The 72089-nt window shown below is 38.2% G+C and overlaps 3 long non-coding RNA genes and 1 pseudogene across 4 annotated transcripts in view; 2 read left to right on the top strand and 2 right to left on the bottom strand.

Annotated features, from left to right (window-relative positions):
- The window catches only part of LOC145803341 (uncharacterized), a 6431-nt gene extending 5903 nt beyond the window's left edge, over nucleotides 1-528 (bottom strand). For both annotated transcript variants that reach the window (XR_014345447.1, XR_014345448.1), the window contains exons 1-2: nucleotides 213-528; nucleotides 1-116 (exon numbers count right to left, since the gene is read on the bottom strand). The exon at nucleotides 1-116 is cut by the window's left edge and continues 752 nt beyond it. This is a non-coding gene — a long non-coding RNA (uncharacterized LOC145803341). The remainder of the gene's footprint in view (nucleotides 117-212) is intronic.
- Nucleotides 529-24655: 24127 nt separating this feature from the next.
- Nucleotides 24656-26878, bottom strand: LOC114261355 (subtilisin-like protease 4 pseudogene; annotated as a pseudogene).
- Nucleotides 26879-29278: 2400 nt separating this feature from the next.
- Nucleotides 29279-59575, top strand: LOC114261325 (uncharacterized). Its single transcript, XR_014344925.1, has 5 exons — nucleotides 29279-29944; nucleotides 30998-31080; nucleotides 31291-31448; nucleotides 58036-58674; nucleotides 59474-59575. It is a non-coding gene; the product is annotated as an uncharacterized LOC114261325 (long non-coding RNA).
- Nucleotides 59576-59654: 79 nt separating this feature from the next.
- LOC145802996 (uncharacterized) lies at nucleotides 59655-61038 on the top strand. Its single transcript, XR_014344926.1, has 2 exons — nucleotides 59655-59789; nucleotides 60706-61038. It is a non-coding gene; the product is annotated as an uncharacterized LOC145802996 (long non-coding RNA).
- Nucleotides 61039-72089: the final 11051 nt, after the last annotated feature.

The following is a 72089-nucleotide window of genomic DNA, read 5'->3' as shown; positions in this document are numbered from 1 at the left end:
TGCCCATAAATTTGGCAAGAAATAACATAAGTGAACTTTAAGTCAGCTTGTGCCCGTGCTTCAAAGGAAGACTGAAAACCTTGTGCTGTTAGGACTTTTGCTTGAGAATAATCATCCTATGTTGATACAAGAAATAGATGAGAAAGAATATCTATGCCTTTGCTTCAAATAGTACTTAGGACTGATAAGAATTCACAAAAAAAAAAAAATACCTCCCAGAGATCTTCCTTCCAGGAAACTCTGTAACATTAATGCCCTTCTATCGTACATCATGCCACGCACTGTAATTCCAGCCATGATAATGGACACTATTAGAATGCCCTTCTATAGTACATCACGCCACGCACTGTAATTCCAGCCATGATAATGGACACTATTAGAATATGAAGTAAATATCTATGTCGTGTATACTTTCCAAAGGATGCTGAAATTGAAAATAAACAAAGTTTTCACATAAGATTCAGGGAGTAATATGAATAAGCATCAACTGAATCTAACCTGTCCTAGCTAAAGTTTGGCCTTGATAAGATGCCCAAAACCGAAGCACCAAGGAAGCAAACACAAACCCACTTATCCTGAGCCCAATGGCCTACAACCAACATCGCATTTTTTTAAGAAAAAAAATCAAGGATTCTAATGTTCTTCCTTCAAGACAAAAAGGAATAATGTAGTCTAATTATCTATGTTCATTAGAAATACATAAAATTATGTTCTACCAATAAACAAACGTAGATTGAAAATTTTGAAAATAGTGAGATTGAAAAACAAAAAGATCAAAGCGAATGAGATTCTATTGAAAAGAGAGCAGACCAAAAATAACAAGTGAAAGATTAAAAAAAGTAAAATTCGACTGAAGAGAGGCCAGATCGAAGATTTGATGGAGCAATACAGAGAGAGAGAGGACCTGAGGAATGGTAGCGATGGGAGGACCAGACCTGAGGAGGAGCTTCAATAGGTAGAGCGCATCCAACGCCATCGCGCTTGAGCTTTTCTTGGAACAGAAAATCCTATAATTTCATCGGCTGGTTTCCTCTTGCTCCAACTCGATCAGTCTTGGTCCATGTCTCGTTCCCGATGATCTTGATTCCCGATGATTGAGATCCCTTTTCACTCCTTGGTCTCGTAACCCCGCCGATTTGTGCAACTCAACCGAACCATCTTCCTCTACAAAATCATCAGAATCAAAATCAAGAAAAACAAAAAAAAACCATCAAGAAATTTCAACCAAATTGTTGCAAGAATCTATGGATTTAGAATTAGATTTGAACAAGTGATCGAAATCAACCCTGGTGAATCTCTCAAGGAGCATGAGGAGACAGAGAAAACCCTAGATCTAGGACGGAGAGAGAAAACAAAATGACGGAAAGAGAAACGAGGACAGAAGAGACGGAGCACCGTTATAAAGTCAAACACACGTGTCTTAATTTCACTTTACCTCTTCCATAGCGTTTTTAAAAAAAGCGTTGTCTAAAAAAGGTGGTTATAAGCAATTTTTGTTGTAGTGTATAATGTGACACTCTAAATTAATTAAAAACTCTTTAATGTACTTTTTCCAAATGTGACACTCCAACGTGACAAGTATGATGTAACACTAAAAAACTCTTTAGTGTACTTTTTTCAAATGTGACACTCCAACGTGGTGGGCAAATAAGTCACTAGACATCCAAAAGGAATAAATGGATCGCAAGAAAAAAACATTGGATTATATGGATTACAAGCCCAAAGTATGAGACTTATTGATCAATCTCCCTTTAATTTGTTAGTTGATTGAATAATATTCTTAAATAATTATAAATATTTACATAATATATAACACTAATTTATATAATAATAATTTATAATTTTTTATATATATACACAAACTAATTTTACATAATTTTTTTCGTATATATAACTTTAATTTGTAACAAATTTTACATCTTAAATATTTCTCACTCTAATTTTTATCTTGATATTTTATTAAAAGTTTTAAAAAAAAGTATATGTATCAACAATGGTGGAGCAAAGCAATTTTAAAGGCGAGTTATAAATTTTAAAATTTAATCCGCAGTTAACAGATGAATTGGTGCAAATGAAGTAATTTTAGCAGATTTGACGATATTTTATGCAGCCTTAATTGCAGCCACCGCTCTTTGTTCCCTCCTCCTCTCTCTCTCTCTATATATATATGCTTCTTCAACTTATCTTCATCATCAACTTCATCTCACACCTCTAAAACCCTAGTGTAGACACCCCATTTTTGATCGTCCTCAAGACTTGGATGTCATCGTTTGAACACTAGGTGATGATCCATGCTCGTGTTCGTTTTGAGTTCCCGATGGTCTCGGCTGCGCGCCTTGCCTTAGAATCTCTCAACTTGTCTATTTTGTGCTTGGTTGTGGACCAAGGACTTGTGGTTTTTGCTTATGAGGGAAGAGGATGGCTTGTTGGCCATCCCTGCAACCCATCGGCTAAGGTATTGTGCCATCGGCCTTGTTTTCTTACCATCGGCCATAAGTGTTGGCTGATCGGCACTCGTGTTGGTCGATCGGCCATATTTCCTGGCCGAGCCCTTTTTATCTGTTTTTTGCAGATATTTTGTGCCAGCTGTGACAGTTGGTGAGCACAATTCTCATCCTCCATATACACATGTATGGAGGGATTTGAATCAAGACTCAAGCTCATTCAACAAGCTTGAGAATTGATTTTATATAAGAATGGAGCCACCCCTCCCTTTCCAGAGGTTTTGAAATCTTAAGATACAAGTTCTATATCTCTCTCTCTATATTTTACGTCTCTCTCTTGATTTGCTCTTGTTTGTGCTCAAAAGTGTAAATCATTCACACTATTGCACACAAACACCTACTAGAACACCATCCTTTTGTTGCTGAGGTACTGAGGAGTTGATTTTAGTGTTTTTGGGTTGGTTTGAACTCAAAAAAGCTGCTGGAGTTGTGTTCTTGAAGGTGTTCTTCAAGGGTGAGTCAACTACCTTTTGATCCCTTATTTTGGCATAAGCTTTTAGACCTATTTGCATATTTTTTTAAGCTTAACTCTAAACTACAAAAAGTTCTGATTTTTCATGCTTGTGATGTTTGTTTAAGGTCACTTTTTGGTTGGGGGTGGTCTACCCCCTCTTAGGCCTTATTAGGCCTTGTTTTGAGCCATCCCTTTTGGCCCTTGTTCTAGCCTTTGCATGACCTCTCTACCACTGAAATCCAGAGGATTTTTAGTGGTGGAAAGGTGGTTTTGGAGTCTTGAATAGGAGAGGGACCCCCCATCTCCTTGTGTCTTGATTGCTAGTATAAATGGCTCATAATAGTAGCATGTTTGCTTAGCATGTTTTGGTTCCATTTTAGCAACTTTTTGGTGTTATTTTATCATGCTTCAACTTTGTTTTAAGTTGGTTTGATAGCATCTTGTATGCTAGCATAACATGCATCATGTGTTTGGACCATCATTCTTGCATGTTTTGGCTCAACTCAATGAAGCTTTTAGCCTTATTTTACCATGCTTAAACTCTGATTTGTGTTGTCTTGATCATATATGCATTGTTTTGTATAGCCATGGTTCAATCTAGCTTGTTAGCTTTGTGTATCAAGTCAATTAGCATGCATTGCTTAGACTATTCTCATGATTTGGCATCATTTGAAATGATATTTTAGTGCATGTTTCATGGTCATACACTTGCCTTTGTCATTCTTTCAATGCTTTGAAGAGTTAGTGTTTTATGCCTTAAGAGTGGGTCATTGTGCTTGCCTCTATGCTTAGGCCTTTAGGATGCCATCTCAGTGGGTTTTTGGACTTATTTTGACATGCCATAACTCTGATTTTTAGTGGTTAAGTCATGCCATGTTTGGTTTTAATAGGTGTAGTGTAACACCCCTTGTTAGCCTTGCATGCTTCATGCTTTTAGTCTTTTGTTCTAGCTTGTGTTGGCTAGGTTCAAGCATGCTTTTGGTCTTGTATTGACCTGCCTTGGGATTGTTTTGGTTGCCCTTGGCCCTTTGGGGCTTGCTTTGCATAGCCATGGTTTAAGTCCCTTTGCTAGTTTCAAGCTTTGAGCTTTCTTGCATGCTATCCTTGTGTTATGTGAGTGGTTTGGCACCATTCCATGCATGATTTCAGGGCCTATAGTATTGTCATACATCCATGCTTTTCATTCATTGCTCATGCTTGAGAGTTGTTGTCTTCATACCTTGTTTGCGAACCAAAGTGTATGCATGTTTGTATGTGCATTTCATGCCATTAATTTATCATTTTGGCCACTGATTTGGGCATGGCTGAGGTCTGTCCATTTTTAGTTTAAGTCCATTTCGCATGTTGTTGCATGCTTTTCATTCCACATGTTGTTGCATGCTTGTCATCTTGCATGTTGTTGCATGCTTGTTCCATTTTGTTGTTGTTATATGCTTGTCGCATTGCATGATTTTTGCATGTTATTGCATGCTTGGTGTATTGCATGTTTGCATGTTTGCATGTTTAGGTTGCATTGCATTTTTCTTGCTTGTTACATTGCATTTGCATGCTTATGTTGCATTGCATAGCATCTCCATGTTGCTTGCTTTGCATTGTGTTTGGTTTGGGGTGTTAAACCAAACACGAGGAACGAGGGACGTTTCATACTTGAAGTGATGAAACGTGCCTCAATCCTCGGTCACCGACCCTCTTGATCATGCATGATAGAGGTTAAGGCATTATGTGTTTTTGTGCATTTCATTCACACTGGATTGTGCGACTCGGTCTCTTTGGCCATCATGCATTGAAATGCGTGATTGATGGCTCGAGAGTCGAGCACTACACTCCTTTGAGTCTCAAACATGATAATGGGTGTAGTTGCACAAAATTTTCTTGCAAATGTATTGCCATGCCTCTGTTTGTACTCTGCTACAGCAAAAGGAGCAGTCTGCAGGAATATATGGCCGATTGGCTATCTGGTGTGCCGATCGGCTAACAATATTTGGCCGATGGACTAAAAACAGGTCGATGGCCCTCATCTCTTGGCCGATGGCCTTACCTCTTGGCCGATGACCTCTCAGCATATCCACGAAGTGGATCAGAAGTGTTTCAGAAGTTGGCGCAGTTTTCAGTAGTCTAAAACAGTGCAAACAGAGGCAACATGAGGCATGGCAACGGATTTCCGAGCGAGGCGATCGAGCATGCATCATTCATCATTCCGAGGCAGAGCTGTGGTAGCTCAATTTAGCTTTTGTCCTTCCTTACTTAGTTGGTTTTTGTAACTTAATTAATTTGTTTAATTAGTTAGGAGTTTTGTAATAATTAATTAGCTAGGATAGTTGGTTAATTAGTTGGTTTGTATTATTCATTCGGACCCTCCGTCCAGAGGGCGAATTTTGTAATAAGTGTGCGTGAGTGTGTGAATGTCTTCCAACCCCACGTCTTTCTCCCTTTTACTTAACCGCTTACGATGGTTAGTTCTAGGTCATGTTTTGATTAGCATTCTTATGCTCACATGTTTGTATCCATTCATCTGTATTGCATGCACCAGGCTTGGCGCATCATACAAACCGCATTGTATTTCAATTCCAATTTGAATACATGTTATCTAATTGCATCTCATATGCCATCTTAGAATAGCCGAGCCTATTTCTAGTTGCATTTTCCATGTATTGCATTAGCCATCTTAACATAAGCTAGGATCATGCATTGATTACTAACTAGCTTTGGTTTTGGCTCAGAGTACTAGGTAAGCTTTTATGCTTTAGTATCTTGCATGTGTGTGAGTGATTGCCATGATAGCATGCTTGCCATGAGGCTAACTGCTTATATGATTAACTGCCTGAATGCCTGTGGGTGAAGGTTAGATTACTTGAATTGGAGCAATTCATCGAAATGCGAGTTTTAAGCCCACTTGAGAGTGTCAAAAATCTTGTTTTCTAAGCCCACTCGAGGGTGGCAAATCCATGTCTTAGCCTACTTGCGAGTAGCACTTTCAAACCATTTTCAAATAAATATGAGATGTTTTGTTCCAACTTAGGCGATCTAGTCTATACTTGTGTGTTGTGCGCATCACATAGTAATTCTAGCCTAATAATCGGAATAAGAACACATGTGTTTTCAAAAACAAAATATCATGTTAGTAAAGGCCGATCTTTGATCGGGTGAGCGGGGGTGCTCATTGCGTGACCTTCTCCTCTCGTACCCAAGTTGCCGAACCAAGGCAACTTTGGTGATGACGGACACGTGGCCTTAGGCACGAGTCAGGGTTTCCTAAATTCTCCAAAAATAAAATATTTAGGTGGCGACTCTGTATCTGGCAAAGCAGTCCATGTTTGATACTTCTTCATTAAAATCAGTTTTCCAAAACGATTTGCCGGATTTGGACTCTTTGGTGATTTATTGGTCTTGCATTGCACTTTGCGAGATTAGATTCAGAACTGTGACATTGAGTTCGAACTGTAGTAGCCTAAGGAACAAAACGGATTTTGCGCCCTTCCCGTGCGGAGGCGGGACGTTCGGGCACGTCTACACCTAGTCCCTCTCTCTCCCCGCAAATTTAGTTCTTAGACCAAATTGCCTGGGCATTGGCAAGTGCTTTGCTCCCCCCTCCTCTCAGGATCGTATCACAATCCCAATTCTATTTTTCATAATGAATTTCAATTTGGACTTAATGAAGTTTCTTAATTTGATTTGCAAAAAAATTCTGAGTTGCCAGAATTACTGGTGAGTTCAATTCTTCTTACTCAGTACATGTTTATAGGGGTGTTTAAAAAAACAGTGGACCCAGTAAACAGATCAAATCCGATCTAAATTGGCAGTTTGGTTTGGTTTGGTTTTTTAGCTTTAGTTCTACTTCTGAAAATTGTGGAATGGTTCAAATTGGTCTGGTTCCTAGTACCAAGACTTTGGTTATGGTTCTGAACTAGACCAGACTTTGACATATTTGTTTTGAACCAGTTCCAATTTTGAGACTTTGGTTACGATTCCGAACCGGACTAGTTTCTTTGATTCTGTTCGATTTTGATTTGGTTATGGTTTCAATTTTTATGCAACTGGAAGAATCAGTTATGTTTTTGGTTTACTTAAAACTAGACTAATCTGATCTGTGTACACCCTACGGCTATGTTTGTTTGGGCCAACTGAATTAGGTTGGATTAACATTCCTATGACTAATAGTCTTAGGACTACGAATCATTTGAATTGTGTATCTTACCCTATGTTTGGATTGGGTTAGGATTATAAGGACGGATTAATAAAATATTATCCAATTCGATGTTTGTTGAAGAGGATTGGAATGGATAGAACATTGGACATCCAATAGATTGATCATAATATCTCTATTATGGTCATTTGATAAGTTAGTTTAGACTTTGACTTAGTCTCTCAGTTTATATCTCACCCCTTATGTGGGATTGAATAGTCTATCATATGTGGATACTATATCCGAATGAATTGATAGTCCATATTTTAATTTTTTAACCAAACATCAGATTAATAATTTTATTGAGCTATTAGTCTAATCCCAACACATGTTCGCCCAAACAACATGGCCTACATGTTTATAATTTTTTTATTTGCAAGTTTCATGACGTGCATATAAGTAATACGTTGTTCGAGCTAATTTTTGCTCAACTATCATGCTTATTACTGTTAACAGTGTGTTAGATAGATCAATCAGGTGAAGTATGTTGGTGTTCTGATATTTCGATTTTGAATGGGAAGAAAGAGGGGTCAATTAATAGAAATTTTAATGTGGTTCAGAACCCTAACATTTACAGTGCACATGATTACTTTTGTTTACAATGAACCTGTTTTTTTACTACCTTAGGAATAATAATAATAATAATAATAATAATCTGGAAAAATTAAATTTAACATGCATATCTTATTTTTAGGTAATTTTTTTTTTTTTTTTTTTTGGAATGTGTAGTGTTTCTGATCTCACCCAAAAACTTGAGTCAATACATCAATTGAAGTGTGTTCTTTCGTTTGCAAAGTTTCTTTCAAAACTTCAAAAAAGCCAAAAAAATCAACCCACTTCCCAAACAAAGCCTAACAATGATAATACAACAACTATTCCCCAAACAGTGCAAACACCATCCACTACTTACCATCACAACCCATCAACCCTCCAATAAAATAAACCCCCATTCAAACCAAACACACCACTAATACACACTCAGGACAAAACACCATCCCCTCCTATCCAATACATTCCGAAACCCTTTTAAAAATTAAATACTTGCACCCCACTAACTAACTCTCTCTATCTCTAACTCTATTAATTCTTTTTGATTTTGGCTTTGTTGCTCTTCTCCAACTCGACAAAATCATTCAAGAAGATGTATTCTCCACCACCAAAATCAATCTGTAATTTCTGGTCCATTTGCAAGGTTTCTATTGCTTTATCCAAAAGGAGTCTATACTCCTCTTCCTTCTCTTCATCTTGTTGTTCTGTCTCCTCATCAGAATCCACCAACTTGTTCAAGAAGTGCTTGTTGCAAAGCCGAATTGTACTAGAAGAGATTGATGATTGCGAAGGCTGTGAAGATTGGACAAGTTTGGCATCCTTTGATTTTTTGTTAGAACCTTTGGCGTGTCTCCCTTTATTCAATAATTTGTAGGGAAGCCCCAACTCAAGAAGTGAAAGTTTTTTTCTTCTATTGGTGGATTTGTGTATCCTAATAGGACTGTTTTTGTGCGGAAAAATAAGGGCTTGAGTTGGGTCGAGGTGGTTTGGAGATGAGGCATGATTAGGGCTAAGAGATTTTCTCACTTGGTTTTGAGACAAAATAGGGTGGTTGGAAGAAGAGCACAAAACAGTGGAATGTGTGCGTTGTTATACGTCTAGAAGCTCTACCTCAAGCATGTGAAGTTCGGCGCCATTCATACTACATGTGACATTAAAAGAATCCTCAACTTGGCTTAGAAGAGCTACGTCATCATCAAGTGATTCTCTTCTGAAGCTATGCCTTCGAGATCATCGGCCAAAACCACACCCTGTAAGACATTTCCAGAGCGGACTGAGACATCTTCACCATCGTTGATATGATCAACATCATCTTTCGCACCCTGTACATCACCAATTTGTTCACTAAGGAAGCCTTCAACAGAATTAGATTCATCGATACCTTCATCCACTTTAACTGCCGCTTTGGGGTAGTAAGACGAGCCTAACATGTAGATTTTATGAAATTCCAACTCTGAAACTCTAATGTCATAGATAAATTGACCAACTTTCAATTTGCAGAATCCATTTATTGAATTTTTAAAATTTGTTTTCACAAGAAGTTTCCTTCTTTCCAGTTCCATGCGTGAAGTAGTTTTTCCATCAATAGCAAAAACTTGGCCCAAGTTGCTGGCGATCTTGGTAAAAGTTGTGGAGTTCCAAGCATTTAGAGAAACCCCTTCAATGGCTAACCAAACTCTCCTTGAAAGTGTAAACTCTCTACAATGCCACTCATACACTTCATCAAACCAAGTTTCTAACCACCACCTACTCCCTTGAAGCATCTCTTTTATATCTTTCACAGTATTAAATTGTAACAGAACCTTAACACCACCTAGTGGTTTGATTATTGTTATAGCGATTCCGGTTTTGACCCGTCACTTGCTGTGTTCCGGGCTCAGGTTCTATAGTTCTAAATAATGATTCATATCTTGTTTCCCTTGTCTCCCCTTTATTTTGGTTATCGGGTTGTGGTTGTGTGTTTGGAACAGGTTGGTTGCATGATTTTCCAAACCAATGATGCCCAGATTTTGGCTCTTTCGCTCGAGTGGGAATTCTTGCGCTCGAGCGACCATTCTTGCCCTCGAGTAGGATTTGTCAACTTTCAGCATTTTTGCAGTTCTGCAAATATTGGGAAAATGCATTGGATGCTCGAACGTCTAGTCTCATGCTCAAGCGGGGCCCTTCATCTATAAAACTTCTTGAAATGTGTATTCTACGCTTGAGCGTCGCTTCTTGTCCTCAAGCGGAACCTTGTGTCGTCTGACGCTAAAGTGTCACTTTCCACACTCAAGCAGACTGCGTGTATATCAGTCCGAGAAGATGATGTTTTGTATCACTTTTTCATCTCCCTCTCTTTCTAAAACTTCCCAAAAAGCTAGTCTACACTTTCTCTCTCTAAAACTCACCTTCTCTCTTAGGTTTCATCTAGATCTGTTGATCTTTTCACCCTCGTGCCTTTGAGAAAAAGGTAGAGTGCATCAAGATCTACATTTTGATCTGAATAGAAGTGAGTTTCGGTGTACTTGGAGTTTTTCTCTTGCGTGGCTTATCTTCTCCCTTTAAGGTAGGGATATTCTACACCTTGATATTATCTTTAACCTAGTTATTTGTTGTTATGTATAAATGGTAAGATTTTGGGAGTGTTTGGGTAAACCTAGAGTTTGGTTTCAAATTGGAAAGAGGGGTTTCTATGTTATATTACATAATTGATTATGGGACTTGGTTGTGAGCCTATCTTATGTTGAAATAGTTGATTTTAACCATGGGGTCAATATTTAGGAAAGTAGGGAGTTTTACCTTAAAATGTTTAAAATAATTATTTTGTATAAATAATGGAATTGATATGAAAAATATGAAATTGGGGAGATGTATGAATGAATGGTGTAGTTAGATTTGTTTAATCACTTACGTATGGAAAATTGATAAATTATCTATTATAAAGATTGTATATCTGTTTAAAAATATTTGTGTTGGGCTATCGGTGGAGGATAGCTATGACTGTTGTAGAAATTGTATGAGGATTAGGTGAATTGAAACTAATCACTTAAATTGTATCATTGAATGTGACAGTATGATAAGGCATTGAATATGCATAATTGATAGCTATTGAATATGACGATGTGTTTTTTTTGATACATTGTATATGTATAACATTTTGGGAGGAGAAAAGGGATGTACTCCATTGTTTGGGAGGAGATAGGGGATGGACTCCGCTGAGAATTAAGTTGGCCGGAGTGTCCAGGGTGAAAGTCCCGAAATCTTATGTATACATGGGTGCCAATTTTCGTAGATGAAATATTCGTAAAATGGCAAGGTTGAAGTGTTTGTATGATAGTTATGTAATAGAACCACTGAGTTGTAGTCTCGGTTGGGTTATTTGGAAAAAAATTATACAGTTGGTATATGACTTGAATGAAATGAATTTATACCAAATGAATAAGTGGAAATGGATTGAAATGTGAGTATCAGTACTGAACGGTCGTGGGAAGAATGTAATGTGGTCATAAATATTGAACGTTTATCTGACACTTATATCTTAGTTAAACCTCATATATTGTGTTAGACTATCTCTACTGGGCTTTGGCTCACCCTACTTGGGAAACCACTTTCAAGTACTGGTGACATGCTTCCTTCAAGGGCGTAGCTTGGGAGGACATAGGCTCTATTTTGTTAGTTAAATGTTTAAATGTTTATTCAAGCCTCGGGCTTAATATGTACAGAACATTTGACTCTCCCTTTTGCTGTAACCAAGTCATATCTTGGAAAGATGTAAGCTTATAGAGCATTTATTTTGTTAACTTTAAATAATGTTACATGCTATAGATTCAGGATGGACATTTATGAATGTATATTGCATGTATTGTCTTTTGTAAGACGAATTTTGATGATTGGAAATATAACAATTCTATTATGCTCATTTCTCTTATGAGTTGAATTCATTTTAATATTTTTGGGGGCGTCACAATTATGAAATTGACCCCTTCATTTCTCATTGCTTCCTCGATCATAGGAATAATTTTGTAATCTCTAACTATACTAACCGCACAAGTCTTTCCCCAAGAGTCATCAATTTCATCCACTTCAACAGTGAAAGAAGAACCATCTGGGTTAACTTCGACTCCATCTATAGAATACGGTGACTGGTCTTCGAGGTCTTGTTTATGCCTCCAAATTTGGTTGCCTTTTGGGGAGAGAGAATGAGGCAAAAGAGTCTTCTTCTTTCTCCAAATCAATTTTTTCCCAGAGAGAATGGTTGCTCTTTTCACCTTTAGTAAATGACCTCGCCACCAGACACCATTGAATGAATGAATGGCTTCGTCGACCTCCTCTTCCTTAAGGTATCTTACAAACCCAAACTTACTATTACTAAATCTGTGTCTCTTGAAAGGAATAAAAGCATCCGCAATCGTCCCACATCTATTAAAAACTCTTCTAAGCCACCAACTGTAAGTTTGCTTAGGAAGATTATCAATGAAGATTGAGAAACACTTTTGATTTGGAACACCTTTGATTAAGAAACACTACTCAATTGAACTCCACCTCACTTCTTTCTTCCTTAATATTTTTTGAAGCAATATGTAATTGAAATATTTCAGAGCACAAGAAGATGATATAGAAGTAAATTTTTATGTAATTGAAGTCCCAAGATTTTGCGACTTGGTTGCTTGAGCTTTTTCCTCATTTTCCTCACACTAACTTCACAAATATCGGGATTCTAACAAATTGCTTGCTATTATTAGATTTCCACATAAAAAATCCGTGGATGAAAGAGGCGTATCCTTTGGTAGCTACCCAACTAAACGCTACATGATACATCATTTTTTGGTTCACTTTGGAGAACTCTAACCTAGTGGTATTAAGAGTCACATTAACACCTGGTAGTGCAACAATGATAGAATCATAAGACGAATTAGCCTCTCCAACATTTGTCACAGTCCTCGTATAAGTCTGATCATTTTCAACCAAGAGTAATAAAAAACGAAGGATAATTTAGCTATGCTTCTAGTATTTTGGATACTTTTGAGCACTTCATTATATGATTTGTCTTGAAATTGATGTCTTGGACAGTGTAGTTTAGATTGCATAAGTAAGGTATGTAATCATTGTGTTCAAGGTCATAGACAATTCTTGGATTAATGGTTCTTGATGGGTTGACATGATCCAAACTGGTAGCAAATATATCAATTAGAAGTAAGCTTTCATTGAATGAGCTTGCTTGCGAGGTTTGTCAGCTTAGCTGTAGTCATGATTGCAAATTTGATAGCAGCAGGTGACCAATCAAAATGCGTTCTTCTGAGCAAGGCCATAATGCCACTGAGGTAAGGACAAGACATTGAGGTACCCAAAATCACATTAAATGTCAATCTGGAATTCTTTTTATTTTCGATAGAGAAAGGCCAAGTAGTTAGAATATTCACACCGGGGCCAGTGATGTTTGGTTTCATGATGCCTGGGCTAGCCACGCTCGGGCCTCTGGATGAGAAGGAACTCACCACGAGAGCAGAATTGCCCCCACGATGGTTCCTTTGAATACGATTGTAGCTATTGGTGTTGTTGTTGATTTATGTGCTCTTTGATATTTAGTCCAAAGCATAAATTTGTTAGTTGATTGAAGAATATTCTTAAATAATTACAAGTGTTTTAATTTACATAATATTTTTCATATATATAACACAAATTAATTTTACATAATGTTTTTTTATATATATAACTACTAATTTGCAATAAATTTTAAATCTTAAATATCTGTCATACTCATTTTTATTTTGATATTTTATTAAAAGTTAAAAAATATATATGTATTAACTATGGCGGAACATAACAATTTCGAATGCAGATCATAAATTTCAAAATTTAATCCACGGTTAATGGATGGATTAATGCGGATTAAGTGGTTTTAACAGATTGGGCTATATATTACATTACGTTAATTGTAGCCACCGCTCTTCCTTCTTCATTCTCTCTCTCTCTCTCTCTCTCTCTCTCTCTCTCTCTCTCTTTACCCTTCAATTTCATCTTCATCAGCTTCATCTCACACTTCTAAAACCCTAAACCCTCTATCTCCTTAAATTTAGTTTTTAGACCAAATTGCTTAGGCATCGCGGTAAGTGCTTTGCTCCGCTCCTCATCTTAGGTTCGTATCACAACCCCAATCTCTATTTCTCATAATGAATTTCAATCTAGACTTATGAAGTTTCTTAATTTGATTTGCAAAACGATTCTGAGTTGCTAGAATTATTGATGAGTTCGATTTTTCTCACTCTATACATGGTGTTAAAAAAAAACCCAGTGGAACTAGTAAATCGATTCAATTCGGTCTAAATTGCCCATTTGGTCTGGTTTTTTTAGCTTTAGTTCTATTTTTGAAAATGATGGAACTGTTCAAATCGGTCCAGTTTCCAATTCTAAGGCTTTGGTTATGACTTCCAACTGTAACAGACCGTGACATATTTGTTTTTAACCAGTTCTCGGTTGTAAGGCTTTGGTCACAGTTTCCACTAGAACAATTTACACTTTTGGCGACGAAATTTGGCGACTAAACTTTTTTTAGTCGCCAAAAGTTATAGAATGGGCGACTAAAAATTATATTGGTCGCCGTTGAATATGATTTTTAGCAAATAATTTTTTTAGTAGCTGTATCTTCATTATTGGCGACTAAAAAAAATTAGTCGCTAAATATGAACAATAGGCGACTAAAAATTATTTTAGTCGGCATTCGATCATGTTTTAGGCAACTAAAATTTTTGTTAGTTATGGTATACCAGTTTTTGGCTACTAAAATAAATTTAGTCGCCAAAAACCTAGCATAATGTTTGCTATTAAACTTTGGCGACTTTTGGTCGGCAAATATTCATTTTCGGTGACTAAAATTTTTTTAGTCGCTGTAAGGTAATTTTTGCCAACTACAATTATTTAGTCACTAATAAAAAACATAAATTTTACTTTTATCTTTGGTGACGAAAAATTTAGTCGGTGAATATTTCTTTTTGGTGACCAAAATACCTTTAGCAACCAAAATGGTTACTTTTGGCGGCTAAAATATTAGTTGCTGTTTGTTAAATGTTGGCTACTAATTAAATTAGTTGGTATAACAAGTTTGGTCGCCAAAGGTATATAAAATTTTAGTAGGAATATTAAAAGAATTTTGCCAATTCTTCTTAGCATTTTTGAAAATAGGATTATTCTCTCTCTCTCTCTCTCACACACACACACACACACACACACACACACACACACACACAGAACTAGTCACCACCAAACCTCACCTCACTGCAGTCGTTCATCACTTTTGCTTACTGTAAGACGCATATCGCTGTTGAGTAATGCTTGTTCATTACTTGTTTGTTGATGTGCTTAGTCATTTTTCTTTTCCTTTCAGAATGAAGATGGGACAAAAGTTGAATACAGGGTATGGAATCCTTTCTGTTGAATACAGTTTTTTTTTCTTGCCTCCAAACTGTTTGATAAAATGTCTCTTAGACTTTCCAACAAAATTCTCGCCAACTTCTGCAAGTTACAGGTACGTTTTGGGTTACATATAAATGCATTCATTATGATTTGTTTCAAGAATTGTGTGTGTTTAAAAATTTTTTTTCCTGAGATCTAATCTTTGAGCACAAAGTTTATTACGGGTGATCCAATAGTGGTTAATGAAGCTAGATTTGAATATGGAATTGATTTACATGATTTTTGTAAAGTGTGTGGTCCTTGGTGGCATGGTTATGTTAATAGATGAAAATTTATGTAGTATTGGGATATATATTTTTTATATTAGTTTAATACAATGATACCAAAAGGTGAAGTAAAGAAAATAATAAAAGTGTATTGTCATTTTGTCTATCTAAGGGTGTATTAGTATGCAACAATTTATTTGACACTGGTTTTGTGAAATTATCTGAGGGTGTATTAGGTCATCCATGGATTAGAAATGACAATGATATAAAAGTCCCCCTGTGTCTGCAGTATTTTCTCTTCCTTTTTGGCATCCTTTTATAACAAATTGAGCTTTTTTCTTCCTGTCATGCATGCTTCTTCCTTATGTTTAGTTTGGGCAACAATGAAATTCTGAAAGAATGGTTTTTTCATTGGAATTATTGTTCAGTTAGTCATTTTTTATGATTGAACAACCAGGTTGTCATAAATTTTGAGTGGAAATCATTGTTGAAATGATTCTGTGAATACTGTTCATCTTGTTAAGATTCAAATTGTTGATCCTAGAGGTATTGAAAGAAATTTTCGTGGTCAATATTGTTGTTGGCTGCTTTGGCCTGGTGCTTGGTCTTTGTGGGTAGCTAACTAAACATATATTTTTTTCCTTTCGTAATGCTTTGGTCTGGTGATACAATTATTTTCTTTCGTAATGCTTTCTTATAGTTATATTGAATTGTGGTGACTGACCAATGCTTCTGAACAATTATATGCAAAGTGGCATGCTTTTCTATAGAGAAACATTTCTTCAATCATGCTGGGTCTAAAGAATGCTTTGGGCATGCCAATGTTGAATTGTGCTAGTATAACATATAACTTAAAGTAGTTTTGTTAATAAAGCTACTCAATTTTATTATTCTAACAACTTTATGCACCCTCCTACCTATTGAATGAGATTTGTAGACTGAATGGCATGGTCAATTGTGGTGCACGACATGAGCACATATATAAGAGAACAATGTTATTGACTGAGCAAGTTAGAGTGAGCAAAGGAAGCCCAATTGTTACTTGTCTTCTTGTCACGACCCAAACCCGCCCCTAAGGGTTTAGCATCGTAACCGGCCAGTAATATGTGATTACCAAATGCCTGATTAACAGTAATATAATATAAAGGGGCTGGCGGAAGCCAATCAGTAATAAAAGTTGTCCAATGAGCTGTGAAAACCTGAATAAGAAAAACTTTTGTGGATAACCACATTCATAACCATATATATATATATATATATATGTACATCTCAGATAGACATAACATACATGTTAGGGACGTATTCCCTTAACCATTATTATACAGTCAAGTCTTAAACATTCATTACATAGCAGAGACAAAAGGGTGAATCTAAAACACCCCAAAAACAGCCTTGGCTCAAGTAGACTTGGAACCTCGAAGTGAGGCACAATAGTTGGCTTGACAAAACATGAGCTTAATTCGATGCTTCTAGCTTTGGTTCGGTGCCTGGCCACCTACATACATATATAAACTATGAGCTAAAGCCCAGTAAATAACAAATGTGTAAAGAGTTTTAGAATGAATGTCCTTTCGGTATTTGAAACAGTTATTTATATCAGTAGATCAGTCATTCAATAAGTGTCTCATATTTCATGTCATATCAGTCATTTATAAATCATAGCAGTCGTACGTGGTACATCCAATGGCAAACAGTACAGTAGGTCTTAATAGACCGAACAGTCAGTTGATGGCCATTAATACAGTAATAGTAATTCCAATGATAGGAACTGACAGAGATCTCTGTAATAGTAGCAGTAGTAGTAACAGTAACAGTAACAGTAACAGTAGCAGTAGCAGTAGTAGTAGCAGTAACAGTAACAGTCAGTTGTTATGGATGCCACGAGTACAGTTCATAAAATAGGACAAACATTCATTCAGTAAACAATATCATTTCAGAAAATAGTACAGTTAATCATTCAGAAAGTAATTATAATTGAACATAGCTTTATAACATCATTACTCACAGATTACTGGGCTATAGGCAGGCTAATCAGTGTCCTTGGATGCCAAACCTACACAGTTACAGAATGAACGACACTAAATTACACACTCAGAATTAATAACTTAGCCCCTTATTTGCTTTGGTGTGCTTCTATATCAACATCCTCAACAAGGTGCCTTATACATAGCCTAGGAATGCTTAGGATGAAATGAAGATGCAAGAATGTACTTAAAATATTTTTCAAAACTTGCTGAAAACAGGGGCCTCGCTCGAGCGTGGCTTCCTTCGCTCGAGCGGACATACAGAGTGTGCTTGGTCGCTCGAGCATAAACTCCTTCGCTTGAGCAATCTGCAAAAATGTGAAAAGTACTGGTTGCTGAAAATCTCCGCTCAATGCTCGCTCGAGCGTGAGACACAGTTCTTTGATCGAGCGCAAGTCTTGTCGCTCGAGCGTACTTCTGCACACGCAAAAACCTGAGAGCTTGAAATTTACGCTCGAGCCAGAATTCCGTCGCTCGAGCAAAAGCATGAAAACAAAGCTGGTCGCTCGAGCGTGAAATTCTTCACTCGAGCGAGGAGGCAAAATTCTGGGTTTTCCAGATTTGTTCCCAAAGTTTAAACCATGAATCAAACATGCCAAAACTCATTCTTTTGGGCCAAACTTCTGGAAAACACTTAGAAACTCATAAGACAACATGTTTTGAAGATCATTTCATAAAATCAAAGCCCAAAAGCATGCCAATTGAACACAATTTCAATGTAAGTTTTATGAACAATGCAAGAACATAACATGCATGAAGTTTCTTGATCTTGAGCTTCTCAAACCATGATCATATGCAACATTCAACTCAAAACATGGTGAATTCTTGGATTTTAACTAGGATAAGAACATACATGTGAGGATTTCATAAAAATAAACTTCAAAACTCCATGGTATGGACATGCATACATGAATTAACTTAGCTCCCTTGAATTCAAGCTCAATCCTTCCATTAATTCACCTATTTATTTCATATGCAAGTCCTAGATGGCTCAATTACAAGATTAAAGGTTGAGCTCTTACCTAGGCTTCTCAATCAAACTTCACTTAAGCCAAATTCTTGAGCAATGTGGACAAGTCTTCAAAATTTTCTTCAATTCTTCTAAATTTCAAGCAAAGTTTCTTGTTGATTTCAATTTTCCCCAAGTCTCTCCCTCTCTCACGTTTTTGCAATGAGATGGATGAAGGATGATGTGTCAAATATGTGAATTAAGACCAAAGCAATGGTTTTGAAGGTGGCCCATTCGATGGCAAACATGTAGATAACTTACATCCAATCAATTTAGCATTATATATTCTAATTTAATCATTCCAAATCGAATTTTAATTAAACCTACCATAAAATTCTATAATTCCTAATTAGTATATAAATCAAGTCAATTTCCAAATCGGTTGCCGATAAGGCTTTCAATTCACAATTTGAAATCAAAACATGAACAGATCGTTCTGCATCAAACAGATAGAAATGTAATCTAAAAACACACTCACATAATCAATTTAGGATTTCATCTGAATTAGTTACTTATCATGCTAAATCACGAATTAACGCTAATCAGAGGTGAGGGTTGTCACACTTCTATAAGGTCCAAGTGGCAGGTAAAAATGCATTGGTTTCTTGTTCTCATTAGCTAATGATCATTTTTTGAATCTTGCTTGTTTTGGACAGTGGTAAGACTGCAATGGCAGCTACTGTTGGTATTGACAGCGATTTTCCCTTTGTCAAGATATTTGAGGATGCTTATAAGTCACCATTAAGCATTATTATCCTAGATGACATTGAGAGGTAACTTCAGCTTATTCTAAGTTTGTGTTCTGCAATATGTTTGTCCTTACATTCTATTGGTAATCAGTCTTTTCAACATTCATTAATGCAGGCTATTGGAGTATGTTGTAATTGGACCTCGATTTTCTAATTTGATTTCTCAAACATTGATGGTCCTTCTCAAAAGGCTTCCTCCCAAGGTTTTTCCTTTATTCCATTTTTGTATTGGCTAAGTCATTATTATGGTTAAGTTGCATTTATTTTGTTGAATTTTAGCATTCCTTAAACTTACTCAAAAATGGAAAACAGCGCTCGAACCATTGTACAGATGTCACAGCCACCTTCCCCGTGACAAATAGGACATGCCACAACAGATGGAATGTAATTAGCACATGTAGGTTGGGAGTTAGAACCGAAAATGCATTAAACTTAACTGAAAAAGGGGGTTAAGGGGGCGAAAAAGCTAATCAGCCCCCGAACCACCATATGAATGTCATGGCCACCTTCCCCAATAGAAATAGGACCTGTGAAAATAGACAGAATGTAATTAGCACACGTAGTTTGGGAGTTAGAGCCGAAAATGCATTAAACTTAACCGAAAAAAGGGCGTTAAGGGGGCAAAAATACGAATCAGCCCCCGAACAACCGTACGGATGTCACTGCCACCTTTCCCATCACAAATAGGACCAATGTAAATAGATGGAATGTAATTAGCACACGTAGTTTGAGAGTTAGAGCCGAAAATGCATTAAACTTAACCAAAAAAAGGCCGTTAAGAGGGCGAAAATGCGAAAATGCGAATCAGCTCCCGAACCACCGTACGGATGTCATGACCACCTTCCCCGTCACAAATAGAACCTATGACAACAGATGGAATGTAATTAGTACACGTAGGTTGTGAGTTAGAGCCAAAAATACCTTAAACTTAACCGAAAAATGGTGTTTTGGGGGCAAAAATTCAAAACAACCCCCAAACTACCGTGTGGCTCACACGGACAGTTCCTTCATGACAAATAGGACTTTTGACAACTGATGGAATGTAATCCAGACTCGTAGGTTGGGAGTTAGAGTCGAATACGCCCTAAACTTAGTCGAAAAAGAGCGTTTCGGGGGCAAAAATTCAAAACAGCCCCCGATCCATCGTGTGACTCACACGGACAGTTTTCCCATGAGAAATAAGACTTGTGACAATTGACGGAATGTAATCTGGATCCGTAGGTTGGGAGTTAGAGCCGAATACGCCCTAAACTTAGTCGAAAAAGAGTGTTTCGGGGGCGAAAATTCAAAACAGCCCACGAACGATCGTGTGGCTCACACAGATAGCTTCCCCATGACAAATAGGACTTGTGAGAACTAACGGAACGTAATTCGGACCCGTGGGTTGGGAGTTAGAGCCGAATGCGCCTTAAACTTAGTTGAAAAAAGGCATTTCGGGAGTGAAAATTCAAAGCAGCCCTCGATCAACCGTGTGGCTCACACGGACAGTTCCTCCATGGAAAATAAGACTTATGACAACTGACGGAACGTAATCCAGACCCGTAGGTTTGGAGTTAGAGCCAAATATGCCCTAAACTTATTCGAAAAAGGGCGTTTCGGGGGCAAAAATTCAAAACAACCCTTGAATGACTGTGTGACTCACACGGACAGCTTCTCGATGACAAATAGTACTGGTGAGAACTGATGGAACGTAATTCGGAGCCGTAAGTTGGGAGTTAGAGCTGAATACGCCCTAAACTTAGTCGAAAAATGGCGTTTTGGGGGTGAAAATTCAAAGCAACCCCGATCTACCGTGTGGCTCACACAGACAGTTCTCCCATGACAAATAAGACTTGTGACAACTGACGGAACGTAATCCGGACCCGTAGGTTGGGAGTTAGAGTAGAATACGCCCTAAACTTAGTCGAAAAAGGGCGTTTTGGGGACAAAAATTCAAAACAGCCCTCAAATGACACGTTCACACGGATAGCTTCCCCATAAAAAATAGGACTTGTGTGAACTGACATAACGTAATTCGGACCGGTAGGTTGGGAGTTACCTAAACATAGTCGAAAAAGGGTGTTTCGCAGGCGAAAATTCAAAACAGTTGCCGAACCACCATGTGGCTCACACAGACAGTTCCCCCACGACAAATAGGATTTGCGACAACTAACAGAATGTAATCCGGACTCGTAGGTTTGGAGTTAGAGCCGAATACGCCCTAAACTTAGTCGAAAAAGGGCGTTTTGGGGGCAAAAATTCAAAACAGCCTCCGAATGACCGTGTGGCTCACATGGATGTCTTCACCATGACAAATAGGACTTGTGAGAATTCACAGAACGTAATTCGAAACCGTAGGTTGAGAGTTAGAGCCGAATACGCCCTACACTTAATCGAAAAAGGGCGTTTCGGGGGCAAAAATTCAAACAGCCCCCGAACCACCGTGTGACTCACACGGACAGTTCTCCCATGACAAATAGGATTTGTGACAACTTACGGAACGTAATCCGGACCCGTAGGTTGGGAGTTAGAGATGAATACGCTCTAAACGTAGTAGAAAAAAGGCATTTTGGGGGCGAAAATTCAAAACAGCCCCCGAACGACCGTGTGGTTAACACGGATAGCTTCACGTTGACAAATAGGACTTGTGAGAACTGACGGAACGTAATTCGGACCCGTAGGTTGGGAGTTAGAGCCGAATCCACCCTAAACTTACTCGAAAAAGAGCTTTTTGGGGGCCGAAAATTCATAACAGCCCTCGAATACACCTTACACTTTGTCGAAAAACTTGCAACACTTAGTTTAAAAAGAGAAAACTTTATGAAAATAACATCTACGTATTCTAATAATTGCCTTTATATATTTATAGGACGAACAAATTACATATTAGATTGCTTGTGCAGTTGGTTGGAATAAATATTGCATGATACATATATATATATATATATGTATATATAGTTTCTTTTATTTCCAAGAATACATTTCTCGATTGCTCTACCTTAAATGCATGCTACTACATGTTCCATATGGCTGACTGAATTGATATTTTGTAATCAATTCCAATATTTGATTTTTTGTTTTTCCTTGTAGATGGCTTTATCGCGTGGACTTGTGGATAATCCATATTGGTGTATGAAGAAGACTTTTTACTTTTGTGTAGAACTAATAAAATACTTTTGTCGTCCTCAACTTTTGTGTAGTTCATTATTATTGATACAGAAGACTTTTGGCAATCAACAGATAATGATTGTCGTGGTACATAGATTACTTTCTGTCGTGGTACATATATACTATTTGTTGGCGTACATATAGGTAATGATTGTCGTGGTACATAGATTACTTTCTGTCGTGGTACATATATACTATTTGTTGGTGTACATATAGGACATTTTGTCATGGTCTATAGAAAACTTTTGTCATGGTACATATATCACCTTTTGTCGTGACACAGATTACGATGGTAATATGTATCATGCCAAATGGTAATTTCGCTTGGTAGTAAATGTATTTTTTGTATACGGAGGGCTTTGATTTTTGTATGATATATTTTGTATGGAATTATTATTTTAGTTTGGACAATAGTTGATTTGTATGAATTTTGACATTTAAAGTTATTTATTTTTTGTATATAGATGTAGATTGTGGAATGATTGATAGTATGTATCATTTTGTTTATATACGTATTACAAGTTGCATGAAATATGGACAGATTGTGGAGAAATTATAATTTTGCGATAAAACATAATATCATGTTTTTGGCAAGTAAACAATTAGTAGCTAAAAAGAAATTGGGAAAAGACATTTGGCGACTAAAAGTTTTGTAGCAAAAAAAAATATATATATATATATACATTTGGCGACTAAAGGTTTAGTAGCAAAAAAAAAAAGAAATAATAGATATTTAGTGACTAAAAGTTTAGTGACCAAAAGAAAATCAAATATTTGGTTACTAAAATATTTCGTAACTAAAAATAAAAACCTAAAGGATAAAAACACTTTTGTCGACTAAAATTTTAGTAGCAAAAAATGTAGACCTTTATGCGACCAAATATTTAGTAGTCAAAAGAGAAACTCTTTCCCAACTAAAAATTTAATAGCCAAAGATGTGAGACTTTCGGCAACTAAATTTTTAGTAGCCAAAAGAAGAAACTAAAATTTTAGTAGTTAAAAATTTGGGACTTTAGGCGACTAAAAGTTTGGTCGCCGAAAAGGGTCTAATTTAATTTAATGTCCAACTTTTTGGCGACTAAAATTTTAGTTGGAAATTGTATACATTTGGCGACTAAAATAATTTTAGTCGCCAATTACCTTTACCAACAATTTTTTGGCGACTACTTTTGTGACCAAACAATTTAGTCGCTAAAACCTTTCAGCGACTAAAAATTAACTTTTGGTGACAAAAAATTTAGTCGTCAAAAGTGAAAATTCTTGTAGTGGTCTAACCAAACCGGATCGTAACATATTTATTTATTATTTTTATAAGAATTGAAAATTAGCCATTATTGTAAAATTGGTAAGCGTAAAACCAAACCGAACCAATCCGGTTTCTATAATTCAGTTCTAGTTAGGTTACAATTTCAATTTTTCTAAAATTGGAAGAATCGGTTTGGTTGCTGGTTTACTTAAAACCGGATCAATCCGATCCGTGTATACCCCTTCATGATTATGATTTTTTTATTTGCAAATTGATGTCGTGAATTTAGGTAATTATACGTTGTTCGAGCTAATTTTTGGTCAACTATTCATGCTTATTGCTGTTAACAGTGTGTGTCTATTAGATCATTCAGGTGAATTATGTTGGTGTTCTGATATTTTGATTTTTATTTGATACAGAGGATATTAAGTTCCAGACTGTTGAATGGTGTGAGAATGTCGAAGTAGACTTGAACAATCAATCAAGTAGTTAGGATTCTTGGGTCTTCAGCTGTGAACACCATGTGAATGACAGAAGCTTTGGAGCAGAGGGGTCGAAAACCACGGTTAATTAATTTAAATTGCATATTTTATTTTCAGGTAATTTTTTTCGAATGTGTAGCGTTGTGTTGTGGTGCTGATCTCAGCCGGAACTTGATTCAATACATCAATTGAAGTGTGTTCTTTTGTTTGTTAAGTTTCTTTGAAAAGTTCAAAAAAAATAAATTTATACTACTAATATAAAATTTTAAAAAAATCTTTTGTTTGCAAAGTTTCTTTCAAAACTTCGGAAAAAATAAATTTAAACTATTAATATAAAATTTTTAAAAAAAGTATCATGTATAATCATCTAGTGATTTAAATTTCATGAAGTTAAATAAATATCAGAAATATTTTTGTACTCAATTATGGTATCCGAAAATGATAAACCTAATATTCTACGTCAATTTTATCCATTAGAGCAATCATGTTTTTCAAAACAATGCATGTCATTCTGATTTATTAATTTTTTGAAACAATATATGCAATTGAAACATTTCAGAGCACAACAATATGATATAGAAGTAAATTTGTGTTGTGTAACTGAAATCCCAAGATTTTCCAACTCAATAGCTTGAGCTTTTGCCTCATTTTCATCACACCAACTTCACAGCTATTGGGCTTCTAACAAATTGTATGTTGTTACTAGATTTCCACGTCAAAAATCCATGGATGAAAGAGGCCTCTCCGTTGGTGGCTACCCGGCTAAACGTCACTTGATATGTTATTTTCTGGTTCACTTTCGAGAACTCTAGCCTAGTAGTATTGAGAGTCACTTTAACACCCGGCGGTGCAACAATGACTGAGTCATAAGATGACTTAGCCACTCCAACATTTGTCACAGTTCTCGTATAAGCCTGATCATCACCAGAGCCAAGAGTGATAGAAAAAGAAGGATAATTTAGTTGTGCTTCTGGTATTTTGGATACTTTTGAGCACTTCACTTTATGTTTTGTAATGAAATAGATGTTTTGGTCAGTGTAGTTCAGACCACACAAGTAAGGTATGTAATCATTGGGTTCAAGGTCATAGACAAGTCCTGGATTGATGGCTCTTGATGGGTTGACATGACCCGAACCAGTAGCAAATATGTCAGCTGGTAGTAACCTTTCGTCGACAATGGGCTTGCCAGCTAGGTTTGTCAGGTCAGCCGTAGTCATGATTGCAGATTTGATAGCCGCAGGCGACCAACGAGGATGCACGCTTTTAAACAAGGCTGCAATGCCACTGAGGTGAGGACAAGACATTGAGGTACCTGAAATCACATTAAATGTCAATTTGGAATTCTTCTTGTTTTCGACAGAGGAAGGCCAGGCAGCAAGAATATTCACACCAGGGCCAAGGATATCTGGTTTCAAGATGCCCGGACTAGCCAAGCTCGGGCCTCTTGATGAGAAGGATCCCACGATGGGAGCAGAATTACCCCCTATGATGGTTCCTTTAAACACAATTGTAGCCGTTGGTGTCGTTGTTGATTTTATGTACTCTTTGATCTTTAGTCCAGCAGCATAACTCACTTCGGTTGCTGGCAAGAAATGAGCGTTGGCCAACGTAGTAAAGCCGTCTTTCTTTTCATTGGTGACTATCATGGCGACCCCACCAGCAGTGTACACCGACTGTCCTTTCAGGTTGCTGTCTGTGTAGCTGCCACCATCACACAACACTACCTTTCCTTTGAAGCCGTAGATTGGCTTGTCGAAGTCACAAAATGGATTGATGGTGCTGGAATAAAAAAGTGGCAACAAAGTAGAAGAGAAATTATTAGGCTGGGAAAGCAACTCGCCGTCAAACTCCTCTTTGTTTCCCAGCACCGCCGTGGCTCTTATGCTTCTATCTATGGTGCTCGCGCCAACAGTTAGAATCCATGGAGCCTCATTTGATAACGTACCATGTAAAGGACCATCATTACCCGCTGAACAACTTACAAGAATGCCTTTTTGTATTGCGGAAAACGCACCCTTTGCAATATTGTCCTGGTAGAAAGGGACCGATTCTGCGCCCATTGATAGAGACAAAATATCGACACCGTCCTCCATGGCAGCATCCATTCCCGCCAAAATGTCAGATTCCAAACAACTAATTCCCGAACAAACTTTGTAAATGGCCAAGTGAGCAAGTGGGGCCATCCCCGCCGCAGTGCCTTTGGCTTGTCCAAACACACTTGCATTCCTCACAAAATTCCCGGCAGCCGTGCTCGCTGTGTGGGTGCCATGTCCGTCATTGTCAAGCGGGCCCTCGGCTGGATCGGACTGGAAAGTCCTCACACCGATGAGTTTGTTATTGCACGCTGCCATCGTCCCGTTTAACTCGCACTTCCCTTTCCATTTCGCCGGCGGAGGCAGGACTCCCTTGTCGTTAAACGAGGGATGGTTCGGATTAACTCCGCTGTCGAGAACTCCAATGATCACGCCCTTGCCGTAGTTTGAGCCCACCCAAGCCCCTGATTTCTGCTGCAAGTTCAACCCCAAGAAACTTGGACTGTGCGTTGTGTGCAATGACAACACTCTTTGGGGCTGAGCTGACGCAAACCCATCAATCTTTTCCATGCCTTTTGCCTCCTCTGGCGACAGTCTGGCTGCAAAACCAGTGATAACGTTTCGATAAGAATAAACCAAGCGAGACGACGATGGTAAAAATGACTGGTGCCAGTTTTCGATATCATTAGCGTCGGAGGAGAAAACTCGGGCCTTGGGCGAGTTTACGTGGACGATGTAGGTCTCTAAAATGGTTGGGTCTGTCAATGGAGTTTCTGATGTTTGAGCCATGGTGGGGTGTGAATTGAAAATGCATACGAGACTCAGAATCAATATGAAAGCCATGCTTGCCATGAGTAATTCACAATGCTTAATGTTATCGATGATTGTAAAAGAACTATATATATATATATATATATAAACCAGTTCATAGATTAATCAGAGAACAAAGATTGAATGGAAAGAAATTTAATGTGATTCAGAGCCCCACATTGACAGTACACATGATCGAATGGGTACATTAATCATCTCTTATTTTTGCTTACAATTAACCTATTTACAGTTTTTGAAAGAAAATTAATTAAATAAATAAAGAGTATTATTACTTCCTTCGTTCCAAAATAGTAATTTTTTTTTTGGAGAATTCAATTTTTTTTTAGTAGTACAATTATTGCATTTTAAAAATATTAATTTTCTAAAATTGTATTTTGATAGTATTTTTTTTTTTTAAGAATATCAATTGTCATAATTATACTTTTTGTATTGCTAATGAATTTTAAAAAAAGACAAAATAGGTAATTCATATTATTTTAGTTCTTGATTTTTGAAAAGAAATTAATATTTTGAGACAATAAAAAATAGAATAAGGAACTAATATTTTAGGACAGAGAGAGTATTAAAGACATAAAATTAGAATTAATTTTTAAGCCCAATGATGTGATAATCAATTAAGATAGTAAAGGCAATACTCTCTATCATATAAGTGGTCATACAGACTACTAATTCAGGAGCACCACTGATGTGATATTTTAACCTTTTTTTTTTGTTTTGTTTTGTTTTGTTTTGTTTTTTTTTTTTTTTTTTTTTGTGATTTTTCATCTCACTAGAGCTCAATTAGAGCTCTAGTTTTAGAGGGATATATCATTGTTGCATATTTTATTACACAATCTAGAGATTTCAAATAAATTAGTAATTATTGTATACAATATGGGTGTATCTCACTATAGACCCTATGGGTCCACACATTTGATAGAATATTTAAAAACAACAATGCTATTTAATATTAAAAAAAAAAATTACACTTAATTTTTAAATTTAATGATGTGACAATCAATTAAAATATTAAAAGTAACACTTTCTCTCATATTTTCTCTAATCATTAACTAATTATATCACTTACTCATCATTGAGACTATAAAATGGATCTAAAAGTAGACTTATATATCATTTTTCTATTTAGTAATTTATTTGGGCTTTTAATATTTTGAAAAATATCAAATTGAATTGAGTTACTGAATTTAGTTGCCATATATAATGAAACAAAATTGAAAAGTATTCATTAATTACCATTATTTTTTTCCTAAATTTTTCTTGAATTATGTTTTGTGAAACTAATTTAAGGATGATGGCATAACATACAATAAAACACTACAACTAATCTAATGGAGGATAATCTTTATGGAAACTTTTCATGTTACTTAACATTATTGATCTTTCTTTTAAGTTGTCTCTCAAATTTTAATCCAAAAATAAAATAAAATAAAAAATTTATGGGCAAATTACACAACTAGTCCCTAAACTTTACCTCGTGCATCATTTTGATCCCTGACATTTCAAATTGCTCGATTTAGCCTCTCAATTTAACGAAGTGTCTCAATTTCGTCCAATAATTGATGCCCGTTTGAAATTATGGACAGAAAATGTCACGACCCAAACCCGCCCCTATAGGTTTAGTAGCGTAACCGGCCAGTAATCCGTAGATAACCCATGGCCTCAAAGACAAAATTGCAGATTTATTTAATTTTATCAGGGCCTGAAGCGGAAGTAAAACAAAAATGATGATGTCCATCGAGCTGTGCATACATGATCAACTGTAGTAATTAAAACATTCTTAACACACTTTCATATATATATATATATATATATGTACGAAGCCATATTTTATATCATATCTCACACAATACGTGAAAGACTTTTAACCAAGTACAAAGATTATCCCAAGCTTGACAAGACAAACAGGACAAAGCCTCTACATAGAGGCACTCTTGGGTGGCTTGACAAAGAGGCCCACTACAACAAAACTGATTTTTTACGACACCACATCAACGGCATACAATAAATGCACGTCGTAGTTTCTCACTTTTATGACTTACTTTTTTTGCACGTCGTAAATACTTTTCCAACCACGACGTGTCTATTGCGTAGGCCGTGAATGATAATAATGATGATTTTTTTACGGCTTGCAATGCATGCCGTAAATAATAAAACTTTCTACGACGTGCATATGGTGTGCCGTTAATACATCAATTATATACGATGTACATACGCCAGCCGTGAAAAGTGAATATTTTTCATGACGCACACAATGCCCGCCGTTAATAATATTATACTTTTTACGACTTACATATCACCAGCTGTTAAAACTATTGTCTTTTTATGACGCACAATGCATGTCGTGAATTGTATGTTAAAAAAATAAAGGCGCTAAAATAAAAATTTTTGGCGCCATTTCGCCAAAAAAAAGAAATATACACGCTACTCTCTCTCAGTGTCCTCTGCCTCTCATCTATCCCTTCTCTTTCATCTCTCTCCTCTTGCAACCACCGCCATCGGGACGCCGCCGACCACCGACCATCTCTCCTCTTGCCATCATTCTCTCTCGACGAACTACCGACCACCTTGCCTCTCCTCTCACCTTCTCTTTTTTTTTTTTAATTTATAATAATCGTGTATTTGTATAGGTGTGTAAAAACCCTAGGTCATGTCTCCGTCTTCTTCAATTCAACCTTGGGTTTGATTTTGATTCGATTAGTGTTTTGATCTTTCAGATTAGACAGAGAACAGACACACACACACATAGAGAGAGAGAGAGAGATAGAGAGATAGAGAGAGAATGGACGATAGCTGTGCGTTGTGCGCCCTCCATCGTCACTACCGTCGTCCTCAATCTCCCTCCCCCGCCACCTCTATCGCGTTTCGTCTTCCTCTTCATCTCATCCAGGGTGCGAAAGCCATTGTCACGCAGAGATCTGTAACACGAAGCGATCTCAACCATGGCGGCTTCAGATCCAGGCTCCACAGAAACTAACCATCGGTGAAGATCTCACCAGACGAGAGGCTTGTGCTCAAGGTTACTCTGATAATGCCGAAAAGGCCATTACCTGAACCATCATCGTTACTCTCATCGAAAAGGTACCGTATATATATATATCCACATTCATATGCTTTTTTGTTAAATCATCGATTGTTGATGCTTATGGTCATTGAGATTTTTCGACTCAAAGTTGCCAGATGAAGGTAAGAAGATTTCCTTATTTTATATTGATTGTTATTTCTGTTTGGGTGCCAAGAAAATGTAGGAAAAATTAATCAAACTACAGAAATTTTGAGTATTGGTGTTTCATTATATGGGTTCAATTAAAATGAGTCTACCTTTGGTTTTTTGGGTTCGGTTAGTTTAGTTTGATTTTGGGGAAAAATCAAAGAAATAGCAAACAAAGACATTTTTCCTAACTGTTCTTCTTTTTTACCATTGAATTGCAGAACTGACTATTTATTTGTCTCATTATAAAATCCATTGCCTTAAAACAGAGGGTTAGAATTGGTGTGATATCACCATAAAATGCTTAGGCTATTGCAATTCAAGAGAAACTTGGAACAACATACAGTACAGATGCAGAGAGTGGCTTCTTTGTGAGTGTTCGCTCAGCTGATGGGTTTCAAGGTGGTGAGGAGGATGTGATAATTATTTCAACTATCAGAAATAATGGGAATGGGGCTATAGGTCAAAGAGTCAATGTGGCTCCCACTAGAGTCAATGTGTTAAGACATTAGTGATACATTAATGGGCATCAGTGATGTGGTTGTCACAAATTATTGGAGTAAGTAGGTCTTAGTATTGTCTTAATGGTAGATTTTCAAGAGTTAGTTTTAGGATATTATATATAACCATGTAATCTATCTATTGGTGGAATGAGAATGTAATGAGAGAAATATGAGTGAAAGTTCTTCCCCAATTTTCTTCCAAGTTGTTTTAAGGTGTTTGTTATAGCCTTTTATTTCCAACAAAGCATATTCATTTCATTTTATGTGTTGGTGATTTGCTTGGATAAAAAGGGTCAACATTTCTACCACTATAATCTGGCATAGACTTCTTTCATTTTAAATGCTGTTGATGGATCGAAAAGAGCCTTAAAAGTGTTACTGACTAGGGTGACTTCTGCTATGTGATATTTTGATTGACAGGTAATATCCAACATGAGGGTGCTAATGACTGAAGATTCAAACAATGCTGTCAGCAATTCTATTTTGTTGGATGACGATTCAAGGTTAAAGATAGATTAAATCATATGAGTGTGTGTGTGTGTGTGTGTGTGTGTGTGTGTGTGTGTGTGTGTGTGTGTGTGTGTGTGTGCACTTTTCTTTTTTGTTATCTTTAAAATTTGTAGCATTTTCATCACTTCACTGAAGGCCATATTTTTGTGCTGTTGGCCACTGATATTTTACCCATCATTCATGGTACAACATTCCATTTTCAGTTGATGACATCTCAAAATCAATGGATCAAATTGACATTTCGGACATAGATCCACCACAGCTTATTCATGAAAATTCAGGATTCAGTTTCTTGTTACTGTGTGCCGACTGATCACCTTTTCATAGTTGTCTGTCTTGTCGCTTGGAGGATTAGTCCAAGGTATTACATCCAAGCTACCCATTTTAAAATTTGAGACTGAACTCCATTTATGGTTCTTTATTCTGATTGGCCCACACTTACTGAGCATATCATTCTTTGCCTCCTCATCTGTCACGACCCCATTCCGCCCCTAGTGGAATGGTGCCCTGATGGCTAGTAATTCGAGGTTACCAAAGGCCAACTTACAAAAATTCACACACAATCAGAGTATACATATGGGGCCTATATGTGCAGAACCAATATATATATATATATATAAATCTAGGTAGTCCATAAGAGCTGTGCATAGATCAAATGAAATGACATACATCTTAACATGGTTTTCCAACTTGTATACAAATAAAATAAAGTACATATTACACCTTGATCAAAAGGCTTCTCAAGTCGACATATACAAAAGACATGTAATGCAGAGCTAAGAAGCATAATCTTCAAGATGCTAGCGAAACATGAATCCAAAACATCTTGCAAAACACATCTAGGCGTCACCGCCTTCTTGCTCGTCACCTACAAATATATAAGGAGAGGGTGAGCTTGGATACTCAGTGAATGATATTAGTAATAAAGGTTTGAATGAATGATATCCGAGATCTTTATTAAAACAATACATATCATAGTTTGTACAAAATCAAGGGATGAATCAAGTTCATCGATCAAGTATTTCAAAGCTTCAAGGGATGCTTACTAGCATCTACATAATACAAGGGATGACATTCCTCACAACACAAGGGAATAATCGACCCGGAATCGATTAGACAAACCCATCCGCACAAGGCCGTGGCATGGGAGATATCTCAAACAAGGGTACTAGTTGCATTATAGTCCCCTATCACTAAGGACTTTCCAAGAATGTCATCAAAACAAGAAAATACTTGATACAAAACTAGGGATAATCATTCATACTTGAACAAACACTTTTCCAAAACGAAGCAAAGCTTTATCAAAACTTTATAACATAGCTTTATTAAAAATACTACTCACATAGCTCTTCGGGTGTAGGGATTAAGGCAAGAATCCAAGACCTACAAGTACATGGCAAAGTCCACTGAATGCACTTCAAGAAGACAAGAAGAGATGCTCAAAGATGGGTATGAAATGCATTCGTAAAACAAGCTTTTCATGAGTGTAAATGATCTCGGCATTTTTTCAAAACTAAGTCAAGACAAAGCAAAACACGTGCTGGGAGTTAAAACACTATTTCTCATCTCGGGAAAACATGTTGGGTACCAACCAGGTCTTGGTCGAGGTCCCACACCTCTTGGCCGAGGTGTGGTCCCGATGACCACAATCAAGGAAATGGAGTCTGGAAATCTGGGTTTCTTTTTGAAGAACATGAAGAACATGAATGCTAAAATCACAACTTCTTTATTCAAAATCTGAAATTTCATTAGATGAGTTCGAAAACATGGACCTGGGTACCCAAGCTTGAAGATCTTATGAAAACAAACAAAAAAAGATGGAACTTGTTACAAACTTTCGGATCAAAACATGGTTTTTCTTCAAGAACACAAGAATATCATTTTCTCTTTCTAAAACAAACTTTAAATCAATGCATGGCTCATGAATCGCTCTAGATCATGCAATGTGATTGGATTAACATAAAGAACAACAAGAGTAGATCAAGAATCTAACCTCAAAACACGAATCCAACGGTTCAAACTCTAAGGATCAAGCTTGGATTCTAGCTCTCTCACTCTAAGAACTTCTCTTCCTCTTCCTAGAGCTTCTCTCTCTTCAAAGGCAAGGATATGACAAAATGATGTGCTTTCTCTACTGCTGGCTGACTTAACCCTCTACTGAGACACGTGGCAATAGCTGGTTGGCTCTCCTAAAAAAGGTGACTGACTGACAAGACAAGAGCATGACAAAGTGCATACAACAAGTAAGTTGACATTGGAACTCTAACAAGGCAATGACCTCAGATCGAGACATAAGCTTCGGAAAGTAAGGTCTCAATGATCTCGGCTAGGAAGGATAACACTTGACATAGCTGTGCCACACCTCGACCTAGATGTGCCACACCTCGGTCAAGGTCATACCAGTCCAGGAACAAGATCACTAGGTGCAAGGGTTAAAGATCTAGGATGTCTAGATGATAACATCTCGGCCTAGATGATACACATCTCGGCCTAGGTGATGCACACCTCGGCCTAGATGATGACATCTCGGCGTAGATGATGACATCTCGGCCAATATGCCAGGGTGAAGGTGGAGGTCAACCAAAGTGGTTTCAAGATGGTCCTAGGTGCAAGAGGTTCGAAGGTGTGACCTAGGTTAAGATGACCTCGGCTTAACACACACCAAGCGAGAAACAAAGCATGCAAGTAACACTTAGACAAAACAAATCAAGGTCCGCAAAAATGCAAATTTAAGCAAGACAAAGATAATGCAAATGCACGTGAGCATGACTAAGACAAAGTGAGGGTTGTTACATCCTACCCCCCTTAAGGAAGTTTGGTCCCCAAACTTTAGTTACCTTGTCCCACAAACAACTCCGGATGTCGGATTTCCATTTCTTCTTCCATTTCCCATGTAGCATCCCTGCCATAATGCTCTTTCCATTCAACCTTCACCATCGGTATCGACTTGTTCCTCAGCTGTTTCACTTGCCTATCAAGAATCCGTATCGGCTTCTCCTCATAACCCAAATCTTCATTAATCACAATCTCGAAATGGTCAATCACATGCAATGGATCCCGAATATACTTCCTCAACATCGAAATATGAAACACATTGTGGACTTGACTTAGTTCTGCCGGCAAAGCAAGTCTGTAAGTAACAGGGTTAGCTTTCTCAAGAATTTCAAATGGTCCAATATAACGAGGTGCTAATTTACCTTTCTTCCCAAATCTTGAAACTCTTTTCATCAGCGAAATCTTCAGGAACACATGATCCCCAACTTCAAATTCTAACTCTCTTCTCCTCCGGTCGGCGTAACTCTTCTGTCGACTCTGAGTAGTTCTAATTCTTTGCTGGATAAGTTTAATCTTCTCAGTTGTCACTTGAATCAGTTCGCAGCCAATCAAAGCTTTGTCTCCTACCTCGGTCCAACATATCGGCGATCTGCACTTCCTTCCATACAAAGCTTTATACGGCGCCATACCAATGGTAGCTTGATAACTGTTGTTGTAGGCTAATTCCACTAACGGCAAATGCACTTCCCAACTTCCCTTGAAGTCCAATACACATAGCCTAAGCATATCTTCAAGTATCTGAATTGTTCTCTCTGTTTGCCCATCGATCTGGGCATGAAAAGCTGTGCTAAACCTCAGCTCGGCTCCCAAAGCTCCTTATAGACTCTACCAAAATCTAGAAACAAACTTCGGATCTCGGTCTGACAGAATGGACATCGGCACTCCATGAAGTCTAACAATCTCATTCAAATACAACAAAGCAAGTCGATCGGCATTAAAGGTAGTCTTAATAGGCAAGAAGTGTGCTGACTTAGTTAATCTATCAACTGTAACCCAAATTGAGTTCATGCCCTTTTGTGTCCTCGGCAACCCAATCACAAAATCCATGGAGATGTATTCCCATTTCCACTCAGAAATCGACAAAGGTTGAAGAAGTCCTGCTGGTCACTGATGCTCCGCTTTTACTTGTTGACAATATAGACACTGGGATACAAACTCGGCTATCTCTGTTTTCATATTTGGCCACCAAAAAGTTTGCTTCACATCTTGGTACATCTTGGTATTTCCTGGATGAACGGCAAATCTGGAACCATGGGATTCCTGCAAAATTCTCCTTTTCAACTCTGGGATGTCGGCCACACATAACCTTCCTTCAAACTTAAGTACTTGATTCTCAATGGTGTACCCTGACCTCGACTTGGTGACAAACTCATCAATTACCTTCTTGAAGAATTCATCCTCCCTCTGTCTTGTCCTTACCTCCTCAATAATAGTCGGCTCCACTAAAATCATTGCTAAACATGCCATATTCCCAACTAACTTCCTGCTCAACGCGTCGGCCACTGAGTTTGCTTTACTCGGATGGTACTGAATCTGCATATCGTAGTCTTTTAATAACTCAAGCCATCTTCTCTGTCTCATATTCAATTCTTTCTGAGTGAACTAGTACTTCAGACTCTTGTGGTCGGTGAAAACTTGGCAAGAACCTCCATACAAGTAATGGCGCCAAATTTTCAAGGCAAACACTACGGCTGCTAGTTCTAAATCATGGGTAGGATAATTCTTTTCATGGGGCTTTAACTGGCGAGATGCATATGCTATAACCTTATCCCCTTGCATTAATACACAACCCAAACCCTTATGTGAAGCATCACTATAAATTTGAAATTCTTCATTACCTGATGGTAGTACAAGAACTGGTGTTGTCACTAACCTTGTCTTGAGTTCCTGGAAGGCTGATTCTCTACCCTCGGTCCACTCATATGTCACTCCCTTCTGAGTCAATTGTGTTAATGGTACTGCAATCTTCGAGAAGTCCTTCACAAACTTTTTGTAATAACCTGCCAAACCCAGAAAACTACGAATCTCAGACACATTAGTCGGTGTCGGCCAATTCACAATGGCTTCAATTTTGCTAAGATCAATCGAAATACCTTCTTCATTAATCACATGTCCTAAAAATGAAATGCTGGAAAGCCAAAACTCACACTTGCTAAGCTTGGCATACAACTTTCTGTCTCTCAAAATCTGTAAGGCAAGTCTTAGATGCTTCTCATGCTCAACTTCACTCTTGGAATAGATCAATATATCGTCGATGAAAACAACCACAAACTCATCTAGGTATGGCTTAAAGACTCTATTCGTCAAATCCATAAATGCTACAGGAGCATTAGTCACTCCAAAAGGCATTATCAAAAATTCGTAGTGGCCATATCTTGTCTGAAAAGTAGTCTTCTCAACATCCTTGGCTTTAACCTTGAGCTGATGGTAGCCCGACCTGAGATCAATTTTAGAAAAGACTCATGCTCCTTGTAATTGGTCAAGCAAATCATCAATCCTCGACAATGGATACTTATTCTAAATGGTTACCTTGTTCAATTCTCGATAATCAATACAAAGACGAAGTGCGCCATCCTTTTTCTTAACAAATAGAACTGATGCTCCCCAAGGTGAAGTGCTCGGCCTAATAAAACCCTTATCTAACAACTCTTGTAATTGCAGTTTCAATTCATTAAGCTCGGCTGGGGCCATTCTATAGGGTGTTTTGGACATAGGCTGGGCTCCCGACATGACATCAACAGTAAAGTCTACTTCTCTATCGACTAAGTAGCCAGGCAAATCATTTGGAAAGACGTCGGGGAATTCATTAACAACTGGGATATCGGCCAATTCAACATTTCCATTCAGATTACTTAGTACACTACACAAATAACCTTGACACCCTTTTTAGATAAACTTATAAGCCTTCATGGACAAATTCAAGTAAGGTGGGGATACTACTCCTTTACCCTGAAACGTAACCTCGTCTTGGTTTGGGGGTTTCAATGTGACACTTTTGGAAACACAATTAATGGATGCACAATTAATTACCAACCAATCCATTCCCAATATATCATCAAAATGAGTCATATTCAACGACATCAAATCAACTAATAATTCAGTATCCTCTATCACAACAACACACGCCCTATAGATGGATGCAACAGTCATAGTTCTCCCAGATGGAGTGGATACAGATAACACAAAACCAAGGAATTCTAGTTCCCTATTTAACTTCTTGGCAAATTTAGCAGATACAAATGAATGTGTAGAACCCAAATCAATCAATATATATATGCCTCTTGAGAGCAAATTGGAAGGGTACCTGACACTACCGTCTTGGCTCTCTGTGTGTCTCCTGGCACCAATGCAAAAACTCTGCCCTGCCTTATCTGTCCTTTGCCGACGTTTTTTTTTCTGTGCAGCACCTGAAGTACTCCCATATTTCCTACTATCATTAGCCTTTGTCTTGGGACAATCCTTGACACGATGACCATCTCACAGCACTCGAAGCAAGCTCCAGACGCCCAACAACCGACCCCGAAATGTGGCTTCCCACAACTTGAACATGTCGGCTTAGTATCACCTTCCTGTTTCAAGTTGCTGGAACTGCCCATATTCACCTTCTTCTTGGCACCAAACGGTACTTGGTGATTGTCATAATTCTGCCTCTTTCTCTGGCTCTCCCCTGAACTTTGATATCTGTTTAAATGGGCTTCTGCCATGATGGCTTTATCCAATACTCCGGCGTAAGTCGGCATGTTGAGCATATTCACCCGATCTTGTATGGGTCCACGAAGTCCACTCTCAAATTTCCTAGCTTTTCTATATTCACTATTGACCATGTGGGGTGCATACCTTGCTAACTCAGTGAAAGCACGATCATATTCAGCCACGGTTTTGCTGCCCGGTGTCAAAGTCTGGAATTCGGTGGTCTTGCGATCTGGGACATTGAGGGGAAAGTGCTTGTCATAAAACAATTCCAAAAATCTGGCCCAAGTCAAACCTGGATTACCTTCTCGGATCATCATCCACCATCTTCGAGCATCGTCGTCCAATGTAAATGCTGCCAATGACACCTTCTGAGCGTCGGTGCTGGGAAAAATCTCAAACAACTTCTCCATTTCCAAGACCCACGCTTCGGCTTTCATCGGCTTTATACCCCCTTGGAATCTCGGCGGGTTCATCTTCTTGAACTCTTTGATCAAAGTTATCGTGCCGACCCCATATAAAGCTGGTTGTGGAGGCACTTGCGGCACTGGAGGAGGTGGAGATGGAACTACATTTCGGCCGTTTGTCTGCTCAACCTGAGTAGAGGTGGTACTAGTGTCTTGTGGCCTAGGTTGTCTCAACTCACAGACCAAACCTTCGACCAATCTTTCTAATCTGTCCAATCTATCCTCGGAATGATCTCGGCCAACTGGAGGTCTACCCCTTCTTATGATGGTAAGAGTATGTAGAATATGACTTTAAAATAAAATGAACAAATAGACATGTGTACAAGTAACAAATAATCATGCCGGGATGATGCACATCTGGTCAAGTAGCAAGCAATATGATGCAATCCTAAGATCATTCTAAGGGAGATCCTATGCTCTTTAGGGCTCAAGTGTGTGTGAATAACGTACTATAAGGAACCGGTGCTCTGATACCAATCTGTCACGACCCTATTCCGCCCCTAGTAGAATGGTGCCGTGATGGCCAGTAATCTGAGATTACCAAAGGCCAACTTACAAAAATTCACACACAATCAGAGTATACATATGGGGCCTACATGTACGGAAGCAATATATATAAATCTAGGTAGGCCATAAGATTTGTGCATAGATCAAATGAAATGACATACATCTTAACATGATTTTACAACTTGGATACAAATAAAATAAAGTACATATTACATCTTGATCAAAAGGCTTCTCAAGCCGACATATACAAAAGACATGTAATACAGAGCTAAGAAGCATAATCTTCAAGATGCTAGAAAAACATGAATCCAAAACATCTTGCAAAACACATCTAGATGTCAGCGCCTTCTTGTTCGTCACCTACATACACATAAGGAGAGGGTGAACTTGGATACTCAGTGAATGCTATTAGTAATAATGGTTTGAATGAATGATATCCGAGATCTTTATTAAAACAATACATATCATAGTTTGTACAAAATCAAGGGATGAATCAAGTTCATCTATCAAGTCTTTCAAAGCTTCAAGGGATGCTTACTAGCATCTACATAATACAAGGGATGACATTCCTGACAAAACAAGGGAATAATCGACCCGAAATCGATTAGACAAACCCACCCGCACAAGGCCGTCGGTGGCAAGGGAGATATCTCAAACAAGGGTACTAGTTGCATTATAGTCCCCTATCACTAAGTGTAATAATCCTCACTACTGATTCCTTATAACCATACTGATTACTGCTAAACTAAGACTGATGATGATAATTGACTGAATTAACTGAAATCACTAAACTGATTGATTGATTGTACTAGTTTGAATGCATATCTATCTGTTGACTGTTAAACTATCTGTTTATGTTTTATGCTTTAAACTGCAAATTGAAGGCCTTATCGGCGGCCGAATCTGAAATTAATTAGTGTTATGCGTTAACCATAATTTATGTGATTTTATGGCATACTTATCTGAATTGTGATTTGGTATGATTAAATTAGATTTAAATGAGCTAAATTAGATGAGTTGCCCTATTTACCATATTGTCATCCTGGTGGCCCACTACCTAACACATTTGAGCCTTGCACTTGGTCACATAACATTTCTCCCTTAGCCTTTTTAGAGGCCACAACCGACTAGAGTGAGAGAATGAGAGAATATGAGTGATTTCAACTTGATTTTTGAAGAACTTGAAGAATTGAAGTATAGATTGCAAATTGAGCTCCTAGACCTTGAATATAAGACTTAAGGTAGAACATCCACCTTCTTGAACTTGTTTTTGAATTGATTCAGGCATGGTTCTTGTGTCCTTAGTGATCTAAGCCTAGATTGAGCCTTATAATGTTGTATTGTAGCTTAATTCATGCATGCATGTTGCCATTCTTGAGTTTTGAAGTTATTGTTCATGAGATTGCTTCATGCATGTTCATCTTTTGATCATAGTTCATGATTTTACCATGTTTTAGAAGAAATTGGCTCATTAGAGCATGTAATTGAAGCTTTGAATTGGTTTAAACTCATTCATGTCATGTTTGAGCTTTGTTCATGAAAATTGTATTTAATTGAACTACCTTTGGGCTTTGATTTCTCAAATTGATCTTTAAAGCATGTTAAACTCTGGGTTTTGAAGTGTTTTCCAGAAAATTAGCCCAAAAGGATCGAATTTAGTACATTAAATAGTCCGCTCGTGCGGGGTATTGGACGCTCGAGCGAGAACTTGTGTCACATGCTCGAGCAGGTATCGAGTGCCCAATCGAGGGTGATTTTCACACATCCAGTACTTTTTCAGTCCGCTCCAGCGAGAAAGTTTACGCTCGAGCGTACCCTTTTGCTTGCATGTCCGCTCGAGCGGGGAAACCCACGCTCAAGCGGGACCTCTGTTTTTCGAAAATGTTTTCAAAGTGCATCTTTGCATCCTCATCCCATTCTAGGCATTCTTAGACCTAGTTTAAGGCATCTTAATGAGGATATTGATGTAGAACCACACCAAGTCAAACTAGGGATTAAGTTACTATTTTTCCCAACTGTGTAGCTTAGTGTGTGTTCACTCTGTAACTGTGTAAGGTTGGCAACCGAGGACGTGTACTAGCTTGCCTGTAGCCCAGAACTCTGTGAGTAACAATGTTGTAATGATATATTCGAAAATGAATATTTTCTGAATGATCAACTGAACTGTTTTCTGAACTGTTTACTGTTAACTGAATGAATGTTTGTCCTCTATTCTGAACTGTATTGTGGCATCCTTAGCAACTACTGTTACTGTTACTGTTACTGTTACTGTTACTGTTACTGCTACTGCTACTGTTATAGAGATCTCTGTCGGTTCCCATGTTTGGAACCATTACTGATGGCCATCATCGACTGTTCAGTCTTTCAGGACCTACTGTTTACAGTACTGTTCTACTATTGGATGTACCACATATGACTGTTATGACTGAATGACTGATATACTAAATCAATTGACTGTTTTCAATACTGAAAGGACATTCATTCTTAACCTCTTTACGCATTATGTTATTCACTGGGCTTTAGCTCACTGCTCATATATATATGTAAGTGTACAGGCACCGGACCGTTGCTAGAAGCGTCAGGGTAAACTCCAGTTTTGTCAAGCCAACCTTTGTGCCTCACTTTGAGGTTCCTGTTCTATTCAAGCAGAGGCTACTTGGGGAGTTTTTGATTTCCCCTTTTTGTTTATAATCTGTATAGACTGCATGTTACTGTACTGTACTGTTCTAATAGGGATTAAGTCCCTGTCTTGAATGATTGTATATATTGTATATACTGTTTTGTTTCAGAATGTGAATCTATATGATAAGTCTTTTTGCATACAGGATGTCACAGCTCATTGGACATTGTCAATTTACTGTTTTGGCTTCCGCCATGCCCCTGTACTCTGTATTATTGTTTGACTGTTAAGCAGGCCTTCGGTAATCACGGATTACTGGTCAGTTACGGTGCTAAACCCATAGGGGTGGGTTTGGGTCGTGACAAAGTGGTATCAGAGCGATACTTAACCACGAGTTATACCGCACACACGTGTCCAAATGAGCTATAGGGTGTCCTGGAAAAGCAATTAGGGCATCACATGAGCATGAAAAGTGTGTGTGGACATGTCATGAATATGTGTTAATGTGTTGAAACATATAACTGCTTATATTTAAATGTTTAAAGTATGCAACTTCCTATGTTTATTTTTACTATGTTGCATATAGTGAAATGGGTAATGCATGCACTACTAATGAAACTGAATCCTCTGAGGCAAGAATGGCGAGGTTGGAGAGAATGGTGGAACTACTAACCGCAAGACTAGAACAACAACAGAACCAACAGCCCCCACCTCCTCCAGTACAACCAGAGCCACCTGTTAATGATGATATCATAGCTTTGACACAGAAATTTAGTAAGATGAAACCGTCATCCTTTCAAGGAGGCCTTGAACCCTTAAAGGCTGAGGCTTGGGTTCTTGAAACAGAAAAATTGTTTGAAGTGTTTCCGTGCTCTGAAGCACATAAAGTGTTGCTAGCTACCTTCACCTTACAAGAAGAAGCTAGAAGGTGGTGGATGTTGATTCGTGATACAAATATTGTCATGACCTAGGCTCAATTTGAGGAGTCCTTCTTCGAAAAGTACTTCCTTCAGTGTGTTAGGGACAGAAAGGTGACTGAATTTGAACAACTGAAACAAGGTACCATGTCTGTAGGAGAGTATGAAACAAAGTTTACAGAACTTGCCCGTTATGCACCACACATGATTGATACAGATTACAAAAAGCCAGGAAGTTTGAAGGCGGCCTTAATGTTGAAATCCTTGATAGGATCAATGTTTTGAAACTATTGAAGTATGTGGATGTCCTTGACTGAGCCATTATGGCCGAAGCAAATATCGAAGCTTTGAAATAGACTGAAACACCCGCAACTGAGTGGCATGGGAAGAAACGCGGTTTTAAATTCAAGAAAGGCAGAAACAACCCACTGAACAAAAAGCAAAACTCAAGGTCAACCACCAGCTCTAGTCAGGAGGTGGTTCCATACCGCCCTGCTCCGAATGTGGTAAGAAACACAAAGGGGTTTGTTATAAATTATCTGGTGCTTGTTACAGGTGTGGCAAGGTGGGCCACATGGTAAAAGATTGCCCCTCTGCTCCTTAGGGCAATAGTCAAGCTGCAGCCAGTGGCGTAGCATCAACTGCTCTACCAAAACCCAATCCCAAATCTACTGGGAAGGAGCCTATGAGGCAAGACCGAGTGTTCGCACTCGTACCGGGAGACGTACAAAATACCGAGACCGTCGTGTCAAGTATCCTCTCTATTTGTACCTAAAATGCTTATGTACTGATTGATTCGGGGTCTACACATTCATATGTATCGCATGCTTTTTCGCGAAAGTTGAATAGACCATTAGAACCCATGAATTATCTATTAGCTGTATCTTTACCTGTTGGGGGATCTATGGCTTGTGCTTATATGTACCCTGCATGTGAAATCATTGTTGGAGAGGCACATTTGTATATTGATTTACTGCCATTGAATATAGATCATTTTGATGTGATATTGGGAATGGACTGGTTAACAAAATACAATGCTACCATAGATTGTGTAACAAAACAAGTTGTTTTCCGTCCACCCGGATTGCCTGAATTTGTGTTTAACGGAGTAGGAGTAGTACCTCCCCCATATCTGATTTCATCTATGAAAGCTTGTAAACTGATTAGAAAAGGGGTGTAAAGGGTACCTATGTTCTGTATTGACTGTACCTACTGATGATAATACTGATGTGAACAATGTTCCTATAGTCAGAGAATTCCTAGATGTTTTTCCAGATGATCTGCCAGGGGATTTGATTGACAGGGAGATTGAGTTCACCGTTGATGTGATTCCGGTTACACAGCCAGTATCTAAAGCTCCTTACCGAATGACTCCGACTGAACTGAAAGAATTGAAAGTGCAACTGCAAGAACTATTAGATAAGAAGTTCATCAGGCCCAGTACTTCACCATGGGGCGCACCTGTCTTATTTATGAAAAAGAAAGACGGCTCACTGAGACTTTGTATTGACTACCGTGAACTGAACAAGGTAACTGTGAAAAATAAATATCCATTGCCGCGTATTGATGACTTATTTGATCAGTTACAGGGTGCTCAAGTGTTCTCTAAGATTGATCTTAGATCCGAATATCATCAGTTGAAGGTTAAACCAGAGGAAATTGACAAAGCTGCTTTTCGAACGAGGTATGGACATTACGAATTCCTAGTTATGCCTTTCGGAGTTACCAATGCACCTGCTGCATTTATGGACCTTATGAACAGAATTTTTAAACCATTCCTCGATGACTTTATTGTTGTATTTACAGACGACATTCTGATTTATTCTAAAAGTAGAGAAGAACATGAACATCATTTGGGACTTGCCTTACAGACCCTAAGAGAACAGAAACTGTATGCTAAACTGTCTAAATGTGAATTTTGGCTTGATCATGTTATGTTTTTGGGACATGTTATTAGCAAGGATGGAATTTCAGTTGATTCGCAGAAAGTTGAGGCAGTAGTAAATTGGCCTAGACCAACAAATGTTACAGAAGTCCGAAGCTTTTTGGGATTAGCCGGGTATTACAGAAGATTTGTCAAAGACTTCTCCAAAATTGCCTTACCATTGACTCAACTGACACAAAAAGGGATATCATTTGACTGGACTGACCAAAGGGAATCAGCATTCCAAGAGTTGAAAACTCGACTTGTGACTGCACAGGTTCTTACCCTACCCTCAGGTACGGATGGTTTTACCATTTTTAGTGATGTTTCTCATAAGGGTTTGGGATGTGTTTTAATGTAGAATAGGAGAGTTATTGCCTATGCTTCCCGACAACTAAGACCGCATGAAAAGAACTACCCGACCCATGATCTAGAACTTGCTGCAGTAGTGTTTGCACTGAAGATCTGGCGTCATTACCTTTATAGGGCTACATGTGAGGTACACACAGACCACAAAAGTTTGAAGTATTTCTTCACACAGAAAGAACTGAACATGAGGCAGCGGAGATGGTTAGAACTGATAAAAGACTATGACCTGCAAATTTTGTACCATTCGGGGAAAGCTAACACTGTTGCCGATGCACTGAGATGGAAAACGATTGGAAACTTAGCCTGTTTACTCACCGGACAGAAAGAGTTGCTTTGTGACCTTGAGAAATCTAAAAATGAGATTGTTTTGCGAGAACAAGGTGGAACAGTAGCTACTATTTCTGCTCAACTGGCACTGATTGAAGAAATTAATGAAAAACAGCAACAGGATGATTTCTTGAAGAAGATCATCGAAGAACGAGAATCCAAACCAAGGCCGGATTTCAAATTTGAGAATGATGTGTTGAAATTCCAGGGAAGATTATGTGTACCGAATGATTCTGAACTGAAAAGAAGAGTTCTGCAAGAGGGCCACAATTCAAAATTGTCTATCCATCCAAGGAATACGAAAATGTACCAAGACTTCAAATTGAATTTCTGGTGGCAAGGAATGAAGAAAGAAATTGCTGATTTTGTATCAAAATGTCTTCATTGCCAACAAGTCAAAGCCGAACATCAACGACCCGCAGGCTTACTGCAACCCTTACCGATACCGGAGTGAAAATGGGAACATATTACCATGGATTTTATTATTGGTTTACCTCGCTCCTGTAAAGGTATGGACTCAATTTGGGTTATTGTTGATAGACTGACTAAATCTACTCATTTCTTACCTGTCAAAACAATTTATAATGCGGACAAATTGGCTATACTCTATATTGATGAAATTGTGAGATTGCATGGAGTGCTTGTGTCCATTGTTTCTGATAGGGACTCGAAGTTTACATTGAGATTTTGGCAAAGTCTGCAAGCGGCATTGGGTACTGAACTGAGACTGAGTAGTGCCTACCATTCTCAGATAGAAGGTAAGTCAGAAAGAACCATCCATAATCTAGAGGATTTACTACGGATGTGTGTTCTTGATTTCCAGGGAAATTGGGAAAGTCATCTACCGTTTGCTGAATTTGCCTACAACAAAAGCTTCTATTCAAGTATTGGAATGGTGCCTTTCGAGGCATTGTATGGAAGAAAATGTAGATCTCCGATTTGCTGGGCAGAAGTTAGAGATGGGCCTTCGCTTGGGCCCGAGATTGTGTATGAAACTACAAAAAAGTTATGCGGATGTTAGAAGGCAAGACAGAGAGTATGAAGTAGGTGATCACGTTTTTGTGAAAGTGACACCAATGAAAGGCCAGACTCATTTTGGAGTCAAGGGTAAGTTAGCGCCGAGATACGTCGGATCGTATGAGATCATTGAGAAAATCAATCCGGTGGCGTATCAAGTAGCACTTCTCCTGAAATGGAGCATATGCACAACATGTTCCATATTTCAATGTTGAGGGAATACCTTCGGGATCCCTTCCATGTGATTGAGCCTACTTGTGTAGTGCTGAGTGATGACTACACTTACGAGGAACGACCTGTTCAGATTATAAACAGACGGATCAAGAAGTTGAGAAACAAAGAGATTCCGTTAGTGAAAGTTGACTGGCAGAGCCATGGTGGCGTGTATGCCACTTGGGAAAAGGGAAGATGACATGGCCAAGAGATAATCAATACAAAGATGAAGTGCGCCATCCTTTTTCTTAATAAATAGAACTGGTGCTCCCCAAGGTGAAGTGCTCGGCCTAATAAAACCCTTATCTAACAACTCTTTTAATTGCAGTTTCAATTCCTTAAGCTCGGCTGGGGCCATTCTATAGGGTGTTTTGGAGATAGGCTGGCTTCCCGACATAACATCAACAGTAAAGTCTACTTCTCTATCGACTAAGTAGCCAGACAAATCATTTGGAAAGACGTCGGGGAATTCATTAACAATTGGGATATCGGCCAATTCAACGTTTCCATTCAGATTACTTAGTACGCTACACAAATAACCTTGACACCCTTTTTAGATCAACTTATAAGCCTTCATAGACAAATTCAAGTAAGGTGGGGATACTACTCCTTTACCCTGAAACGTAACCTCGGCTTGGTTTGGGGGTTTCAATGTGACACTTTTGGAAACACAATTAATGGATGCACAATTAATTACCAACCAATCCATTCCCAATATAGCATCAAAATGAGTCATATTCAATGGCATCAAATCAACTAATAATTCAATATCCTCTATCACAACAACACACGCCCTATAGATGTATGCAACAGTCATAGTTCTCCCAGATAGAGTCGATACAGATAACACATAACCAAGGGATTCTAGTTCCCTATTTAACTTCTTGGCAAATTTAGCATCTACAAATGAATGTGTAGAACCCGAATCAATCAATGTATATGCATCTTGAGAGCAAATTGGAAGGGTACCTGACACTACCGTCTTGGCGCTCTGGGTGTCTCCTGGCACCAATGCAAAAACTCTGCCCTGCCTTATCTGTCCTTTGCCGACGTTGTTTTTCTGTGCAGCACCTGAAGTACTCCCATTTTTCCTACTATCATTAGCCTCTGTCCTGGGACAGTCCTTGACACGGTGACCCATCTCACAGCACTCAAAGCAAGCTCCAGACGCCCAACAACCGACCCTGAAATGTGGCTTCCCACAACTTGAACATGTCAACTTAGTATCACCTTCTTGATTCAAGTTGCTGGAACTGCCTATATTCGTCTTCTTCTTGGCACCAAGCAATACTCGGCGATTGTCATAATTCTGCCTCTTTCTCTGGCTCTCCCCTGAACTCTGATATCTGTTTAAATGGGCTTCTGCTAGGATGGCTTTATCCAATGCTCCGGCGTAAGTCTGCATGTTGAGCATATTCACCCGATCTTGTATGGGTCCACGAAGTCCACTCTCAAATTTTCTAGTTTTTCTATATTCACTATTGACCATGTGGGGTGCATACCTTGCTAACTCAGTGAAAGCACGATCGTATTCAGCCACGGTTTTGCTGCTCAGTGTCAAAGTCTGGAATTCGGTGGTCTTGCGATCTGGGACATTGAGGGGAAAGTGCTTGTCATAAAACAATTCCAAAAATCTAGCCCAAGTCAAACCTGGATTTCCTTCTCGGATCATCATCCACCATCTTCGAGCATCGTCGTCCAATGTAAATGCTGCCAATGACACCTTCTGAGTGTCGGTGTTGGGAAAAATCTCAAACAACTTCTTCATTTCCAAGACCCACGCTTCGGCTTTCATCGGCTTTATACCCCCTTGGAATCTCGGCGGGTTCATCTTCTTGAACTCTTTGATCAAAGTTATCGTGCCGTCCCCATATAAAGCTGGTTGTGGAGGCAGTTACGGCACTGGAGGAAGTGCAGGTGAAACTACATTTCGGCTGTTTGTCTGCTCCGCCTGAGTAGAGGTGGTACTAGTGTCTTGTGGCCTAGGTTGTCTCAACTCACGGACCAAACCTTCGACCAACCTTTCTAATCTGTCCAATCTATCCTCGGAATGATCTCGGCCAACTGGAGGTCTACCCCTTCTCATGATGGTAAGAGTATGTAGAATATGACTTTAAAACAAAATGAACAAATAGACATGTGTGCAAGTAACAAATAATCATGCTGGGATGATGCACATCTGGTCAAGTAGCAAGCAATATGATACAATCCTAAGATCATTCTAAGGGAGATCCAATGCTCTTTAGGACTCAAGTGTGTATGAATAATGTACTATAAGGAACCGGTGCTCTGATACCAATCTGTCACGACCCCATTCCGCCCCTAGTAGAATGGTGCCGTGATGGCCAGTAATCCGAGGTTACCAAAGACCAACTTACAAAAATTCACACACAATCAGAGTATACATATGGGGCCTACATGTGCGGAAGTAATATATATAAATCTAGGTAGTCCATAAGATTTGTGCATAGATCAAATGAAATGACATACATCTTAACATGATTTTACAACTTGGATACAAATAAAATAAAGTACATATTACATCTTGATCAAAAGGCTTCTCAAGCCGACATATACAAAATACATGTAATACAGAGCTAAGAAGCATAATCTTCAAGATGCTAGCAAAACATGAATCCAAAACATCTTGCAAAACACATCTAGGCGTCATCGCCTTCTTGGTCGTCACCAACATATATATAAGGAGAGAGTGAACTTGGATACTCAGTGAATGATATTAGTAATAAAGGTTTGAATGAATGATATCCGAGATCTTTATTAAAACAATACATATCATAGCTTGTACAAAATCAAGGGATGAATCAAGTTCATCTATCAAGTTTTTCAAAGCTTCAAGGGATGCTTACTAGCATCTACATAATACAAGGGATGACATTCTTGACAAAACAAGGGAATAATCGACCCGAAATCGATTAGACAAACCCACCCGCACAAGGCCGTCGGTGGCAAGGGAGATATCTCAAACAAAGGTACTAGTTGCATTATAGTCCCCTATCACTAAGTGTAATAACCCTCACTACTGATTCCTGATAACCCTACTGATTACTGCTAAACTAAGATTGATTATGATAATTGACTGAATTAACTTAAATTACTAAACTGATTGATTGATTGTACTAGTTTGAATGCATATCTATCTGTTGACTGTTAAACTATCTGTTCATGTTTTATGCTTTAAACTGCAAATTGAAAGCCTTATCGGCGGCCGAAATTGAAATTGATTAGTGTTATGTGTTAACCATAATTTATGTGATTTTATGGCATACTTATCTGAATTGTGATTTGGTATGATTAAATTAGATTTAAATGAGCTAAATTACATAAGTTGTCCTATTTACCATATTGTCATCCTGGTGGCCCACTACCTAACACATTTGAGCCTTGCACTTGATCACATAACATTTCTCCCTCAGCCTTTTTAGAGGCCACAACCGACTGGAGTGAGAGAGTGAGAGAATAGGAGTGATTTCAACTTGATTTTGTGAATTGGCTCGAAGAACTTGAAGAATTGAAGTATAGATTGCAAATTGAGCTCCTAGACCTTGAATACAAGACTTAAGGTAGAACATCCACCTTCTTGAACTTGTTTTTGAATTGATTTAGGCATGGTTCTTGTGTCCTTAGTGATCTAAGCCTAGATTGAGCCTTATAATGTTGTATTGTAGCTTAATTCATGCATGCATGTTGCCATTCTTGAGTTTTGAAGTTATTGTTCATGAGATTGCTTCATGCATGTTCATCTTTTGGTCGTAGTCCATGATTTTACCATGTTTTAGAAGAAATTGGCTCATTAGAGCATGTAATTGAAGCTTTGAATTGGTTTAAACTCATGCATGTCATGTTTGAGCTTTGTTCATGAAAATTGGATTTAATTGAACTACCTTCGGACTTTGATTTCTCAAATTGATCTTTGAAACATGTTGTACTTATGGTTTTTGAAGTGTTTTCCAGAAAATTAGCCCAAAAGGATCGAATTTAGTCCATTAAAACTTGGTTTTGAGCTTGAGGTTCGAATCTGGAATTCCCAGATTTTGGACTCACGCTCGAGCGGAGTGACTGGCGCTCGAGCGTGAAATTCGTGCTCCCAGCACTTTGCACTGTTTTACAGTCCGCTCGAGCGGGGTATTGGGCGCTTGAGCGAGGACTTGTGTCACACGCTCGAGCGGGTATCGAGCACCCAATCGAGCATGATTTTCATACATCCAGTACTTTTTCAGTCCGCTCGAGCGGGAAAGTTTACGCTCGAGCGTACCCTTTTGTTTGCACGTCCGCTCGAGTGGGGAAACCCACGCTCAAGTGGGACCTCTGTTTTTCGAAAATGTTTTCAAAGTGCATCTTTGCATCCTCATTCCATTCTAGGCATTCTTAGACCTAGTTTAAGGCATCTTAATGAGGATATTGATGTAGAACCACGCCGAGTCAAACTAGGGATTAAGTTACTATTTTTCCCAACAATGTAGCTTAGTGTGTGTTCACTCTGTAACTGTGTAGGGTTGGCAACCGAGGACGCGTACTAGCTTACTTGTAGCCCAGAACTCTGTGAGTAACAATGTTGCAAAGATATATTCAAAAATGAATATTTTCTAAATGATCAATTGAACTGTTTTCTAAACTGTTTACTGTTAACTGAATGAATGTTTGTCTTCTATTCTGAACTATATTGTGGCATCCTTAGCAACTACTGTTACTGTTACTGTTACTGCTACTGCTACTGTTACAGAGATTTCTGTCGGTTCCCATGTTTGGAACCATTACTGATGGCCATCATTGACTGTTCGATCTTTCAAGACCTACTGTTTACTGTACTGTTCTGCTATTGGATGTACCACATATGACTGTTATGACTGAATGACTGATATACTGAATCAATTGACTATTTTCAATACTGAAAGGATATTCATTCTTAACCTCTTTATGCATTATGTTATTCACTGGGCTTTAACTCACTGCTCATATGCATATGTAGGTGTACAGGCACCGGACCGTTGCTAGAAGTGTTAGGGTAAACTCCAGTTTTGTCAAGCCAACCTTTGTGCCTCACTTCGAGGTTCCTGTTCTGTTCAAGCTGAGGCTGCTTGGGGAGTTTTGGATTTCCCCTTTTTGTTTATAATCTGTATAGACTGAATGTTACTGTATTGTACTGTTCTAATAGGGATTAAGTCCCTGTCTTGAATGATTGTATATATTGTACATACTATTTTGTTTCAGAATGTGAATCTATATGATAAGTCTTTTTGCATACAGACTGTCACAGCTCATTAGACATTGTCTATTTACTATTTTGGCTTCCGCCATGCCCCTGTACTCTGTATTATTGTTTGACTATTAAGCAGGCCTTCGGTAATCACGGATTATTGGCCGGTTACGGTGCTAAACCCATAGGGGCGGGTTTGGGTCGTGATACTAAGGACTTTCCAAGAATGTCATCAAAACAAGATAATACTTGATACAAAACTAGGGATAATCATTCATACTTGAACAAACACTTTTCCAAAACAAAGCAAAGCTTTATCAAAACTTTATAACATAACTTTATTAAAAATACCACTCACATAGCTCTTCAGGTGTAGGGATTAAGGCAAGAATCCAAGACCTACAAATACATGGCAAAGTCCACTGAATGCACTTCAAGAAGACAAGAAGAGATGCTCAAAGATGGGTATGAAATGCATTCTTAAAACAAGCTTTTCATGAGTGTAAATGATCTCGGCATTTCTTTCAAAACTAAGTCAAGACAAAGCAAAACACGTGCTGGGAGTTAATACACTGTTTCTTATCTCAGGAAAACATGCTGGGTACTAACCAGGTCTTGGCCGAGGTCCCACACCTCTTGGCCGAGGTGTGGTCCTGATGACCACATTCAGGGAAATGGAGTCTGAAAATCTGGGTTTCTTTTTGAAGAACATGAAGAACATGAATGCTAAAATCATAACTTCTTTATTCAAAATCTGAGATTTCATGAGATGAGTTCGAAAACATGGACCCGGGTACCCATGCTTGAAGATCTTATGAAAAAAAACACAAAATGATGGAACTTGTTACAAACTTTCAGATCAAAACATGATTTTTCTTCAACAACACAAGAACATCATTTTCTCTTTCTAAAACAAGCTTTAAATCAATGCATGGCTTATGAATCGTGCTAGATCATGCAATGTGATCGAATTAACATAAAGAACAACAAGAGTAGATCAAGAATCTAACCTCAAAACATGAATCTAACGGTTCAAACTCTAAGGATCAAGCTTGGATTCTAGCTCTCTCACTCTAAGAACTTCTCTGCCTCTTCCTAGAGCTTCTCTCTCTTCAAAGGCAAGGATATGACAAAATGATATGTTTTCTTTACTGCAGACTGACTTAACCCTCTGCTAGGACACGTGGCAACGGCTGGTTGGCTCTCCTCAAAAAGGTGACTGACTGACAAGACAAGAGCATGACAAAGTGTATACAACAAGTAAGGTGACATGGGTACTCTAACAATACAATGACCACGGATCGAGACATAAGCTTTGGAAAGTAACGTCTCAATGATCTCGGCTAGGAAGGATAACACTTGACCTAGCTGTGCCACACCTCAGCCTAGATGTGCCACACCTCGGTCAAGGTCATATTAGTCTAGGAACAAGATCACTAGGTGCAAGGGTCAAAGATCTAGGATGTCTAGATGATAACATCTCGGCCTAGATGATACACATCTCGGCCTAGGTGATGCACACCTCGGCCTAGATGATGACATCTCGGCCAATATGCCAGGGTGAAGGTGGAGGTCAACCAAAGTGGTTTCAAGATGGTCCTAGGTGTAAGAGGTTCGAAGGTGTGACCTAGGCTTAAGATGACCTCGGCTTAACACACACCAAGCGAGAAACAAAGCATGCAAGTAACACTTAGACAAAACAAATCAAGGTCCACAAAAATGCAAGTTTAAGCAAAACAAAGATCATTGTAGACACCCCATTTTTCACCGACCTTAAGACTCAGACGTCATCGATTGAGCGCTCGGTGATTGCGCATGTTGTGCTCGTTTTGAGGTTACAGAGTCCCGGCTGAGAACCTTGCCTCCCGACTTCGGGACTCTTTTGTGGTTTTCCTTGGTTTACGAACTAGGTTCTGCTATCTCTTCCCGAAGGGAGGGAGAGGTCTCGTAGACCATCTCTCAGTGGCTGTAGGCTACTTTTCGTGGTCGTAGACCACTGTTCCCGTTTGGAGACCAGTTTTCGATTTTCAGAGCAGTCGGTCGTGCGCCTCGGTTCACTTTCTCCGTTTGCTCTGGGTTTTTGCACACGCCTTGTTTCCTCTCTCTAGAGGGACACTGTGACCCGGGAGACCACCTTTGTGGTCGCACGCCACTTTCGATGCTTAACAGTCAGTTTTCGGGGCACCCAACTGCGCGTTTTGGCCCCCGAACCCTCGTTTTGCATCCGTCTTGGTTCATTTTTTGCATGGACCCTATTTTCATTGTCTGGAAGGTGGTACAAGGGTGGGAGACCACCTTTTCTTCTTGGAGACCACTTTTCCCCGCCAGATGATTTTTCTTGTCAGGTAGCTGGTCTCCCTCATTTTTGGGCCACAATTGTTGGTCTCCCACCACACCACTAGCGTGCATTGGGTGAGGAGACCACCCTAGACCACTCTAGGAGGCTGCCGACCAAGTTTTGAGACTTGACCCTTTTGAACCTAGTCGGCTGACCAGGGCAAGTGGTCGGCTTACTCCCCTCTGTCTTGTCTTTGTGAGTTGTTGCCAGATGTGCTAGTTGGAAGACACGGAATTGATCCTCCATACAGGATCTTCAAACTTGGTTTTTGGATTCTTGAAGAAGCTTTGGACCTCTTTGGCTATAAGAGAGACCCTCTCCCTCATTATCAAAGGTTCAGAAAATTGGTTAAGGCATACATATATCTATCTCTCTATATCTCTCTATTTTATGTTAAAAAGTCCCTTGTTCTTGGCCCATTGCATACCACCTCCTAGCCTAACCCCTCTACCATCACTCTAAACATCTTGGAGGCCATTTTCAGAGGTTGAAGGTTTGCTGTTTTGGTCTAGAAGCTGCTGGAGTTCTTGGCTACAAGGGTAACACACCTTTTTCCCTTTTTAGCTTTATTTTGCTTCACATCTTAGCTATATTTACAAGCATATTTGGGCTTTGTCATAAACTGAAAAAGTCTTATTTTGAGGTCCTTAACATGTTTGTTTAAGATCATTTTTCTGTTGGGGATCATCTACCCCCTTTGCATGCTTCATTTCATCTTATTTTGAGCCATGCCTTAGGGCCTTTGCATTGACCTTTGTTTGGTCTCTTAGCCACTGAAATCCAGCAGATTTTCAGTGGCTAGAATGCTATTTTGAGCACCAAAATCAGAGAGGGGTGACCCTCTCACCCCTTGTCTTGTTTACTAGCATATTTGGCCTAACAAATGAGTCCTTATTTGCATGCTTCCAAGCCATGTTTCAGAGCATTTTTAGTGGGTTTTAGGATCTTCATAGGCTCTTTCCAGAGCCCATTTTTCCATTTTGGGTGTCAATCTTGCATGTGTAGAACAACCCTCTTTATAGCCTATCAAAGGAGCCTATCATTCTTGCATGAATAGACCATGTTTCAGTGGGTTTTTGGGATTTATTTGGCATTTCATACCTCTAAATTTTGCTGGTTTGATGGCCTCTTGACTGCCTCACATGCTTGTAGTGCAAATCCTCTTTACTAGCTTACATTGCATGCTATTTTGGCCTTTGATTCTAGCACTTTTTGGCCATGCTTTAAACTAATTTTGTGCATGTTTTGGACTGCCTTAGCTCTGTTTTTATGCCTCATGGTCGAATGATGCTTGCTATGCATGGTTGTAGTTCAATACCCTTGCCTAGTTTTGAGTTTTGGAGCCTATTGCATGCTTGTCTTGAAGTGTTTCCATGTTTTGGGGCCACTGTGAATCATATTTTAGAGCTTACATGTATGCCATATTTCCATGTTTTCCACTCTTTAAATGCGTTTGAGAGTCGTGCTTGTATGCCTCGTTTTTCGATCATTGCATGAGCTTCATTTCCATGCCTTTCAAGCCATCATTTCAGACCATTTTCCCACTGTCTTGGACCTGCCTAAGGTCTGTTTGGGGTTGGTTTTGCCATTTGTGCATTGCTTTATGTACCTCTAGTGTAATGCGCTTCACTAGTTTCGATATTCGGGCCATCTAGCATGCATTGTGTGACGTGTTTGCATGATTCGTGACCATCTTGCATGTAATTTCAGAGCTGAAAAATGTGTGTTTGTATGCCATATTTCATCCCTTGCCATGCTTTGATAGAGTTGCATTTGGTGCCTTAGGTTTGGTCCCTTGCATTTGTGCATGTTTGCATGTGTTTTGTTGCCTAATTTCATCATGTCTGGCCACTGATTTGGGTGTGGCTGAGGCCTATCCATCTTGGTTTAAGTCCATTTAGCATTGCGCATGCCATGTAGTTCATCGCATTGAGTATGCTATTTGACATTCGCATCGTGTATGCTAGTCTCATTTTGTCATATTGTTGCATGCTTATGATTGTCTCGCATTAAGTGTGTGTACATTAGCATTGTGCATTGTGCATGCCATTAGCCTTGCTAGGTTGTTCATGTTGCGTTCCATATTGACATTGTGTATACTAGGTGCATGTTTGCATGTTCCACCCCTTGCATGTTTCCATGACCAAGTTGCATTGCATTTAGCTTGCATGCAAGAGTCACATTGTGCATACCATACTTGTTGCATTGTGTTTGGAATAGGAGTTAGTCCAAACACGGGAAACGAGGAACGTTTTGTACTCAAAGTGACGAAATGTACCTTAATTCCTAGTCGCCGACCCTCTTGACTAACACATGATGGAGTTTAGGCGTTTATGTCTTCATATGTGCATTCATTCCATATCAAGTTGTGCAATTCGACTCCTCGGCCATCATGCATCGAGATGCGTGATTGGTGGCCCGAGGGTCGAGGACTACACTCCCATGAGCTTGTGTAATGATGAGAGAGTGGTCGTGCACACATTTGTTGAAAATACCTTGCTATGCTATGCCTCTCTCTTGCTTTGTGTTGCAGAAAACCAGGAGCAAGAGGCAGACACTGGTCGGCCGACCAGCTTTTATGGCAGGCCGACCACCTCTTTTGGTCTCCACCATAAAAGGTGGTCGGCAGGTGGTCTCCAAGGCCAAGGACTGGTCGGCAGCCTTCCCACAGCTTCCCAGGGTGGAGTTTTAGCCTTCTGGAGCCTCGTGCAGTGTTCTGAGGTCAATTGCAAACAATGGCAAGTCGGAGCATCGTGATGGATTTTTCGACAAGGCGACTCGAGCATGCATGCATTGTTTGTCATTCAAGACCGAGCTGAGGCAGTCCATTTCATACGTTTTGTATGATAGCTTATTTATTCTAGTTAAGTTGTTAATTAATTAGGGTTATGTAATAATTAACTGTAATTCGTTATTCATTCGGTTGTGTATAATTTATTCGAACCCTCCGAGGAGGGCAATGTTGTAATAAGTGTGCGTATGTGTGATGTATGTCTTCCAACCCCACGTCTTTCTCCCTTTTATTTACCTGCTTATGATGGTTAGTTTTAGGACATGTTTCAATTAGCATCTATATATTCGCATGTTTGCATCCATTCATCTGTCTTGCATGCACTGGGCTCGGTGCATCATACTAATTGCATTGTATTTCAATTCCAAGTTGAATACATGTTATCTGTTGCATTTCATATGCCATGTTTAGAATAGCCGATCCTACCTTAGTTACATTTTGCATGTGTTGCATTAGCCATCTTAACATGAACTAGGATCATGCATTGATTACTAACTAGTTTCTGTTTTGGCTTGGAGTACTCGGTAAGTATTTATGTTTTAGCATCCTTGCATGCGTATGAGTGACTGCCATGATAGCATGCTCACCATGAGGCTATGTGTTTATGTGATATAACTGCCAGAATGCTTGTGGGTGAAGGCTGGGTTGCTTGAGTTGGAATAATTCATCGAAACCCGTGTTTGCTATACTTGCGAGTAGCAAACTTCAATCCATTTTCAAAACAAACGGATATGCGATACTTTGTTCCAACTTAGGCAATCTAGTCTATACTTGTATGTTGTGCACATCACATAGCAATTCTAGGCTAATAAACTGGAATAAGAGCACATAATGTTTTTAAAACTCGATATCATGGTTAGTAGAGGCCGATCTTTGATCGGGCGAGCGGGGGTGCTCACGAAGTGACCTTCCCCAATCGTACCCAAGTTCTCGAGCCGAGGCAACTTTGGTGATGATGGACACGTGGCCTTAGGCATGAGTCAGGGTTTCCTAAATTCCCCCAAAATAAAATATTTGGGTGGCGACTCTGTATCTGGCAAAGCAGTCCATGCTTGGCACTTCTTTCTAAAAATCTATTTTTCAAAACGATTTGTCGGATTTGGACTCTTTGATGATTCATCGGTCTTGCATTGCACTCTGTAAGATTAGATACAGGACCGTGACATTGAGTCCTGAACTGTAGTAAGCCCCAATGAACAAAACGGGATTCCCTCCCGGGACGTTCGGGGACGTCTACAATCATGCAAATGCACGTGAGCATGACTATGACAAAGTGAGGGTTGTTACACCATCATTGCTCTGCCTCTTTTTTGAAATTTCCCTTGCTCTCTATGCTGAACTCCTTCAAAAAAGATGTCTTATTGCCATATGTAGGCCATTGTTGGAAGACATCCTTGTAATATTATAGCTTCATTTTGCTTAGAAACATATTGATTTACAAATTTTCATCTGTGGAGATTTTTTCTTTCAAGTGATTGTCTTGTTTAACTGTAACATTGTGATGTGAATTTTCTACAGCGGCCTTGATATATGAATTGTTCTTTATTTTGTCAACTCAACTCTACTCGAATATTCTCTTAGGATGCTATTTTTTCTACATTATTAGTGTTTTGGAATATTGTTATTATTTATTTTCCGGAATCATAAGTTGATATCTTTGTTTGTGAACGTTGATTTCACTTGAATGTGCACCTTGCCTTTTTCTTTTTCTTTTCCAGGTAACTTTCTTACGCTTATTCAGCTAGGTGGGGCATTGTTTACAAAGCCAAAATCATCGAAGGGATGAACTAACGAAGAGGAAAGAAAGGGAAGTTTTCTATCCAAATAAGAGAACAACAAAACCACTCAAAATTCACCTGGAAGTGGTTTTTGGGCAGAATTATGGGGTGTTTAGTTGTGTAGATAACTAGTTACTTAAAGAAAATGTATCCTCTTAACTGTTAGTGATTTGGATTGAATTCCCACCTGATAATTGTTAGGTTTCAACATTAAATGAAGAAGAAGAAGAAGAAGAGGAAGAAAAATTGTTAGAGGTCTCTACCATTCATATTTTTAGTGTAAAACATGCTTTATGAGAATGTGACTGCGAGTAACAACCCACATTTTGTCTTTCTATGATTGTGCCTTCTGCAACTAAGTGACATGGCAGAATCGGAGGGGATGAAGTAAGGCCTCATTTTTATTTTTATTTTGTTAATTCCCTTAATTGCGTAATTCTCTGTTAATCCTAGGTGATTTTTGTGTTTTAAGAGAGATAATGACTACAACACTTGCACCACACTATGATATTGTATAAAGCATAAAGTGCAAATAGTAAATCAAAGCAATTCTTTTCGACAAAGTCAAATTAAATTCAGGTACATCATTATATGTTCTTTTCCTTTCATATTAAGTAGACTTGTACCAGTTTTGATAGTTTTAATTTGTGTTGTCAGCAGAAATCCATATTCTTTTCATACGTTTGTGAGGTACTGAGATAATGTTATGATGAAGTTGTAGTGTACTTCTGTCTCTCATCAATTGAATTCTAATTCATATGACCACACCATGCTCTTTTCTTTTTTTTTTGGACATAAAGAACTACACTTCCATATTTTTAGTCAAAATAAACTGATAGTTTCTACAAAGATTTGTACTCACTCCCCCATTGAGTACATTATTGTGTACAAGGACAAGTTCCATTAGAAGTCGACTATTAATTTTGACTACGTATTTAACCAGTATTTCTGGGCAAGGTCATGTGGTAATCCCAACTTGTTATTGATTGAAACATGAAGCCTTGGTATTTTTATGTTGAGTTTTGAAAGATAACCAACTTGTTATTGATTGAAACATGAAGCCTTGGTACTTTTATGTTGAGTTTTGAGAGATAAGAGGACAAATAACAGAGTATATGGAGTATATTCAAATCTACCAAATAAATTCCTAATAGAAAATAGGAAACTACTCCCTAAAAATAAGAAATTAAATATTGATAAGATAGTAATTAAGCTATAATTAAAAATAAAATAAGTAAATTTTGGAGTCTTGGACAAGGATGTAGGTACATGTATAGGAATGAATTCTTGGATCATCCTTTGATATGGGCAACAGTTACTATGTATTTACCCCAAGTTGTGATCAGCTAGTGACTTGAATTCATTTTTATCTTTGCAGGATTTCATAATGATGGATCCCTCGTCATTGTATGCCAGTTCCAGGAATTTTTCTGATCAATATGGAAACATAAGGCTAGACATCGACGACATAAGTTGTGAGGTGGTTAAATTTAACTGTTAAAAAAGTCATTTTTGTAGTCTTCCCCAACTATTACTAATGTGAAGTTGGCTTTGGACAAGAACTTCTTGCTCAAGGAGAAAGGATAGGGAATGTCAACACTGGCTTGTCTGAAGATATGACTTCAAAGTGTTTGACAGAAACAAAGATCTATTCAGATCGAAACAATGAAGAAAGAACCTGTTGCATCTGTCTTGTAAGTTATTACCATATCTTGCCTCTCTGATGTGACCCAAAAAAGGTATAAGGTTTCATCTGTGATTGATACCCGAAAAATAAAGAACATGTCTATGATTATCATAAGATGGAAAACAGTGTCTAAAGAAACTTGCATTTTAGGCATCATCTTTAGTGTGTTAGGTTTGACGACAATCTTGCTATATAAGCTCTTGAAATGACCTGCTTTTAATGTAGTTTTGCGTATTTGCTATTTAAAATTGCGTTAGGATTGTAAAAATGTAGTAGCTGTTGATATGAGAAGTCGATGGAACTATTTTGATTAGACGAATAAAGTTTCAAATTACTTAATGAAGTTAATTCTTTGATATTTTTAGATGGAAAAATTCATATAGTAAACATTATTTATTTTAGGATATTTCTTGTTGTAAACACGTGTTATTTAGTTTGTGCTTAATAGTAAACATTTGGACCTTTCCAAATTCCACAAAAGGTCATTAGCACAATGACATGACCCATTTGAACTTGGTTGATCATAACCTGAATAAATGTAATGTCAAACATTTTGGAAAATCCTTTCATGGGATGTTGCTAAAATATTAGGCATGCACGAATATTACTAATAATCACAAATTTTCAGTTTTTTCTTTGTTTTCATTGAAGTAGATTAATTTCACCTCTTCCACTTTTTAAATTTGATTTTTCTCTTGAGCTTCTTATGGCCTGGATTTAGTAGCAAACAATTGAGATATTGAATTTTTGCTAATTTTCCATTATGACATTGCTTTTATGGGGCCATTGAATTATTTTATTAATTTTGGAAATGTTTTGTTAATGTTTTAAAATTTTTTGATCATTTCTTAATACCTCAAGAAATATTTTTGTCCCTAAGTCATTGGTTTTTGTACTTATGTGAAGTTTCCTTTGTCATGCAGACAAGAAATGCAACAGGGTTAGTTGCTCCAGCTATTGCAGTGGGTTTAGGTGTCTTGACACATACATCGGGCACTCTCGTCCCTGTGATAGGAGCAAGTGGATTTGTTACAGCTGCAGCTGCAACTACTATAGGAACTGTTGTCGATAGCTTTAGATAATCTCTTAATAGTTGTCGATATGTTTAGAAAGTTATATATGCATAGTTTTGGATGGTTTAAACAATTTGTACAGTTTAGAACTTAAGGATATAGTTTTCAAATGTTTGGAATATATAGACAATTGTTTAATGTTTATAATTTATGGATACAGTTTCTTTTTGATGTTTCAAACAATATTTTGGTGGTTGATTGATGTTTTGTGATACTCGTTTGTAATATTTGTTAGTGTCACGACCCAAACCCGGCCCTATGGGTTTAGCACCGTAACCGGCCAGTAATCCGAGATTACCGAAGGCCTACTTAACAGTAGTACAGTAAAACAGAGTACAGGGCCTGGCAGAAGCCAATACAGTAATTAAACAATGCCCAATGAGCTGTGACTGTCACGCCCCACTTTTTATTACTCGGAGTCATTACCAAATTCTTTAACTTAATCCAATTTCAGAGATAACATGCGGAAATAAACTCATACATTCAATCCGTAGAAATGATTAACAATACTCTCATTCGTATGCAAAGTAAACATTACATGAACTAACTTAATAAATTGCCCTTGGGCTTACATCATTAAAAGTACAAGAAGAAGGGTGTAACCCTTTACAACAATGGCATTCCGCCAACATAACTAAGGCCCCGTGGCCAACAAATAAGAAGATCCAAATCTTGTAGCACACCCTGCTCAACACCTGAAAAAGATTCAACAACGTGGGATGAACATATAGTTCAGTAGGGAACTCAACATGCTCCTTAACAATAACAACATTACAGATAGCTATGATCATAAACACCCATTCTCATACTAGAATAATAATGTGACAGTTTATACAAAAAATATATATAAATATATATATATGAACTTTTCTTGAAAAAATCATTTAATTCACCGCTATAAGCGATTTATCCTCCCTTTTTCCTTTCATTAACCCCCGTTCTCAATCTTTTATAACATTAACAACTACTTAGAAACATAGATTCACTAAGCCCATTACTCTTCCATTTGCCACACATACCACAGATGTGCCTTTTCAAAACATTTTTGGCATTTCAATGCAATTCCAATTATATCATAATTATCCATGCACACCTCTATAAAAAGATAACAACTCAACTACATATATAAAATCAATCAATGAGTCAACTCGTCCCTCCAACACTGTAACAAATACAATCCACAATGTTTTCCAGATACACTGAAACAATAACAAAACAACACTGCACTACTAGCTATATGCGTAGTAAGCCAAAGATACACTTCTCACCACAATCTACCAGTTTACCAGGCGCTAGCTGGAAGGGTATGGTACCTTAGATTATCAGCGCGTCAGTTCTCCAGGCGCTAGCTGGAAGGGTATGATACCTTTGATTATAAGCGCTGAACACATAAGTGTGTGGAGTCCATCCCCTATCTTCTCACACACACTGGAGTACAACCCCTCTCTTCTCCCAAACCAGTATACAAATATAATGTAATTCAGCATTTCATTACATATAATGTTCAATCAACAATGGTGTATTACATACACAGCAATTCAACACAACCACGTCATCCTCCACCGCTGACCAAGGATAAAACCTCTAGATGCAAATATTTAGTACACCTATTAAAGACTCAATTACTATGAGACCACAAACCCGACAACAACATTAACATGGTAGTTCAAGATACAATTCCACACATGTGTGTGTTCAACACTCATGAAACAATAATCCAATTTTCATACGTATTTCAAAACACTTTTCCCATTTCACAAAACAAGTTCCACTTCCCTCTTTGTTTTAACAAAACCAACTCCGTCTCTTTAGTTGTCACAAAACCAAACCCATCCCTTTTATTTTACAAAAACCGATTTCTACCAATAAGGAAGCCATAACTCACATTAGTACACTACATACATCTAAACCCATTTCAAAGCCAAAGTTAACCCCTTAGGCATCAACACCTTCACCCACTCACATCAACAATAGAGAGTTACAATTTAGGTTCATTATTCTCCATTTTAATTTATCAATCAAAATATGATTTAGGCCTTTTTCCTTTATCAACTACAACATGCTAATTTACACTCCAATTAGCCCAAAACAACTCTCAATGATAACATAACCATTTTCAAATACCCAACCCTAGGTTTCTTCCCATGATTTCAAACAAATCCAACATGGATATGATTTTTATGCAATACAAAATTACCACATGTCTATCTATAGACGAAGTATTGAAAAAGAACAAGGAGAATCCCTACCTCGAATAGAGAAGACGGAGATGAAGACCAAAGACCCACGTGCTCCAAATCCCAAGTTTCTCAGATTAAAACAAAGCTCTCGCGAAGCTCTACCTTTCTTACAAAGGAACTAGAGTAGAAGACCACCGGGAATAGATCAAAACTTAGAGAGAAGGTAAGAGTAGAGAGAGAAACTCTCAAGGGGCAGTTTTTAAAAGTTAAGAGAGGAAAAGTAGGTCAAAAAGTGATCCAAAAAGTGAAATCACGGAGTGATGTAGTCGACACTCCGCTCGAGCGTAGACAACCCCGCTCGAGCGTAAGACACAGACTCACGCTCGAGCGTAAAAAGAGCCGCTCGAGCGCTGATTGCATACTTCCAGAAGTTTTGCAGTCTACTCTTCGCTTGAGCGTAAAACTCCTCGCTCGAGCGTATGGACAAAAATCAAAGGATCACGCTCGAGCGTAAAAACTACTGCTCGAGCGGACTAACTGCAGAGTAAAGTACTGGGAGATGGAAAATCACGCTCGAGCGTCCAAACTGCCGCTCGAGCGGAAAGGCAGCAACAAAAGCCCGCTCGAGCGTAAAACCGCCGCTCGAGCGGAGAGACCAAAACTTGGGCAAAATTTTCAAAGCTTTAAAACACAACCAACTAATTCCCAACTTGCCCAACACAACCCAAAACTCTAAAACAAAGAGTAAGGGATAGAAATGAGGATAAGACAACAACGAATCTACGGAACTGAGTCCAGATTATAGATATACAACAACAGGGAATACCGGGATCGCTATAGTGACAGTCTGTATGCAAAAAGACATTCAAACATATTTACATCCAGTGAAAAAGTATACACAACATATACAATCATTCAGTACAGGGACTTAATCCCTGTTCAACAGTACAGTAAACATTCAGTCTATACAATCCATTCAGTTATTACAAACAGTAAGACAGTCAGAAGGGGGAATCCTAAAACACCCCTAAGCCTTAGCATGATAGGCTCGGAACCTCGCAGTGAGGCACATAGGCTGGCTTGACAAAACTGGAGTAACCCTGACGCTTCTAGCTACGGTCTGGTGCCTGTACACCTACATATATATATATATATATATATAAGCAGTGAGCTAAAGCCCAGTGAATAACATAATGCGTAAAGGGGTTAAGAATGAATGTCCTTACAGTAATGAAAACAGTCCATTAAATCAGTATTTCAGTCATTCAGTCAGTACAGTCATATGTGGTACATCCATTAGCATAACAGTACAGTAAACAGTAGGTCTTAAAAGACCGAGCAGTAAATGATGGCCATCAGTCAGTAACAGTAGTGGTTCCAACGAGGGAACCGACAGAGATCTCTGTAGCAGTAATAGTAAACAGTAGGTGCTAAGGATGCCACAATACAGTTCAGAATATAGGACATGCATTCATTCAGTCAACAGTAATCAGTTCAGAAAACAGTGCAGTTCAATTGTTCAAAAGATAATCATTTTGAACATATCTTTACACAGATGTTACTCACAGAGTTCTGGGCTATAGTAGAGCTAGAGCGTCTCCTCAGAAAGCCAATCCTACACAGTTAACAGATTGAACACACACTAAGCTACACAGTTGGGAAAGATAATAACTTAACCCCTAATTTGCCTCGGTGTGTTCTACATCTATATCCTCAACATGATGTCTTAAACTAGGCCTAAGAATGCCTAGGATGGGATGAGGATGCAAAGATGTGATCAGAAAACAGTTTCAGGATTTTCAGAAAAACAGAGTCCCGCTCGAGCTCAAGTCTCCCTGCTCGAGCGGACATGCAACAAAGGTACGCGCTCGAGCATCAAATCCCACGCTCGAGCGTACTGTAAAAGTACTGGATGAGTGAAATCTCCGCTCGACGGACGCTCGACGCCCGCTCGAGCTTGAGACACATGACTCCGCTTGAGCGGACTGTAAAATAGTGTAGAGATACTGGATGCTCGGATTCCACGCTCGAGCGTCACTTTCCCCCGCTCGAGCGTAAGTGCAGAATCTGGAAATTCCAGATTGCACCTCCAAGCTCAAACTCAAGTTTTAACAACTCAAAACTCGACCTCTTGGGCTGAATTTCCAGAAAACATTTGTAAACACATAGAATAACATGGTTCAAAGCTCAATTTTGAGAAATCAAAGCCCAAAGGTGTTTAATTGAAATCCAATTTCAAACCATTTTCAAGAACAAGATGAACATGCAACATGCATGAACTTCAAATAACTTTCAAGCTTCAAAACATGCTCTAGTGAGCCAATTGATTCACAAACAAGATGAAAACATGGCATACACTCAAGACATGGACATGCATGTGACAATTTGCCATGAACTCAACTCAAAATCCAACAATACTAACATGCATGCATGAATTATGCTCTATTTCAACATGCTAGAACTAATCCATGGCTCAATTCTCAACTTTGACATAAACCATGCAAGAATCAAGCTCAAACACATCAATAAAGGTTGATTTCTCTTACCTATGTCTTCAATTAAAGGCAAGGGAACTAGATTAGCAACCACACTTCAATTTCCTCAAGCAATTCTACCAATGAACTCAAGATCAACTCAATTCTCTCTCACTCTCTATCTTGGTCGGTTGGGTCTAAGGAAAGAGCTGATGATATGTGTATGTAATGAGGCTCAAAAATGAATCAAGTAGTGGCCACTAAGGCTAGTTTGGTAAATAAGGCCAACTTAAGCAATTGATCAATATTTAATCTAATTTAGTCATACTAGATCACATTTTAGATAAATATGCCATAAAATCCTATAAATTATGAGGATCATGAAACATTAATCAATTCCCGGTTCGGCCGCCGATAAGACCTTCAATTAGCAGTTTAAACATAAAACATGAACAGATCAAATAGACAATCAAACAGATAGAATACAGATTAACATACATACTCAGTCAATTCAGTTCCAGTTTTCAGTCAGTCAGTTCAGTACTTTAATCAGTTCAATTATCAGTCATGATCAGTTCAGTTTAACGGTAATCAATGTTTATCGGTAAGCAGTGGTGAGGGTTATTACAGTTAGATTGTACAAAATTGGTCAAATAGAACCTACTAAATTTAAAAGTAAATATATATAAAAAAAAAACTACATATTCTACGGCAGGCATAATAAGTCGTTGTATTACATATTTTACGGCGCACAATTAGCGTCGTTATTTGTCTCACCAATTAACGGTGTGCAAAAGTAGTCGTAGAAAAAGTAACGACGACTCACAAAATCTGTCGTTAAATAGTTTTTAACGGCATATTCTAACATGTCGTAGAAAAAGTAACGACGACGCACAAAATTTGCCGTTAAATAGTTTTTAACGGCGTACGAAGCATGTCGTTGAAAGTGAATGACTTTCCATGACTGGTCATAATATGAGCGCGTTGCACGTCATAGAAGGCTTTTTACGGCGTGCATTGCGCGCCGTAAAAACCCTTTTTTTTGCCTAGGCGGACTCCTGGGCAAACTCTAATGTTGATCCTCCAATTGCTCACCTACACCTACATATATATAAATAAAGAGTGAGCTAATACCCAGTGAATATTACCAAAGTAAAGAGGATATATGAATGAGATCTTAATTAAGTAATTCATAATTATGCATAATACATGTAAATCCAAATCAAAATAGCTTCAAGTTCATTCCATCATGTTCAAGGTGTATTAGTGGGGCAAAACAACCTCAGGTCCTCAGGTCCAAAATACTAGTCCAATAATATTACAGAATGGCCTCGGGCCCAATCATAATACAGAATGACCTCAGGTCCATCATTTCCATGTTCATATCTATGTGCATATTTATACTGAACAACCTCAGGTCCATCATTTCCATATTTATATCTATGCGCATATGTATACTAAACGACCTCAGGTAAATCATTCTTATATTCATAATTATGCGCATATGATCGTGATCACATCCATACTCATATTCAAAACGACCTTTGGTCTAATCAATTCTTTGTTCAAAATGACCTTTGGTCCAATCAATTCTTTGTTCAAAATGACCTTTGGTCCATTTAACAATTATACAAAACGACCTCTGGTCCAATTCATATATAAGATGACTCTCGGTCTATCTTATTAAAAATTCCAAACAGCCTCAGGCCTCAGGCCTATTCTACGCCCCTGTCAAGTGTACCAAACGGCCTTAGGCCCACCTTTCGTTTTTACATTAATCACTTAACAAACTCTATTTCAAATCGAATAATAGAATACTCATTTATAGCACAAATTCATAAGTTCAGAAATTCACCACGTGGGTATTATTTAGAAAATAATGCATACACAAAAATATCTTTACAAAGATACTACTCACAGTGTTTAGATGCCTGGTTCACCCTTGTAGTTGACCCTACACAATTCAAAAGACACATAGAAATAGGGTCACAATACAATTTATTCCGTTCTTAACTTTTTAATTCTCTTCATATTAAATTACACATCAATTTGCAATTTCACAGATTCATCACAAGTCACGAATAACATCAACAACTGAACACACTTCTCAACACATATCTCAACACATCCCCACCTTTTGCTGACTTACTACGGCGGGATAGTGGGCACCTAATTCATAACACTTTCCACCTCTCATCGGCTACTATATTGCGGAAGTGAACTCCCAAAAACCATTTTCTCAAAAGCCATTTTCTTCCAAAAACCATATTTCTCCAAAAACCATTTTTCAACTCCCCGCGCGAGTACCAACACAATACCACCCAGCTCAACTTATCCCAAACTCAACACAACTCAACATGATTCAAACACAATTCATCATAGTTCAACACAATTCAATTAAACATTATTCAACACAACTTAATTCAACATAAGTCAACACAACTTAATTCAACAACACTATTGCAATTCAACATAATTCAAGATAAATTCTTGAATCCCATTTCAACATTCCATAACCAAGTTTATGTCATCCATATTATTAACACATCTTTTCCCCCAACTTCATTTCATGCTGTAGCATGATTTACAATGCCCATAACAAAGGTTCATTCGCTAATTTTTAACATAATTTTTAAACACTTTCAAAATTCAATCAAACCTGTATATATATAATTCAACCTTTCAATTTCATGATGCTACTTTCAATTTAAGAAAAATCATTAATTATCATCATCAATCAACTTAGGGTTTTCAAGAAAAATTAAGATTTCCAAGAAAATTAAAACTTCTCACACCACCACTTTTTATTCCAAATTCCCCATTGATTATACGCCTAAGGTTCATAATCCACCATCTTAACCCAACAATTGAGCCCCAACACTTCAAACCCTAAACCCCTAAATTCCATGATGTAACACTATATGCTTAAAAATGTAGATTTTGTATTTATATAATCAAAATACCACAAATCTATCTATTAATGCAAGTATTGAAGAAGAACTCGGACCCCTACCTCACGAATCAAGCAAAAAAGAAAAGCTTTGAGAAAAATCCTTCGCAAATTCGAATTCCAATCGGTAGAAATGTAAGATCTTCAAGCCTCTTCACATTTTGGTAAGAGATCTTGGCCAAAACTTTAGGGAATGAGAGGTATTTGGGCCAAAATCTCTAAGGTTTTCGGACTAAGGGTGAGAGGGATGAAGAGAGAAGATGAAGGTGTGAAGAATTATCTAGAAAAGTGCCTTTAAACTTGCTGAATTCGCGCAGTCTGCTATCGAGTCGCTTTTCCCGCTAGAGCGTACCTGCTTCCAGCACAGATATGAAAACTTCAAACGGGTATAACTCTCTCATCCGGACTCCGGTCAAGGTCGTTCTTGTGTCCAAATTGAAGCCCCGGAAACAAGATCTCCAATGCTTCTAGCCTTACACCCAAATTCAGAGTGTGGAAAAAGAAAAAGGCAAAAGAGTGACGGCTGTTCGTAGGAAAAATTATCCGAACAAAATTCCTGGTTCGCTCTTACTTTACCATTATGTCACCACTTCGATCAATGTCCCAAAATAAGACAAGGAGGTTCCAGATACACTAAAAAAAGATGTTAAGGGCAATCTCACTTTCCACGCTCGAGCGTCGCTTTCCACGCTCGAGCGGCTCGCCTGTAAACAAACGAGATACTAGGAGTAACAATTCTACGCTCGAGTGCCACTTTTTGCACTCGAGCGGCCATTTGGACAGACTGCAAAAGTACTGGGAGTCTCACAAGTCCGGTCGAGCGTCAACTCCCCCGCCCGAGCAGAGGGAAAATTCTAGATCGTTACAATCTTCCCTCATTTAGGAAGTTTGGTCCTCCAAACTTAAATCACTTGTATCGCAACGAAATCATATAGTTTTGTCTTCTTCCATTTTTGCTCTCAAGTAACTTCCTTATCACTAAAATCTCATCACAAAAGTTTAATTCATCATCATTTATGTATAGATTAATAATTCAAATTGGCTCAGTCACCATAATTTATCCTGTAATATAATGGTGGACCTCATAGTTAGCCTCATATTTAGGTTCACAACATCAAAACATAAAATGCATTATTCATGAAACTAATATATTTTGTTTAGCTATTCACATAACTTCAAATAATTCTTATATTTCCCAAATAATCAAGGCTCAATCTCAAATAATACTCATGACTATACTTCCTTGTTTCAAATGAATTCAAACTATTCTATCATTGACATTCACACACTTCAATTCCTTGATTCGATGGCCAGTGATCAATAACAAAGTAAAAGTTTTAATGAATGATGTCCATAACAGATTCAAAAATTAGATTTCAAATCCCTTATCAAGTTAGAAACATAGTCATGCTCGTATTCGTAATAGAAACAGAGTCATATTCATATTCATATTCAAATCATGCGTGGTACTTCCTTTACCGTTACATATCACATTGGTCATGTTTATCAAGTCATCAAGTTCCATAATAGAACCTCCAGTACTGGGTATCATATAACATGCGTAGGCCACAGTATTGTTTCTCTCGGCCGAGGGCCTCATGACCATAAGCCACAGTATTATCTCCCCTGGGCGAGGGCCTTTGCTAAGGATACCACAAATACATTTTAAAAAAAAAAATTGGACATTCATTCATCATTCACAAAATAGCATTTCAAAGACCAAGTCATGTCTTATCACTCTGAAATCACTTATATTCAAATATAGCGTTACGGAGTTGTTACTCACAAATAGTAATTCATAATTCATATATAGCAAGGGTTTCAAATAAATCACAACATTTTATTGTAAATAGCCACTCAAAGTCCTCAAATTAGATTATGTATTTGATACAACATCAATAACTAATTCGAATTCTTGGTCCACAAATTCTTTAACCAATGATTTGGACATTTGCTCCCATGCAATTCATGAGTCATCTAGTCAAATAAGTGGGGGGATTTACTCCATTAGTCCCACAAGAAAGATATTTAATCTCGGAAGTCTAAGACAACTCACGTAGGTGTGTGATTAACATTCACTTAATAGATAGAAGGTCCATTCACATTCATCGGGGTTTTGGGTCATATTCATGGTACAACATTCCCAAATAATATGATTTTTTTTTTTTTACTAAGCATATTCTTATTGATCTCTTAATTAGGTACTGACCTTCATTCTAAGTAAGTGACTTGGGACATCCTTTTGTTTTTGGACAATCTTTCACCCTGATGTCCTATTTCTCCACATCCAAAGCATGCTCCCATTAGTCAATGACATATTTGTCTATGAGGCTTGTGACACGTTGGACATATTGGGGCAGTTCTACTCTTTCATTGACATCCCATATGAAGTCTTCAGAACAGGTTGGGTATGTGATGCAACCTCAACAACAAATTCAAATCCACAATGTCTCTGATCACAATAGCCTTATTGACAAATCAATAGGGTGGGGTTTTGTTCCATTAGTTCTAAAAGAAAAGTCATTTACTTCCGAAAGTCAAAGGTAAATCGCATATGGCCAACATTCACTTATCATACTCAACATTACATCTCAATAATCCATATCAAAAACATTGAGTCAAATCCATAGTATAGCATTTCCAAATAATATAGATCATCCGGGTAATGAAAAAAAAACACTTATTACATAACATTAATCCCAATAATCAACTCATTTATGATCGAATGGGTCGAAATAAAAGAACGAGTTCTGAATCAATCATTATACAAACGTTCGTTCACAGGTAAAAAGGGTGCTCAATAGTGGTTTTGGCAAACCGAGGCATTCTCATCCCAATTGTTTCAGTAACCTCAAATTAAGTTCCAAATGCCCAAGTAGATGAGTTCTAAATTTACCATAATCAATTAAACAAATATAGGAAAGTCAATTCCAACATAAGACCTTTTTGCATTTACTAGACATTCTGCCACCAACTTCAGAACACATTCTTTGATTCTTTAGTTGGCCAGTACAATATTGGCATAGACAATCTATTATTCATTATTTCCATGCTCATCAAATTATTGTTAAAACTAAACTTTGACCTTCTCGATCCTTTGCAAATTAGTCAATGCAAATTCTTTTGTTCCATGAGGTTCTTTAAGAAATACACATTTATAACTTTGACGAAGAATAGTATCTTGATTTCCATTATGCATTAACTCTTTTGACTAACACTAGAAGTGAACTTCATTTCCAATGTTGACAATGTAATCTTAGCAAATAAAATTATTCTCTTTCCAATATTAAATAGGCCAATCTTCATTGGTTTAGCCCTTAGTCACACTTCATTAATTTTAGTAATTTCGATCAAGTTTTAAGTAAACAAATCCTAAATTTATCAAACTTTAAGAAATTCACATAACCAAAACATATGATATAACTACTCAAAATTCCATACACATGCTTAAGGTACTCCTTCACTTATCAATTGGGTTTGGTACTAATGTTTAAATTGACTGGTTGACTTGAAATCTCCTTAAAATTCTATTATTCCTGAATAATCCTTCGTTAGCTGTTCTATCTCCCCATATTTGAAGTATGCTTCTTAAAATTCGATAATATACCCGTTATAATATTTGCAACAAAT

This window comes from Camellia sinensis, chromosome 11 (assembly GCF_055761805.1).
Source record: "Camellia sinensis isolate YWXY chromosome 11, ASM5576180v1, whole genome shotgun sequence".
Lineage (NCBI taxonomy): Eukaryota > Viridiplantae > Streptophyta > Magnoliopsida > Ericales > Theaceae > Camellia > Camellia sinensis.
This window is presented reverse-complemented; position numbering and strand designations above follow the sequence as displayed.